Here is a 72,089-nt window from a genome sequence, read left to right as displayed (position 1 = left end):
ACGTCCCTATTTTCATCAGAGAAATGTCAGAGGGTATGTATCTAAAGCAGTATCATGCCACTTTAAATAGTTATGGCTTTCCCTAAATAATCCTGAGAATTGTACAGTGGTACCTCAGGTTAAGTACTTAATTCGTTCCAGAGGTCTGTACTTAACCTGAAACTGTTCTTAACCTGAAGCACCACTTTAGCTAATGGGGCCTCCTGCTGCTGCAGCGCCGCCAGAGCCTGATTTCTGTTCTCATCCTGAAGCAAAGTTCTTAACCTGAAGCACTACTTCTGGGTTAGCGGAGTCTGTAACCTGAAGCGTATGTAACCTGAAGCGTATGTAACCTGAGGTACCACTGTAGTTTGTTAAGGGTGCTTTATGCACTGGTCAAAAGTTGCTGTTTAATACATGTCAGTGACAAAGGATTAGGAACATTGGAAGAACCTTCTAGATCAGGCTGGTGGCCCATCTAGTCCAGCATCCTGTTTCCACATTGGCCACACAGTTGCTTCAGGGAACACTGAAAGCAGGATCCGAGCACAAGATGGAAGTACAGTTTCTAGCAACTGGAAGCTACATGGAGTTTTTACTTCCCTTCACCCTTCCCCTCAAAAGGCAGCAACCCCAACTAAGGCTTTGGCCAAAATTCCAAGAACTTTTCTTCCCCGAGGGGAGTGGGCGGTAGGCAGACACCTGCGTTGATTTTTAATGGACAGCCAATCGTTTGCCAGCATTCCTGTGGAAAAGATGAAGCGCCTTCATTTAAAAAGGGGGGGGGATAATAAAGACCCACCTGGCTTAGCCCCCAAAGCAACATTCATAGCTATTCACATAGCAGGTCATTAAAAATAAGCTTCCCCATTACCACTAGGAACCAGCTACAAACCATCCAATATGGGCTGAGTACATTGTATATGTGGGACGCGGGTGGCGCTGTGGGTAAAAGCCTCAGTGCCTAGGGCTTGCCGATCGAAAGGTCGGTGGTTCGAATCCCCGCGGCGGGGTGCGCTCCCGTCGCTCGGTCCCAGCGCCTGCCAACCTAGCAGTTCAAAAGCACTCCCGGGTGCAAGTAGATAAATAGGGACTGCTTACTAGCGGGAAGGTAAACGGCGTTCCGTGTGCGGCTCTGGCTCGCCAGAGCAGCGATGTCACGCTGGCCACGTGACCCGGAAGTGTCTCCGGACAGCGCTGGCCCCCGGCCTCTTGAGTGAGATGGGCGCACAACCCTAGAGTCTGTCAAGACTGGCCCGTACGGGCAGGGGTACCTTTACCTTTTTTACATTGTATATGTAAAGAACATGAGCTCTCTAGATGAGTCTTGGGAACAGTAGTTTTTGAAGGGTGCTGGGGATTGTAGCTACATGAGGGGTAAACTACTTTTCCCAGGATTCAAAGGGGGGGATTATGTGCTTTAAATTCATACCGCCAAATTGTTAACACACTGAACTCACACTTACCTGTGTGTCATACCATAATGAAAGGTTAAGCATCTTTCTGAGAAGTGAAAAAGATGAGTTTCAGAAGAAGATGGAAAGGAACGACTAGAAAATACTATCAATGTTGATGTTTTCTGGGGTTCCGTGAGATGTAAGGGGTTTTCTGGGGGTTCTATGAAGTGAGCTCCCATTGCTCTGTCCCTGCTCCTGCCAACCGAGCAGTTCGAAAGCATGCCAAGTGCTAGTAGATAAATAGGTACCACTGAGGTGGGAAGGTAAATGACGTTTCCATGCGCCCTGGCTTACGTCACAGTGTTCTGTTGCGCAAGAAGCAGTTTAGTCCACAGGACCCGGACAAATGCCGGCTCCCTCGGCCTGAAAGTGAGATGAGGAACCCCATAGTCGCCTTTGACGGGACTTAACTGTCCAGGGGTCCTTTACCTTGCCTTTTAATAAGTCTCTGCTTCCCATGCCGCCATTTTGAATCTGGATGAAGGTGGTAGAAAAACAAAGGAAATCCTGTGCAAGCCTGAAATCTACCCATGTCTGCTCAAAAGCACTACATAAATGCTCAATACAGGGGAGGCCCACGGAAGCCAAGATGGAAGATCCAAATGCTCCCTCTCCCCTCCAGTCACAACGAATATGGTGCAATTAATTATCACGGAGAATGCCGGCACACAGAATAATGTGTGCCAAGCAACCGGCTACACCATCATGCTTGCTTCAGAGTTCTAAGGAATGCCGACTCCATGTCATTAACAGCATTAGCCAAGAGACACCTAATCACCACAGGAAGAGACCTTGGCAATACTCCCAGGGCAAACCCACAGCATTCCCAAGAGCGATGCTCACATGCCAAATGATCACTTGCGGCTCAGGATAATTACCATCAGATCCTGAAGATTCTACCTGGGAGGTCTGATGGTAACCACAGCTATGGGGCTATGGTTATGATGCCACACAGGGGTGGAGAACCTTAGTCAACCTTAGTCAGAATACAGTGGTACCTCGGGTTAAGTACTTAATTCGTTCCGGAGGTCCGTTCTTAACCTGAAACTGTTCTTAACCTGAAGCACCACTTTAGCTAATGGGGCCTCCCGCTGCTGCCGCGCCGCCGGAGCACAATTTCTGTTCTCATCCTGAAGCAAAGTTCTTAACCTGAGGTAATATTTCTGGGTTACCTGAAGTGTATGTAACCTGAAGCGTATGTAACCTGAGGTACCACTGTAGACAAAAGAGAGGACTTCTTCATGCAGCTCATAGTAGAACTATGGAGTTTGCTCCCCCAGGAGGGAGTGGTGACCACCTACTGGGATGGCTTTAAAATAAGACTGGACAAATTCATAGAGAAGATTATTGGCTAATAGTCATGATAGTTAAGCTCAGGCTCCACTGTTGGAGGGAGTTATACTTCTGAATACCAGTTATAGCACTGGATATGGCAGGAGAAGACCCAGGTTCTAATCGCCACTCAGTGAAGAAGCTCACTAAGTGATCTTAGACCGAGTCGCCCTCCTTTCCTCTAAGCCAGCGGTTCTCAACCTGTGGGTCCCCAGATGTTGTTGGACTACAACTCCCATCATCCCTGAGCTCTGGCCTTGCTAGCTAGGGGTGATGGGAGTTGTAGTTCAACAACATCTGGGGACCCACAGGTTGAGAAAGACTGCCGTTGTGGAATAGTTGTGAGGGTCAAAAGTCAGAGAACCATGAGCTCCTCAGAGGAAATATGAGATATAAACATAATAAGCAATGAAGTTGGGCTCCAAGGGGCAAACCACAGGATATGCATCGTCCAGCCACCAAATGGGACATAATAAGAAACAAACCTGTGATCTAAATAAAGTACGGTTTTATTGTCCAGATTCTTTTTTTAAAACAATCCATCCTGGAAGGGAATTAGGAACAAAAAAAAGCAAGCTATTTACATACTTGCAAAGATGGAAATTAAAAATGAAGGGGCTGTTTGACTGCCAATTATGCCTGAAGCCCCCACCCCCAATGAACATACAAACAAATACATGAAAATGTGCTGCAACAGAAAGGGACGACAGATTTTTTCCCTCCTTCCCCGTGCAAGATGTTTACAATTTAGTAGGTATAAAAATATGGTCCTTTGCAGATCTAGCCAATGTTCGCTAAAGCAATTGAATCAGTATGAAGGGGGTTGGAAGGAAGCCGTTGAGCAGACTCTCAGCAGCGATTACAACCATGGACCCCAGCCCAGCACAACAACCATGGACGGTTTTGCTGCTGCCTCCTGCCTCAGTTGCTCACAATACTCATTCTGATCTCAGCAGGAAAGCATGCCTGTGTTTGCAAGAGGCTGGCTCAAGCTGTATATGAAGTCATCATCTCTTTATTAAATCTTTTAGCTGGCACCTGTCAGCAACAGCTTGTAAGCAGGTTGCAGGCTGGGGGCGGGAGTTTATTTTTCAAACCCAGATTTAGGCAGCGCAACAGAATGCTTATTTTGCAGAGCAATGTCTCTCCCCACTTTGTATTTATTTTCTCTTCATGCGATGAGACGAGCAACTCAAATCTACTCGCCAAATCTTTTCCTTTTTCCTTTTCCTTTTAAATAGCTGATGTGTGAGAGAGGGCATAGGATGACTTTCCCAAGTCCATTCCCAAAGCTGAGCAGGGAATTAAACAGAGGAGTTCTGGGTTCAAGTCCAACACTGATGTTCAACTCATGATCAAAGGGATGGAGCAACGAAAGGTCACAGCCTCTAAGGCTTTTTCAGTTTAGATAAAAGGCAACACGAAAGAAGTATACAAATTGATGCGTGAAAGTGGTGGGCGGATCCAGGAACAAAAGTGGGAGGAGCAACACATGCAAATTTTACTTTTCTGCAGTTGGAACACTCACACGCCCCTCTCTGTCCCCCAGCCAGGCATGACCAGGGACTCATTCCAGTAATGCAGAAACATCTGAGGTGCAGAGCAGGGCGAGTGAGGGATGTGGTTTGGGGAAGCATTGGAGAGTCAGGCAGGAAGGCCCTTGTGGGCTGCATTTGGCCTGAGGGTCTGAGGCGCCCCACCCTGCAGGAACCAATAAATGACACAGCAGTGGGCAGAGGGACATAAAATGTCACCCAGTTACCAGCAGCCCTTTGAGTATCTTCTCTGGCAAAGACCCGCCAGAGCATCACCAGTGCTTGATCAATTGGCGAAACCAGGATGTTTCATTACAGCAACAGAGAATGAACAATTTCCACACTTTCCCCTCCACTAGTATAGGTAAAGGAACCCCTGACCATTAGGTCCAGTCATGGCCGACTCTGGGGTTGCGGCGCTCATCTTGCTTTATTGGCTGAGGGAGCCGGTGTACAGCTTCTGGGTCATGTGGCCAGCATGACTAAGCCGCTTCTGGCAAAGAAGAGCAGCGCACGGAAACGCCATTTACCTTCCCGCCAGAACGGTACCTATTTATCTACTTGCACTTTGAGGTGCTTTTGAACTGTTAGGTTGGCAGAAGCAGGGACTGAGCAACAGGAGCTCACCCCGTTGCGGGGATTCGAACCACCGACCTTCTGATCGGCAAGTCCTAGGCTCTGTGCTTTAACCCACAGCACCACCCGCGTCCCTCCACTACAGATGTGCAATTAAATACTAGTATGCTGAGTGCCATAATACACAGTGGTACCTCGGGTTACATACACTTCAGGTTACATACGCTTCAGGTTACAGACTCTGCTAACCCAGAAATAGTACCTCGGGTTAAGAACTTTGCTTCAGGATGAGAACAGAAATCGTATTCCAGCGGCGTGGCAGCAGCAGGAGGCCCTATTAGCTAAAGTGGTGCTTCAGGTTAAGAACAGTTTCAGGTTAAGAACGGACCTCCGGAACGAAATAAGTACTTAACCCAAGGTACCACTGTATCCAACTCAAACAACATCTCTTTTATTCTCCTGCGGGAAAACTGCTTTCCCCGGTCCCCCCCACCTTTAAACTCAACCTATAAGAGTCTTTCCCTTCCCTGCAAATGCATTTGTTCTTCTTTTATGGAAATAAGGTTCCATGTTGATTAATGTATTCTTTTTGTGCACTTCCTTATCATTTCCCTCCAGTAAATAATCTCATTGAACAAAATGAAAACATAGGTCCAACGAGCAGCATAAAACACAACCCACATATCAAAAACTGATTTTTCTCAACAACAACAAAAAATTCCTTCCAGTAGCACCTTAAAAAGGTAAAGGTACCCCTGCCCGTACGGGCCAGTCTTGCCAGACTCTAGGGTTGTGCGCTCATCTCACTCTATAGGCCGGGAGCCAGCGCTGTCCGCAGACACTTCTGGGTCACGTGACCAGCGTGACGAAGCTGCATCTGGAGAGCCATTTACCTTCCCGCTGGTAAGTGGTCCCTATTTATCTACTTGCACCCGGGGGTGCTTTCGAACTGCTAGGTTGGCAGGCGCTGGGACCGAAAGACGGGAGCGCACCCCGCCGCGGGGATTCGAACCGCCGACCATGCGATCGACAAGTCCTAGGCGCTGAGGTTTTACCCACAGCGCCACCCGCGTCCCAGTAGCACCTTAGAGACCAACTAATTTTGTTATTGTTATGAGCTTTCGTGCGCATGCACACTTCTTCAGATACACTGAAACAGAAGTCTTAATTACGGAAGATCTTCACGGGGTTAACAATCATGCAGAAAGTAAGTCCTTCCGAAGATATCCGTGCTGGTTTGGGAATGGTGTGGCAAAGAACAATCGTCAGGACAAGCAATTGTTGCTGCACCCATTCTTCCATTCCATCAGAGTTCCTTCCTTCCTGTTCATTTCCTCTTTATTCCCCCCTCCCCCCGGCTTTCTAAAATCCTTCGTTACCTCCCACCCTCTCCTCTTCCTATGGCATTTCAGAACAATGGGAATAGCAATGTTTTCTGTGATTAAAAAAACACACACCACACTACAGTGGTACAGACGCTTCAGGTTACAGACTCTGCTAACCCAGAAATAGCACCTCGGGTTAAGAACTTTGCTTCAGGATGAGAACAGAAATTGTATGGTGGCGGCGCGGCAGCAGCAGGAGGCCCCATTAGCTAAAGTGGTGCTTCAGGTTAAGAACAATTTCAGGTTAAGAATGGACCTCCGGAACTAATTAAGTTCTTTTTTTTTTTAAAAAAAAGCTTTTTTAAATTCAAAATTAAAAGAAAACATATTATCTAGAAACATATCATCCTAATTCCCCCCCCCCATTTTTCCTCCCTCCCACACAAAACCCACCCACCCCAAGCCCCCGGCTTCCCTCAGTTCCAGTCTTTGATTTCTTTGAGAATGCTGTTTTCTGCATGTTACAAAGTTGTCTAGATCCTCAAACTATTTAGCTGATTATTATCAATAAAAAGTTTGTGAATGTTTATTCAAAGCCAGCCAAAGAGTCCAGTTTGCTTTGTTGCATCTTCAAATACAAATAAAGGGTTCCCATTCATCTTTAAAGTCACAGTTATCCTTGCCTCAGCTTCACGATCTGTCCTTCGAGTGAGCACTCAGGGCTGATTTCCTTAAGAATGGATAGGTTTGATCTTCTTGCAGTCCATGGGACTCTCAAGAGTCTCCTCCAGCACCATAATTCAAAAGCATCAATTCTTCAGCGATCAGCCTTCTTTATGGTCCAGCTCTCACTTCCATACATCACTACTGGGAAAACCATAGCTTTAACTATACAGACCTTTGTTGGCAAGGTGATGTCTCTACTTTTTAAGATGCTGTCTAGGTTTGTCATTGCTTTTCTCCCAAGAAGCAGGCGTCTTTTAATTTTGTGGCTGCTGTCACCATCTGCAGTGATCATGGAGCCCAAGAAAGTAAAATCTCTCACTGCCTCCATTTCTTTCCCTTCTATTTGCCAGGAGGTGATGGGACCAGTGGCCATGATCTTCATTTTTTTGATGTTGAGCTTCAGACCATATTTTGCGCTCTCCTCTTTCACTCTCCAACATTTCTCCAATGAGAATAGGAATGTCCCATTCCATAATGATAATTTTACTATTTATACCCCACACATCTTACTGGGTTGCCCCAACCAGTCTGCGCAGCTTCCAACACGTATAAAAACATAATAAAACATTTTTTAAAAAACTTCCCTATATAGGATTGCCTTTAGACAGCTCAGGGGTCGGATAACTCCATACCCACCACATCTCTCCAATGAAAATAGAGACATCCTAAGGAAAAGCGAGAGGGACGCGGGTGGCACTGTGGGTTAAACCACAGAGCCTAGGACTTGCCGATCAGAAGGTTGAAGGTTCAAATCCCCAAGATGGGGTGAGCTCCCGTTGCTCGGTCCCTGCTCCTGCCAACCTAGCAGTTCGAAAGCACGTCAAAGTGCAAGTAGATAAATAGGTACCGCTCCAGCGGGAAGGTAAATGGCGTTTCCGTGCGTTGCTCTGGTTCGCCAGAAGCGGCTTAGTCATGCTGGCCACATGACCCGAAAGCTGTACGCCGACTCCCTCGGCCAGTAAAGCGAGATGAGCGCCGCAACCCCAGAGTTGGCCACGACTGGCCCTAATGGTCAGGGGTCCCTTTACCTTTAAGAAAAAGCGGGACATTCCAGGATCAAATCAGAAACCAGGATGGCTTCTCTAAATCAGGGACGTCCCTGGAAAATAGGGACACATGGAGGGTCTGTGTTTGTGTAGCACAATAAAGTCGGAATGGAATTACTTCCACTAGCTTTCCAGATCAGCATCTGTATCAATCTGTTGTACTATATTGTTCTTAAAAGACTCCCAGAATCAGGAGAGGCATGAAACGGGCAGAGCAATGGCAGGCTCTACACAGACGCAGTATCTGATTGCTCGGAAAAAGCTCAAGACATAGACGGCTTGGGGAGGTAAAGACCTTTAGTCTCAGCAATTGATTTCATGGAGTCATACCTACAGGAAATGAGCTGCTGTTCTCATTAGGCCTGAAACTCAGCCAAGTCTGTGAAGATAGTATTTTTTGCTAATAAAGAGGTAACTCCAACTTTGAGCTGTGTAATTTACTGAACAGCTCGCTCTGTGACTCTGATGTAGGACCACATCTGATAGTCCCACAACACTTCTATACATGCCTACTGAGAAATAAGCTCCATGGGTGCTAGCTAAGTAAGTTCTCCTCAGAGTAATCCCATTGGAATTAATGGACACAAGTGAGTCATAATGGGTCTACTCTGAACAGGACCAACATTGGCTATAACCAACTGGATTCAATGGAACTTACTCCCAGGTATGTGTGTTTAAAACTGCAGTCTCTAATAACTGCATCACAGGGTCAGATTCTAACCCATTAAGGGTAAATGGTTGCATGCAAGAGCAATATATTGTTTGAATAAATGTGTTTTGATCAACAGTGTGAACTGATGAGGCTACAGTAAGAGCCCTACTATATGCTCCTATGAGCAACCGGGAGACGCAATGGTTTTTAACTTTTGCTGGTTCTGCCCTAATTTATTTTCTGCTCATCACCTGTCCTAACTCATTTTCTGCTCCAACCCAGACCCTGCCACCCACCAAGGCCCCAACCATCCCACAAATGCCATCTTGTATATCACAGCAATAATAAACACCCTGCTAGTATAAATTATGGATAAGGGAAAATTGGGATTCCCCATCATTACTGTTGCTAACCCTCCACCCAATTTAAATCAAATAGATTGCTGGGAAAGTCATGTTAAGTGCTAGGTAATCCACAATTGACTCCCAACTGGGTTTCTGTTGGGCCTCTGAAAGCCTGAGTAAGTTGATATCCACATGAAAAGAATTCTTGGGCTGACCCTAACTCTTTCCATTTGGAAGACGGAGCGGGTGTGCTTGAGCATGACCTGCACATCCTCAAGGCACCGGGCTGAAGAAAAGCGAACATAGGAGGAACATATGCAGCTGGATCCAATATCCTCAAATGAGCTATTCATTAAACGTGACGATTTCCAGCTAGACAAGGAAAGATTGAGTCATCAGACTGCACAGGTTTTGTGCTCTCTCTTTTTTCTAAATCAGAGAGGGAAAGGGGGCTTGAGGTGTGTGGGGTGTCAATCAACACAACAAGCAGAGACGCAGAATGACCTTGCGGGTGACTGCATTAGACTTACCGCAAGGGGATTAAGAGAGCAGGTTGGTAGCTTAACTCCTAGCTCGATCAGGGCAAAACACAAGAATTAACCTGGATGGGGTCAAAGTGGAATGTGCATGGTCTCAAAGCACTTCGCGTGCCTCCTTAGGGAAGCCCAACCAGCATCTGGAAAACTATGGCTCCTCTTACTCATTTTACAATATAAAGAAAATGAAAAAGGGGGGATGAGATGGGAGAAAGAGGACTAAGTGCCAGGAGAGCAGAACTGCTTATCTTTAGGTAGGAACATCAGAAAAGCTCTGCTGGATCCAGCCAATGGTCCATCTAATTCAGCAACTTGTTCTCACAGTGGCACAGCTGTCAACTTACAGATTTGAAAATAAGGGACCAGCAACCTCGAAAATAAGGGATCAGCAGCCAAAATAAGGGATTTTCAGAGCACAGGTATGTTCGACTTCTGAGCCCCTCCGAGCCAAAGGCAGAAAGCCCAACCAGCAGACAAACAAAGCCTCAAGCGGTGGTTCCCACAGCGCAGCAACCCGGCAAAGGGGATGCAGCAAGGAAAACCACCGTCACCTCTCCGCTGGGAAGTGCTGAGCAAAGGCGAGTCCCCAGGCAGCGTGGCTGATTTGATCGGCACAAGGCATGCAAGCTCCACCCCCCAGTCGTTCTTAGACTCCTTATTGGGCGAGCAACGCAGCCAAGCAACACAGTTGGAGCCTCCCTCTTCCCTGGCCAGCAGGGAGGGAGGGAGAGGAGCTGCTTCCTTTGATACCCGGGAAATTTAAGGGACATTATCAATAAGGGACAGCAGCGGGACACGGCGCTGGGACTTTCCCACCAAATAAGGGACGGTTGACAGCTATGCACAGTGGCCAATCAGATTCTTCCAGGAAGCCCATAGACGGGGCAGAAAGAAAGCAGCTCCTCTCTCACTGTTACTCAAAAGAACATCAGAACACCTTTGCTGGATCTGGCCAGTGGTCCATCTAGTCCAGTATCCTGCTCTCACAGTGGCCAATCAGATGCCCATGGGAAGCCCATAAACAGGACCTGAGCACAACAGCACTCTCGCCTCCTACATTTCCGGAAACATACCGCCTTTGACTGTGGGTGCAGAGTGTAGTCATCATGGCAAGTAGCCATCAATAGTTTGAAAAGTACTTTCCCAGGAATATTCAGGGTACCTGCAAAACCAAATATTGAAAGGGTTCTTCTGAAGGATTGGGTCACGACTCTGTCTGATCTGGTGGACGGACACACCAGAAAGCGGAACTAGATGCTCCAATGCAACTAGGTGGCTTCTCTGCACCATCGTGGGTCATATGAACAGAAGAACATCAGATCAGTCCAGCTGGGTCACATCCATGTGTTTCCATTTAGTCCACTGACCTGATTCCCACAGTGAAGTGAAGACAAGTCCGTTCGGAGTATTTCAACAAAAGGCACTATGAAAAGGATTAAGTGAGATTGAAACATATCGATAGCTTACTGTGTTTAATGGGACATTCATAATAGTTGGCGATTTGAAGAAAGATAATCATGGGTGGATTTAAATTACTGGGGAAAAGATTCCCCCAGAAGCTCCCATATTTGCAGTTGTATTGAATATAACACTCTAGCATACTATTGATGTCAGCAGCAATGCTATTTTAATTTTAGAGTACAGTTTGGGGGGCTAAAGGTACAGGTAAAGGGACCCCTGACCATTAGGTTCAGTCGTGACCGACTCTGGGGTTGCGGCGCTCATCTCGCTTTATTGGCCGAGGGAGCCGGAGTACAGCTTCCAGGTCATGTGGCCAGCATGGCTAAGCCGTTTCTGGCGAACCAGAACAACGCACGGAAACGCCGTTTACCTTCCTGCCAGAGCGGTACCTATTGATCTACTTGCACTTTTGACATGCTTTCGAACTGCTAGGTTAGCAGGAGCAGAGACTGAGCAATGTGAGCTCACTCCGCCGCGGGGATTTGAACCACCAACCTTCTGATTGGCAAGTCCTAGGCTCTGTGGTTTAACCCACAGCGCCACCCACATCCCTGTTTGGGGGCTAGATATGTATATATTGTACTGGGCATGGCAGCCCTGCCCACTTGATGGCAGAAGCCAGAAGGTTCTTCCTTTCCATTCTGACATCCCAGAGTCACTGCCTGCATCAAGGAGACAGGACCAGCAATACATGCAATCATGGTGGGTCCCAATCTCCCCCTTTCTTCATACGTTTAATGTATTCATGGAAGCAGTCTGAAGATGTCTAACACAGGATTTCCCAAACTTGGGTCTCTGGCTGTTTTTGAAGTATATTTCCCATCATGCCTGAGCACTGGTCCTGCTAGTTATGGGTGATGGGAGCTGTAGTCCAAAAACAGTTGGAAGACCCAAGTTTGGGAAACTCTGGTCTAACATGTGAAGCACTTTAAACCCTTAGAAATGGCATAAATGTTGGAACTAGGAAAGTATCTTCTCCCAAGTCCTCCCATTGGTCCGTCTAGCTGAGTGTTGACAGCTAGAGATGGAGTGGGGCAGAATGAAATTTGGTTCACATTTAAAGTCAAGCCACCTAAATTCACACTTTCTGAAAGGGGACGTGAACTGACACTCAACCATCCTTTGAAATTCACACTTCTGCAAATTTTGCAACGTACTTCCCCAGACAAGTAAAGTAAAGGTAAAGGGACCCCTGACCGAGCAATGGGAGCTCACCCCGTCGCAGGGATTCGAACCACCGACCTTCTGATCAGCAAGTCCTAGGCTCTGTGGCTTAACCCACAGCGCCACCCGGACAAGCAGTGTGTGCAAAAGGGCATTTACTAAGTGTGCACAAAATGAATGCATTGGAATTATAGACAAAAATGCATTATGTTGGAGGAAACTGCTTTGTAAGGGAACATGCTTGTTTTCGCCTGCTCTGCAGGGCAGGACTCGAACCAAGGGCTGTTACAAGAAAGGAGATTATGACTAAACCTTCGAAAAAACTTTCTGACAGGTAAGAGTAGTTTGACAGTGGAACGACTCCCACGAAAGGTGGTGGACTCTCCTTCCTTGGAGGTTTCTAAGCAGAGGTTGGATGGCCACCTGTCATGGATGCCTTAGCTGAGATTCCTGCATTGCAAGGGGTTGGACTAGATGACCCTTGGGGTCCCTTCCAACTCTAAGATTCTATGATTCTATAAATGTGAATGGTAGGAGAAATGTACACCAAAATGATGAATTTTCATGGGGACTATTTTTTAAAAAAATAAAAATTAATGGAATATGTTGTGGAAATGCTGAGAGCTGAACGTGAGATTGGGGGGGGGGGGAGAAACTGAAACTGCGAGAAGCCAAGTTACAGGGAACCAGGCAGAGGGCCTTCTCGGTAGTGGCACCCGCCCTGTGGAATGGCCTCCCACCAGATGTCAAAGAGAAAAACAACTACAGTGGTACCCCGCAAGATGAATGCCTCGAACGACGAAAAACTCGCTAGACAAAAGGGTTTTTCGTTTTCTGAGGTGCTTCGCAAGACGGATTTTCCTAAGGGCTTCCTTCACTAGACGAAACGGCCCTGCCTCTCGTGTCATGGCGACGGTCACTGCACGCATGCACGCTCGCTTCCCCGCTCCTCCAGCTCCCTCCCACCTTCCGGCTGACGGCTGACCTTCCGGCTGCCTCGCGCCGCTGCCCACCCCCCTCGCATGCTCTCCTCAGAGAGCCGTTGCCGCCAGCGCCTCTCTCTCCCTGGAGTCGCGCTCCTGAGCCCAGCCGCCCTCCAGCAGCCTCGTCGCGCGGTGGCCACAAGGCGCGGGTGAGTCTGAGGTACCGGCTGTGGCAGCTGTCCTGCTTCTCCCCACCCCTCCCCGCCGTTGTCAGTGTTTAAATGCAGTGGTGCTTCGCAAGACGAAAAAACTCGCGGAACGAATTAATTTCATCTTGCGAGGCACCACTGTACCAGACTTTTAGAAGACATCTGAAGGCAGCCCTGTTGAGGGAAGCTTTGTTTAATAGACTATTGTATTTTAATATTCTGTTGGAAGCTGCCCAGAGTGGCTGGGGAATAGATAATAAATTATTATTGTTGTTGTTGTTGTTATTGTTATTACAGATTCACCCATGCCTACTGACAACACTGACTTGCAGTGGCTCTCCTGGGTCTAACGCAGAAGTCCTTCTCAGGCCTACTTGCAGGTGGCAGGAATTGAACCCAAGTCCTTCTTCATCAAGCAAAGTCGATGCTCTATCACTGAGCTTTAACTCTTCCCCAAGCAATTTGTTGCCGGGTCAAGGTCTCTGAAAGGCCATCATGTTTTCCTGTAGGATGGAATCTGCATCTTCTGTCTGTCTCTTCCTTCTAGTCCCCTTCCCTCATTCCATGCCCTCCCCCAAAAAATTTTCCCTCTTGAGCCAGCAGGATGAACTTGAAATCTGAACCATCTGCATTCATTGTGCCTGATAAGAGTAAATGAAAGATCCCTAAAGCCATATACCCAGCGCTGTGAATTGACAGGAGTAATTATAAGCTTAACCAGGATTGAAGAAATGTTTAAGACAATGGACACTATTACATATGGAAGGGCGGAGGGTTGGATGCACTGTACAGTGGTACTTCGGGTTAAGTACTTAATTCTTTCCGGAGGTCCGTTCTTAACCTGAAACTGTTCTTAACCTGAAGCACCGCTTTAGCTAATGGGGCCGCCTGCTGCCTCCATGCCACTGGAGCACAATTTCTGTTCTCATCCTGAAGTAAAGTTCTTAACCTGAAGCACTATTTCTGGATCAGCGGAGTCTGTAACATGAAGCGTATGTAACCTGAAGCGTATGTAACCTGAGGTACCACTGTAAATGTGATGGGATGAGCTTAAATTAATAACAACCTTCCAAAAGATATTTGCCAAGTGGCCATTTAACAGAACTGCTCTACACTGAAGATTTCGAGCACTTGTGAATGGATTAAATTGGATTTCAAGGTCTCCAGCATCTGAAGTGGTTGAATCACAAATGTGACTTCTCTGGTGTTTGATATTTAAAACAGAGGTTTGAGGAGACATCCACAAGGATGCTTCAATGAAGAAAAAGAAACAAAGCAAGCACTGTAGAGCAGCAAGCTGAGAAAAATCTATCTGTTCTGGCTTCTTTCAGCTCCTCATTTTATCCAGGCTTAAGCTGAGTTTGCCTTATTTCCAGTTTGTGATTATTATTTTTGGAAAAGAAAGTCTGCAATAACTGAGTAGCAACAGATGAGAGGAACTAAAGATGAGGGAGAGATTTGGTGCCATACACTTTTTCTTATGAACCTACCTAATTTTGCACATTCCCAAATAATGCATATCCTACAAAAACTGCACTCCTATGAATTTTGTAACCACGTCACAAAAATTGTAGGGGAAGGTGTGCATAACATGCATGTATTGGTGAAAATGGCATATAGAAATGCATCATATTAGGGGAAACTGCTTGCAAAAAAAATGCTTATATTAAGAGAAATGTGTACTCAAACGCTGGCAATTTTTAAAATAATAATAATAATAATAATAATAGTAATAATAATAATAATAATAATAATAATAATAATAATAATACAAAAAAATTGGAAACTGTTGTGGAAAGAGAACTGAATTTAAAATCTGAAAGATAAGAAACTGAAATTGATAGATTTGTCCACTGTTGGTAATATTTAGCTGGGATTCAGCGGCAAGTAAACAAATTCATGTTGTGCAGTTTGAATGGATTTGGTGTTCTTGTGCAACAAACCACCTTCTAAAAAAAAAGCCCCAAACTCTGGCATTTTACAGTTAGGAAATTGGTGGGAAATGCACCAGAAAGTCTGGGGAAACACTTTTTTAGACATAACCTCTCTGGAAACAAATCAGAATGCAAACTCAGTAAACAGTGGGTGTTGTATAAACTCAATGCAAACAATCAGGATGGATGCTGCATAAACAGACCATCTGGGGGTGACCTGAGACAATCCCTGGCCTGGATAAATTGGAGAATATGACCAAGGCTAAGAGACCAGATGATGTTATGTCTGTACCAGCTCTTTGACTCCAGTGGGCCAATCTATACAATCAGCATTAGTGGACAGGTAAAGGTTTACTTTGAGTGTACCAGTTCGGGTTATGGGTGGAGGCAATAGGAACAAAGCTTTTGTTGGACTGTAGAGATGGGACATGGGTGGCGCTGTGGGTTAAACCACAGAGCCTAGGATTTGCCGATCAGAAGGTCGGCAGTTCGAATCCCCGCGACGGGGTGAGTTCCCGTTGCTCGGTCCCTGCTCCTGCCAACCTAGCAGTTCGAAAGCACGTCAAAGTGCAAGTAGATAAATAGGTACCGCTCCGGCAGGAAGGTAAACGCCATTTCCGTGCGCAGCTCTGGTTCACCAGAAGCGGCTTAGTCATGCTGGCCACATGACCCAGAAGCTGTATGCTGGCTCCATCGGCCAATAAAGCGAGATGAGCGCCGCATCCCCAGAGTCGGCCACGACTGGACCTAATGGTCAGGGGTCCCTTTACCTTTACCTAGAGATGGGTGAATCTGTCAGTTTTTGTTTCTCTCTGTTTCTCATTTTTCCACTTCTCCACATTTCCACATCAGTTTGCTGTCTTAAAAAAAAAAAGTCCTCTTTAAAATTCTTCAGTATTGAAGTATTGATTTTTCCTAATATGCATGCTTGTATGCAATTTTGCCTAACATACACATTTCCCCCATGCAATTTCCCCACATATAATTTCACTGTTTGTATATTATTTTCACTAATATATGCATCTTTATGCAGTTTCAACTTTACGTACTTTTGTACACATTGGAGTACACACTGGAGAAATGCATTGAAAAATTCAGTTAAGTGTACATTTCGAAGACCGGCTATGTTTCAGTTTGTGCATTGTTTTAAAAGGTGAAAGTTGGGTAGGATCACCTTTAAATGCAAACTGGATCAAATTTCTCCTCCATCCCTGCTGGACCGTACCATTTCATACTGTAGAGGGAATGAGCAAATTTCTGGTTTTGTTGCAGCTAAGCCGAACCATTCTTCCCAAAATGCTGTGGGTTTTCTTTTCAAGCAGTGTTTTGCTTTTCACAGCAGCACTATTACCGACACACACCTCAGCAGGGCACTCAAGGAAGAGCTTCTGACACCAGCTTCCACTTTAAGATCCGTGCTCTTGAATCATCCTTTGTCACCGTGAGGAGTTTGATGATAAACAATGAGGATTGATGAGGAAGATAAGTGTCAGAAACTATTCAGGAATGTTCAGTTGCTCATTCTGTGCATGAGTGATAACTGCACAAATGTGCTAAAGGAGGTTTTGAAACACCAGGAAAGGTGTAAAATAGGATTAGGATTTGGAAGCATAAGATTGATAGGGGGAGAATTGCTTAGGAGACTACAATGAACAAGATTTCCAAGTAGAGACTGATTTAAGACACCGTGAATTACAGCCTGAGCAGCATGTTATAATGTTCATAAAAAATCATGTTGTACAGGCCTCCCACTTCAGAATATAGGTGAGTAAAATTGCATGCTTAAATGTACTTTGAGTCACCATTCCTCCTCTGCCCAGTCCCTGACAGTAAGTATAGAGTCCCATATCTGTGACAGCCAGGCTTCAATGGGATTTACTTTAAGAGTCCTCCAAACCCTGGCAATTGTTACTCTGGCAAATGGGTAAAAATAACTTTTATAGGCATTCCTTGAGCATCTAAAAGAAAATAAGATAATAGTGCTATTTTGGAGTAGGTATTTCCTAATCTGGTTTGTGGTCTGGAAAACTTTCCCCCGCAAGGGGCACAAACTTTGGACACCGCCACCATATGTGTGGTACAGTGATTCAGGAAGTTTACAATCTTGCCAGCATAAAGGAGAGGTATTTTGGCTGATTTTATGCAATTTTGCAGGGTGCTTGTGCTATCGGTGTACCTCTTTAAAAGCGTAAGTGGGGACAAAGCCAACTGAACTAGTATCTTATGTATTTGGGAAATTATTCATTTTCGTAGTGGGTTAATGGGGTCAACTATTTGCTCAAAGGTAGTTAAAGAGTATGTAGCTTGAGTGATTCTTTTTGGCCGGTTGAGAAAATGTATGAGTGGATGGATTTCTAATCATCTAAAGCAGGCATGTCCAAAATCCGCTCCGGGGGCCTAATCCGGCCCGCCAGTCAATTTAATCCGGCCCCCATGGCAGTATATGTCCTGGAGTAAAATCCTTTAAAAAGCTCAACAACTTTGGGGTAAAACTAAAAAAAAAAAAAGTTCAACAACTTTGGTTGGCCCTCACACATGTTCACTTCATCAGATCTGGCCCTCTTTGAAAAAAGTTTGGGCACCCCTGATCTAAAAGCTTTGTCTCCTAGTCAAAAGTTTAATTCTGGGACTATAAGTGGGTTGTCGTTTTTTCTCCCCCTTAAGCCATTTACTTAGAGGTGTGTCCTACTGAAATTGTAGCTGGATTTGCTTCCAAAACAAGACAGAGAGTGAGGGAGTAGTCCTATCGCCCAATCCACATTCCCAGATTTGGCTGGTGTTCCCTTTCCTTGGCCCCAAAGGATAGATTCTGCATAATGTGCTGAAACTACAAAATGCCCCACTAGGGGAGCACCAGGCTGTGGATTGTATCCTACGCACTGAAGGATACTACCATGATTTTATTGATTTCAATGGGTCCACTCTGAGTGGGACTAGCATTAACTATAATCACAGAATCGCATAATTGTAGAGTTGGAAGGGACCACGAAGATCATCCAGTCCAACCCGCTGTGGTGCAGGAATCGTTAACCTGACATGGGGCTTGAACCCACAACCCTGAGATTAAGAGTCTCATGCTCTACCAACTGAGCTATCTCCCTTCCCCTTTTTGCTTTTAATTGGAGATGGCAGGGACCTTCGGCACACAAAGTATTGTTCTGTTGCTAAGCTGTGGTCCCTCCCCTAGCTGTGAAAACGGTGCCCAAACATTTCAGGCTTGCAGGGTGCTGAAATGCAACATTTACACGGCGGGCGCAAAACCGAGATCAATAGGAGTTGATCAGATTATGCTGGCGCAATCGATCTAACTAACTGAAATGGATCGTTCCGCTTCCTTAACGGGGCTGTCGTTTCTACCCTGTTCTATTTCCATTCACTGGACCTTTGACATTACAAGCACTCCTGCCTCTTTAATTACAGGCATTTAAAAACCAGTGGCAGGGAACTTGTCACTTAATGCAGAAAATGAGCGTGCTGGCAATGCTAACACATTCATCTCCTGGCTCATTCCTGGAAGCAATAATCATAGCTCGAAAAAGCATAGAGGGTCAGAGAGAGACGGGAGAAGCCAGAAACAGAGGTGATAGGTGGCTGATAATATCTGTTTTGCTGGGAGCTGCGCAGGATTTTAAATTTCAAAATTGGTTGGGGGGAGGGAATAAATAGAGAGGAGCTATTCCAGCTTCGCTGCGAAGAGAGGGGGATGTAGCAAGTTCAAGCAAACCGAGCAACGCAAAGCAAATGAAACATTTTCGCACGTTACACCAGTCCACAGCTAGAAATACATGAGGGCAGCGAAGTCCTGGGTCCCAGTGGAAGCTGGCCCAGTAGGGCCAATGGGGCACTGCCTTCCAGGAGCCCACGGGGCAGTGAAAGGGGTGGTCAGAGGCACAAGTGAGCACAGCAATGTGTGTCAAGATGAGTGTTGAAACTAGTATGCTAGTTTCTATACACTTTCTCTTTGATGCCTGGGTTGCTTCTATGTGATAAAAGGGATGTGGGTGGTGCTGTGGTCTAAACCACTGAGCCTCTTGGGCTTGGCGATCAGAAGGTTGGTGGTTTGAATCCCCGTGCAGGAGTGAGCTCCCGTGTCGTACCATAATGAAAGGTTAAGCATCTTTCTTAGAAGTGAAAAGGATGAGTTTCAGAAGAAGATGAAAAGAAACTACTAGAAAATGTTATCAATGCAGATGTTTTCTGGGGTTCCATGAGGTGAGCTCCCATTGCTCTGTCCCAGCTCCTGCCAACCTAGCAGATTGAAAGCATGCCAGTGCAAGTAGATAAATAGGTACTGCTGCAGCAGGAAGGTAAACGGCATTTTGTGCGCTCTGGTTTCCGTTGCACCAGAAGCAGTTTAGTCATGCTGCCAACATGGCCCAGAAAGCTGTCTGTGGACAACCGCCAGCTCCTTCGGCCTGAAAGCGAGATGAGCACCACAACCCCATAGTTGCCTTTGACTGGACTTAACCATCCTTGGGTCCTTTGCCTTTACCTACATGATAAGATTTCTGGAAAAAGCTACCTCCCCACTTCATGAAATGCATTCTGCCCCTTCTGTGCCCTCCCCAACATTTTTATTGTATAACCACTGCAACGACAACTTTCTATAAATGACAAACTCAAATAACCCACTTCTTGAATATTCTTATTTCAAAGCTGTATTTGAGAGTGCTTAACAGTCAAGGCTATTTTTGTCAACACAGCTATGGTAGAGAAATTTGCGCGCACACACACCCATTTCATTTTCTTATAAGCGCTATTAACTGTTACACGAGATGCTTATTTTCAAAGCTGCAATTGAAAGATTAGAAAGAAACTCAGTAAGCTGTAATAAGCCAGGAAAACATGCTTATTAGGAAAGGACATGAAGTTCAGCTCGGTTCAGGAGGGGTTGCGGAAAGTCGACTTCAGGTTACATTTGCTAAGTTCAAAAGATTTAAGCAACTCAGAAAGGAAACAACAAGGAGACACATATACACACCTGCCACACAACCTTACCATCAAAAATTTAGAAATATTGTCCGAGAGAAATATTGTTTCTATGTAGGTTAGTGATAGAGGGTCTGCCTGGCCTGCATAAGTTACCAGGTTCAATCTTCAGATAGGGCTGTGAGAGACACCTGTCTGAAACTCTGGATAGTTTTTGCCTGTCAGTGTCAACAGTGCTGAGCTAGGTGGATCATGGGCTTACTGTGTTCCCATATTGCAGGACTGGGAAGCTTTTGGCCCTCCAGATGTTGCTGAACTACAATTCCCATCAGCCCTAGTAATCAGGTAACCTTATAATGCTGCAGTCCCACCCAACCAGGAAGCCTTTGACCCTTGGCATATGTGCAGATGTCAGGGAGTAATAGCTTCCTCCCTGCAGACATTCCAAGGGAGTTTTCTCTCTGTATGTTTCGTTGAACGTCTGCCTGCTATGTACAAGGCCCGAACTAAAAAAGACAAAACCTTCCTGTTCCTTTCTCCTCAAATAATACACAGTTTTGTTCAGTTTTCTCAGTAAAATGTTATAAGGATTTCTCTCTCCCCCTCCCATTTGTGTCATTTAAGTGACTTTGCTAACAGGTGGGCACCCTGTGAGAGAGGCCTAGAGGTCCACATTTGGAGCTAGAGAGGCCTAGAGGTCGACATTTGGAGCTAGAGAGGCCTAGAGGTCGACATTTGGAGCTAGAGAGGCCTAGAGGTCCACATTTGGAGTCTCCTTTCTGCTTTAATGAAAGGTCCCCTTGGGGTCTTACTGGGAGAACCGAGTGCTACCCGTTGGCACATTTCTAAGGGAAATCCGAATGGGGGTTTCATAGCCAAGGTCAGCAGGAACCTGTGAAGAGCTGCAGCTTGGCAGAAGTTAGCTCAGAGCTAACATGGATTTCCAGGATGCATCTGTCACCGAGATGCGCTGCTCAAGTCTACAGCTGGATTTTTCAAGGTCAGATGCTTGCAAAACACACCAGGAAGCTCATCTCTTCTATCGTGAATTGCCTGAAAGGACTTCAGAGCAAAAGTTGACTCCTGACCTTCCCATTATACATCGTCCAATTTTTAGCGTGGCCTTTTGATTGTGGCCCTGGCTGAGCCGCTGCCAAGCTGCTCTAATCTTTCAACCTTCTCCTTTTGAACTCTGCTGCCCTCTTTGGTCTTCCTGAGCTGCGCTACAGAGTCTCTTGATCTCCTCTGGGCCATTTCTACCCTAGCACAAACTTTTAAATCTTGCCTTTGTCAAGTCTTGTTTTCAGTCGCTTCTCTGGACGGTTTGTGCATCATCCCACCTCCTCCCACCCGGCTAAAATATTAGGCTTCTATTTTTAAAATCTTTCATTTATTGCTAGCTTTCCGTCCAAGCCCTGTGATCGAGCCAGACACCCTAAAGCAAGAAAAGTTTCTCTGTGCTCCAGAATTCCGTCAAAGAATTAGCCCTTTTAAATGCCAGATATGAAAAGGGCAGCTGCTGCAGGCAGATCATATAGATGGAAGGGACCCCAAGGGTCATCTAGTCCAACCCCCTACAATGCAGGAATCTCAGCTAAAGCATCCATGACAGAGGGCCATCCAGCCTCTGCTTAAAAACCTCCAAGGGAGGAGAGTCCACAACCTTCCTGCCTTCTGCTGAATGGAGGTGGTGCCTGATTTATGTATAAGCTAAACAAGCTATAGCTTAGGGCCCCACTCTCTTGGGCCCCCCCCCAAAAAAACCTGGATGTACATTTCCAAAATATAAGATAAAAAACAAAATAAAACCCACATACAGCAACAGTGTTTTGTGTTGTGTAGGTTCCTATGATGTAAGTAATGGACCCCGCCTGGTAGCCTGCTCCCTAAAATATCACTGGCTTGCTCATTTCTATATACAGTGGTACCTCGGGTTAAGTACAGTGGTGCCTCGCAAGACAAAATTAATCCGTTCCGCGAGTCTCTTCGTCTAGCGGTTTTTTCGTCTTGCGAAGCAACCCTATTAGCGGATTAGCGGATTAGCGCTATTAGCGGCTATTAGCGGCTATTTGCGGCTATTAGCGGCTATTAAAGTCTTAAAGGATTAGCAGATTAGCTGCTAAAAGGCTATTAGCGGTTTAGCGGCTTAGAAAAAGGGGGTGGGGAGCGAAAAAAATGCAAGACATTTTCATCTTGTGAAGCAAGCCCATAGGGAAATTCGTCCTGCGAAGCGCATTGAAAAACGGAAAACCCTTTCGTCTAGCGGGTTTTCTGTCTTGCGAGGCATTCGTCTTGCGGGGCACCACTGTACTTAATTCGTTCTGGAGGTCCGTTCTTAACTTGAAACTGTTCTTAACCTGAAGCACCACATTAGCTAATGGGGCCTCCTGCTGCTGCCGCGCCGCCAGAGCACAATTTCTGTTCTCATCCTGAAGCAAAGTTCTTAACCTGAAGCACTATTTCTGGGTTAGCAGAGTCTGTAACCTGAAGCGTATGTAACCTGAAGCGTATGTAACCTGAGGTACCACTGTATGGGGTGCCTGCATTCTGCATGTGCAAATGGCTTTAGATACCTATTAGGTCCATAAATTACCATATCATATATTCAACGCAAAAAACCGTGACAATTTGTTGTTGACAAAGGACAGCTGGACATATAAAGGGCCCCATTACCTTCAGTAGCTTAGGGTCTCGTCAAACCTAAATCCTGCCCTGAATGGAGGCATGCAAGGTAGCTTATATCCAACATTTTGGAGCTTCTGTTTTGCAAGATTCTACTCCCACACAGCAAGTGGAGGATATAATGTAGATCAGGGATCAGCATACTTTTTCAGCAGGGGGGCCGGTCCACTGTCCCTCAGACCTTGCGGGGGGCTGGACTATATTTTGAAGAAAAAAAGAACGAATTCGTATGCCCCACAAATAACCCAGAGATGCATTTTAAATAAAAGGACACATTCTACTCATGTAAAAACACACCGATTCCCGGACCGTCCGCAGGCTGGATTTAGAAGGCGATTGGACCGGATCCGGGCCCCGGGCCTTAGTTTGCCTACCCATGATGTAAATAGTCCACTGTGGATGACTTGCCACAAAGGCAGCAACAGGAGTGAAGTTACTGCAGCCTCTCATGGGTAATTCCGTGCATGTGTGCACACGCACGAGCGCTTTAACAATAATGTATAGATCCTAGAAACAGCCACAAGGCTGCTAACATTCTGGGGGGTGGGACAAAATTGGCAGTAGCTGCACCTTGCACCATGACGGCCGCTTTCGCTGCTAACAACCCAGCCCTACGTTCAAATCTTGGCAGCAAAATTAAGGCAGACTCTACTTATCTTGCCCTGAGGTATTTCGCCAGGTGCTGAATATTTAATTTTAATTAGGGTTTGAAATGTGGCCTCTAACAATCTCTCTCTCCCCCTCCTCCTCCCCTCTATATTGGATTTAGGCTCAAAGAGGAACTCAGCAAATTACACCAAGTAAAGAGGTAAGCATCTCTAGACGTTTTCACACAGCTGGTCGCCGGAAGACATTTCATTAAACTGGGGCTGACAGTTGCTTCACTGAGCACTTATGGCTAGTGGCTACTAGCTAGTCAATATCTCCCCACCAGCTTGGTTGGCAGCGGGGCTAGAGAGAAGGAGTTTTGCAGTTAGAATGAAGCCAGAGAAGGAGGGTACATCTAGGTGGGAGTTTATTGTGAGACAGAATTGTAGAATTGTAGAGTAGGAAGGGGCCACTGGGGGCCATCTATTCCAATAATAATAATAATAATAATAATAATAATAATAATTTATTATTTGTACCCCGTCCATCCAGCTGGGCTTCCCCAGCCACTCTGGGCGGCTTCCAACAAAGATTAAAAATACATTAAAATGTCACACATTAAAAACTTCCCTAAACAGGGCTGCCTTCAGATGTCTTCGAAATGTCAGGTAGTTGTTTATCTCTTTGACATCTGATAGGAGGGCGTACCACAGGGAGGGCGCCACTACCAAGAAGGCCCTCTGCCTGGTTCCCTGTAGCTTCTCACAGGGAGGGAACCGCCAGAAGGCCCTCAGAGCTGGACCTCAGTGAACAATGGGGATGGAGACCCTCCTTCAGGTATACTGGACCGAGGCCGTTTAGGACTTTAAAGGTCAGCACCAACACTTTGAATTGTGCTTGGAAACGTACTGGAAGCCAATGTAGGTCTTTCAGGACCGGCGTTATGTGGTCTCAGCGGCCGTTCCCAGTCACCAGTCTTGCTGCCGCATTGTGGATTAGTTGTAGTTTCCAGGTCACCTTCAAAGGTAGAGCACATTGCAATAGTCCAACCTCCTGCAATGAAAGAATCTTTTCCCCATTGTGGGACTCGAACTCATGACCTGAGATTAAGATTCTCGTGCTGTACCAACTGGACTATCCCAGCAGTTTCTTTAACAACCTCCACATGACATTGTTGGTATCAAAATGCCAGCCTCTGTTCCCCCTTCTCCAGATTAATTTACCTTCTACAGATTAATTTACCTTTTCCAGGGAAAATCTGATCCCACTGTCAACAATGGGAAACCGAAGTTAGTTGTGTACATTGATTTCAATGGGTCTACTCTGAGTAGGACTAGCATGGGCTGCAACACAACTTGTTTATGACTTCTCAGTGGTGTAGTTGCATATTAAGCCCAAGTCTAGAAGAACCTGCAGGCGGAGGTCCAAGAGGTGTTTTTTTAACAATTATTGCTTTGTGTGCTAGCTGGCAAGAAGGAGCCTTGTCTGCCTGGGTAGCTCAGTTAGTTAAACCGTGGTGCTTATAATACCAAGATTGCAAGTTCGAGCCCTGTATGGGACAGTTGCATATTCCTGCATTGTAGGGGGTTGGACTACAGTGGTACCTCAGGTTACAGATGCTTCAGGTTACAGACTCTGCTAACCCAGAAATAGTACCTCAGGTTAAGAACTTTGCTTCAGGATAAGAACAGAAATTGCGCTGTGGCGGCGCAGCACGAGGCCCCATTAGCTGAAGTGGTACCTCAGGTTAAGAACAGTTTCAGGTTAAGAACGGACCTCCGGAACGGATGAAGTTCTTAACCCGAGGTACCACTGTAGATGATTCTCAGGGTGCCTTCCAGCTCTGCAGTTCTAGGGTTTTATGGCTTTGCTTTGCTTTGGGGGGAATGGATGTCGATCTACAGAGTAGCATTGTCTTGCCTGGGCATAATTTCAGAGGAATCCCCCTGTTGGAAAGAGCTGCAAAAGAAGTGAAAACATGCATGCAGTTTGGCAGCGAAACTCCTTTCCATTCCTGCCCCCCTCCCCCCCTTTTTTTGGATATAGTACAGGAATCCTTTTGTGGGTTCTGCATGGTGAAAACTGATATAAAACAGCTTGGGTTGGTTTTATGTATTCCCCCGCTCTCTCCCACCCCTCCCACGTTAAGCACTGGAACAAACTGGTCAGGAAGATTGAATGTTTATGCAGGAGGACGTCATGCAAGTGGGGCAAGCCAATTCTCTGTGAGTTTATAAGGAAGCCAGCCAGACGAGGTCTCCAGTCTGTTCTTTGACCCCTGGTCGCCTTTTAATTTTTCAAAGTTTATCTAGCCCCATCTCAGCAGTGCTTGAATGTAAAGCGATCTGCCTACTCCAGGCTTTTGGCAGAAGGAGACTTCCCTCACATGGAAAAGTGTTTAATACCAATTTAATGGTCTGTCTAGCCGCTGTTACATCCCTTCCCTCTCCATTCTCTCTCTCTCTCTCTCTCCTACTGACAAACAACACTGGAACAATTCTGTCAGGGGGGAGCGGGCCTTCTTCGTCCCCCTCGCTGCGATGCAAAAAGCCACCCGCTGCCCCCCGCTTAAGCTTCCTTTAAAATTTGTTTTTACAATAAGTTGCGTAGCGAAAGACAAAAATCTGTAAAACGTCTTGAATTAGTCAGCAGTTTTATAAAAATATTGTGGGCTTGCGGTGAATTTGGGGGAAGAGGGGAAAGGAGAGAAAGAAAGAGAGAAAGAGAGAGAGAGAGAGAGAGAGAGAGAGAGAGAGAGAGAAGGGATGGGAGGACAATTTGATTTAGTTCACATTTAAAGGCAATCCTACCCAATTCTCCCTTTCCAAACAAAACGAAATCCACTGGAAACACAGCCCTCCTTCAAAATTCGCACTTATTCTGATTTTGCAGTTCGATTCTCCAGCCAAGAAATGTGTACAAAAATACATACACCAGAGTGAGAAAGAAAGTAGAAAGAAAGTAACATTCAGAAATGCTTTCTATTTAGGGAAATTGCTTTGCAAAAATATGTGTTTTAGGAAAAATTGCATACCAATCTGTTTATATTCTGAGAAATCCACATGAAAATGCTGATGGAGTTCCACAGGCATTTTTTTAATTAAAATAACACAAACTGATGTGGAAATGTGGAGAATAGAATTTAGGACTGGAAGAAATGAGAAACTGAAATCAACAGATCTGCCTGTCCCTAACAGCTAATGATAAAAATTTCTCCCACTTTTTTTTTTATATAAAAAAAATAACATTCACACACATATTCTCTATCAATTAATGAGAAAAGAAATAGCTTTTGAAAAGGATCGAGGGGTGGGACGAGGTGGCAGATTTCAGTGAACTTAAGGAAAGTCTCATTTAAGGAAAGTGTATTTTTGTGTGTTCAAAAAATGGTTTTAAAGAGAAGCTCAGCTCATGCTGCAGGAATTTTTGGGCGACCAAAATAAAGAACGATGCAGCTTTTAGAAGACAACTGAAGGCTCCCCTGTATTGGGAAGTTTTTAATCTTTGTCATTTTACTATGTTTTTATATGTGCTGGAGGCTGCCCAGAGTGGCTGGGGAAATCCAGCCAGATGGGTGGAGCATACATCATCATCATCATCATCATCATCACCTTTTCTCTAAACTAAAAAATCCTCAGTGCTTCACAGTGGTGTAGCGTGGGGGTGCAGGGGGGGCCGGCCGCACCGGGCGCAACATCTGGGGGTTAGGGTAAGGGGGCGCAAATCCACGGGTTAGGGGGCGCAAATTACTTGCCTTGCCCCGGGTGCTGACAACCCACGCTACGCCACTGGTGCGTCAACCTTACTTTAAAGGGAGGTCTCTCTGTCCCATGGATCATTTTGGGTTTGGTTCTTTGGCTGCAATTGTTTCACAGTGGCCTAGGCTTACGGAAGTATTGGGTTGGTTTCACAGATTCCTGCTTCCAATACTGTCACATCTGCAAAACCGTAGAGGGAGGTCTGTTGCTTTGTTTCCAATCGGAGCATGTCCTATGACGTCTCGCTGAAATCCTGAAATTTTCTACACCGCAGATGTTCTTGCATTAATGACACGTTGCAGATACAACTACAGTGGTACCTCGGGTTACATACGCTTCAGGTTACATCTGTACAGGTTACAGATTCCACTAACCCAGAAATAGTACCTCGGGTTAAGAACTTTGCTTCAGGATGAGAACAGAAATAGTGCTCCAGCGGCACGGCGGCAGTGGGAGGGCCCCATTAGCTAAAGTGGTGCTAATGGTTAAGAACAGTTTCAGGTTAAGAACGGACCTCCAGAATGAATTATGTACTTAACCCGAGGTACCACTGTATGTACTTGCGAGGTTGGGGAGTCTGAAGGGGCCCCCCTAACACACATCATAGGACGCTGCCTTTTACTGACCAGCGGTCCATTTATGTTAGTGTCCTCAATAATAATAATTAATTAATTAATTAATTAATTAATAATTGTTTATACCCCGCCCATCTGACTGAGTTTCCCCAGCCACTCCGGGCAGCTTCCAACCAAATATTAAAAACAATACAGTGTTCCACAGGGCAGGCGCCACTACCAAGAAGGCCCTCTGCCTGGTTCCCTGTAACCTCACTTCTTGCAGCAAGGGAACCGCCAGAAGGCCCTCCGAGCATCAGGTATACTGGGCCGAGGCCATTTAGGCCTTTAAAGGTCAGCACCAACACTTTGGATTGTGCTCAGAAACGTACTGGGAGCCAATGAAGAGTTTCAGGTGAGCATCTATCTACCTGGATATGCCAAGGCATTCAACTTGGGACCTCCTGAATGCTCTGCCACTGCGTGATGGCCCTTCCTCAATCGGAGAAGCATTGCAGAACAACTAAGAAATAAAAAAGTGATGTATGGACAGAGCCGTAGCTAGGTGATCTTGCACCCCTGACAGAACCATCCAGATTGCGCCCCCTAGCCACAAATTAGCTCTTCTTTCTGCCTCTCTTCCAACCCCCCCTCCACCCATTCAATTCATCCTCTATTTAAAACCATTTTTAATAATAATAATAATAAATTTTATTTATATTCCGGCCTCCCCAGCCGAAGCCGGGCTCAGGGCGGCTAACAACAATCAAACAATCAAACAATCAAATAATCCAACATTCTAAAAACATTTCATTATAAAAATTAATTAAAATCAAATTAATGGCAACTGTTAAGCAAAATTCTGTGCAGGTTGCCAGAGGAGGGAGTCAGGCTGGGCCCTGACCAAAGGCCTGGTGGAACAACTCTATTATGAGGCAATAATCTATATTTATATTTATGGACATATTTTTAAGCTGATTTTGTGCCCCCCAATCGCCTTCGCCCCTGACGGGGGCCCACCTCATCACCCACTAGCTACGGCCCTGTGTATGGACTGCCTGGTAAAAACCTTTCACTAATGCAAAATACAACCAAAATTGTATTCTGCCAAAGTGTGAGCCATTGTAATGAATGCGCCTGACTAACTTGGGTCCGTTCATTTCAGTGAGTGGAACTTAGCTGGATACTACCGAAAGAGACAGACTAAAGACAGCCATGTTGCAGATAGTCTTGCAAAAGAAAGGAATGGATGCCAAAAAACCCAAAACTGATATATTTGCTGATAATGTCTTTTTCTTTTTAAAACAAAACTTTGAAAACATTGCCTAAGAGAAAGAAGGCAAGACAGCTCTGGGAATGTACAGTAGTGGTTGAACAGTACTCTCCATCAAGACCTTTTCTTTTCCAGCCACCCCACAAAGTGTTTTTCCCCTACCCTTACTGATCAAAGGGATGTTTTCAGCTGTTTGATGTTCAATGTGTCCCCCAATTCCCCTTCCCCCTTTCCCCCTTCCTTTCTTCCTTCCGTTGTCCCCCTTCACTAAAATGCATCAGCCAGCCTCAGGCTTCCCTCACCTTACATGTTCTTCTACAGACAGGAGGAGCAACAAAGTCCTGTTTTGAATCAGATCATGAAGTTCAAATGCTGCGCTTTTTATTTCAGCAGCTCCTGGGCTTACTAACTTTGACTTTCTGGCTAACTTGGCAGTGAATATTGTCGGGTACTTTAATGGGGAGTGAGAGAGGGTTGGAGACTCGCTTGAAACCTTCAGAGTTTTCTAACTTCTCAACTGGTATGTCAGAATATATTATACAGTGTAATTTATCTACTAAATCTAAGGCCCGCCTTTTGGTCTGACAAACTCATGAGATGGTTTACAGTAATCTCTGTGCAAAACCTTCTTTTGCAAGGTTTTTTTTTTTACGAGTTTGTAGAACATTTCGTGCTGAGGCATTTTTAAATTCTTTGATATGGTTTTAATTGTGTTTTATGGCTGTTTCTCTTTTATTTTTGAGTTGCTTTGGAGGGGGAAAATGTTTTTTAAAGTAATGATATACATAACTAAAATAAAGAACAAAACATGAAACCTATATGGGGCAGTTGCCACAAAACTGGGCTCAATATTTTGGGTTCAAATGTGCGCTCATCTTCAGCCAAGGGTGTCCTGTGTTTCTTGTGTATATTTGGTAAAATGCTAGTGATTTTTTTCCCCATGAGAAACTGAGAGAAACCGAAATAAACAGATTGGTCCTAACCTGAAGCCTTTAGTGACTACAATTAGCTGGTGATGGGCCTATTCAGTTTATTTATTTGTTGTATTTGCTAGCCAATTTTCTCACAGGGTGCCACAAAGTGACTAGCATTAGCAAACAGGTAACAGCTTGGCCAATGTGAGAACCGGATGCTGGACTAGATGGGATGCTGGCCTAATCCAGCACACTCTTCTTACGTTCTTAGACTGAGCAAGCACATAGGTCCCCTCACCTGAGACTTCCCCACAAGGTGAGATGTCTTGTATTTCTGTTTACGTTATACTCATGCTTCCTGAATTGGCATCTTAGCATGCAAATTTTATGCAAATCTATACTCCCCCCTCTTTTTTATGATGTTGTAGCTGATGTATCGGGACGCGGGTGGTGCTGTGGTCTAAACCACTGAGCGTAGGGCTTGCCGATCAGAAGGTCGGTGGTTCGAATCCCCGCGACAGGGTGAGCTCCCGTTGCTCGGTCCCTGCTCCTGCCCACATAGCAGTTTGAAAGCACGTCAAAGTGCAGTAGATAAATAGGTACCACTCCGGTGGGAAGGTAAATGGCGTTTCCGTGCGCTGCTCTGGTTCGCCAGAAGCGGCTTAGCCATGCTGGCCCCATGACCCAGAAGCTGTCCCTTGGCCAGTAAAATGAGATGAGCGCCGCAACCCCAGAGTCATCCGCGACTGGACCTAATGGTCAGGGGTCCCTTTACCTATGTATGATGGAAGCCATCTGGAGCGGCTGGGGCAACACAGTCAGATAGCTGGGGTATATGTATTCTTATTCTTATTGAAAATTATTATTATTATTAAATAGGACATCCCTATTTTCGTTGGAGAAATGTTGGAGGGTATACAAACCACATCTGTTGTTGGTACATTTTCTGTCAAACACACACACACTGAGAGAAAGAGAGAGAGATGAAACCACTTCCTGACCTGGGCAGAATCTGCCTTGCACCATCGCTTCAAAAGTAATCTCTGCTGTCCCTAGAAAACCTCCCATTAATCCACATCAACCCTAAGGCTGCAGAGGAGTCATTCCCTCCCGGCACGCAGCACTGGGTTTCTCAACACGCCGGCCATTTGGCAGCAGGCTCCCAAAGCCACAAAAGGAAGAGAATTAGCCGTGTCAGCATCTTCTCTGCCTGCGGAGTGGAAACCGGTCCCCTTTCCCTTGCCAGAAAGCCGTTGTTAAAAGCCTGCGTGAAAGCCTGGAGGAAAGTAATTCTCGCCAGCTGTTCCTCTGCCTGGAGCCAGCCGCATTGAGCAGAGCTAGCTGGAGCATGCAGCAAGCAATGCAGCGCTGTGCTGAAGGCAGAGCAGAATATATGTGGCCCGTGGTATATTGGACAGGCGCCTCTAAGCCAGACACATTACAAGGGAGGGGCTACGGGTGAAGTCAGAGGCTAAGGCCACATTCATCCCATCCATCTAAAGCACTATGATGCCTCTTTAAACAACCATGGCTTCTTCTCCCAGAGAATTCTGGGAGCTGCAATTTGTTAGGGGAGGTGAAGGTTGTTAGGAGGCCCCCTATTCCTTTCACAGACCCTCCAAGTGTCCCTATTTTCCAGGGACAGTCCCGGATTTACAGAAGCCGTCCCAGTTTCTGATTTGATCCCACAATGTCCTGTGTTTCCTTAGGACGTCCCCAAGCCGAGGAGATAAGTAACTAGACAACCTTTAGGAGACACCTGAAGACAGCCTTGTATAGGGAAGGTTTAATGTTTTATTATACTTTTATATGTGTTGGAATCCATCCAGAGTGGCTGGGGAAACCCAGTCAGATGGGCAGGGTATAAATGATAAAATTATTGTTGTTGTTATGGAATAGAATGTCCCTGTTTTCATTGGAGAAATCTTGGAGGGTATGTTACAATTTCCAAATGATTTAAGACTCAATCCCTCTCCACAGGGAATTTAGCAGGACCTGAGCGCAACAGAACTCTCTACTTGGGGTTGCCAACAACAGGAATTCAGAGGTTATAGTGTCTCCCAATTGGACTACCGCAACGTGCTCTACGTGGGGATACATTTGAAGGTGACCCGGAAACTACAACTAATCCAGAATGCGGCAGCTAGACTTGTGACTGGGAGCAGCCGCTGAGACCACACAACACCAGTCTTGAAAGACCTACAATGGCTCCCAGTACATTTCCAAGCACAATTCAAAGTGCTGGTGCTGACCTTTAAAGCCCTAAACGGCCTCGACCCAGTATACCAGAAGGAGCGTCTTCATCCCCATCGTTCACTGAGGTCCAGGGCCAAGGGCCTTCTGGCAGTTCCCTCATTACGAGAAGCAAAGTTACAGGGAACCAGCCAGAGGGCCTTCTCGATAGTGGTGCCCACCCTGTGGAATACCCTCCCATCAGATGTCAAAGAAATTAACAACTATCTGATGTTTAGAAGACATCTGAAGGCAACCCTGTTTAGGGAAGTTTTTTATGACTGATGTTTTAATGTATTTTTAGTCTTTTGTTGGATGCCGCCCAGAGTGGCTGGGGAGACCCAGCCAGATGGGGGGGGGGTATAAATAAATTGTTGTTGTTGTTGTTGTTGTTGTCGTCATCATCATCATCATCTCCAATGGTGGAGGGAGAACATAGCCACTGAAGCCACCGATAGCCTTATCTTCCATTTCCAATGCTCTTTTAAAGCTAGCCAAGTGTAGGGTTGCCATATTTCAAGTTGTTGAGCTTTCTTTAGGAAAACCCCAAAGTTTGTCTAAAAAGCTTTTTTTTAAAAAACGCCTGCCAAAACCCCCACGAATTTTCAATTGCTTGAGATCCAAGACAAAGCACCACCTTTCGTAAATTCCCTCTGGACATCAATTCTACCTTTGAAGTCCTGGGGACTTCAAGTGGCTGGGCATCCCCACATCTGGTAGGAACGGATTCTATAATTTAACTCTTTTTGGGTCTGTCTTGTCTTGAATCTTAGAGCAGCCCTACATTTTGATTCAGTGCAGAGAAAAACAGAAGACGACAAGGCCTCTCCCGCTTAAGTCTTCCTTCCTTATGCTTTGACCAGTGGATCTGGGATCCGTTTTTACTTGTTCTGCTTATCCACTTAATACACACACTAGAAAGAACAAGAGCATTTTGTAGTGTTATTAGGCACAGAGAGGATGAAGGCATATAGCTGTCATCTAAATATTTTCCATTGAACCCGTAATTAACTATTTCTAAGAGCTTGGCTGCACTACAAAGATAGAGAGCCAAAGAACGAAAGCATATTAAATTTCCTCTGCTATCAATCAGTAGTTCTCCCTCAAACACAAAGTGTCCCTTTGAGGCGATTCTTGTCTTATTGCTGTTTTGCTCAAAGGAGGTGGAGGCAAAAACAACAAAACAGACTCCGTGGCGTTAGGAGTCCTTTGCATTACATACCTTGAGAAAGCGCAACGTTTTTAGGAGTGCTAACGGAGCCATTTTGTTAATCCGTTCAGATAATTGAATTTAATTAATTTGTAGGTATTGTGGCTTACAACCCTTGCCAAAATTCACCTCTTATTCGGGTGCAGAAACAGCTTAATTAGCACCAGGAAACACACCATTCTGTTCTTAAATTAGAGATGTTATCGCAAAGATCACTTTGGGATAATGTGTTTCTTTCCATCCCCATCTAAGCAAATTGCACTCCTAGATTATATTTATTGTGCCTCTGATAACTCAGCAGTTGCCCTTCAGGGTCCAAACCTATAAGAACATGAACACTCCAGATCATTATTGTCTCACTTCAGCATTTTCCATATGCCACGGATTCTTACAGAGCAAGCTGTTTGGAGTTGTATAAACTTCCTTTGGAACAAGGATGGCAAACCATACCTTGCTGAGGTTATCAATGTTTTCCTGTTTCCACCAGTTGAGTAGATGTTTGGAAGATGTAACTTCACCGGACTGATTTTCATTTGTTATACAGTTGTAGGAGACATGCTGGACATGGTGGTGGGATAGAATTGTGTTGTTGTTGTTTAGTTGTTTAGTCGTGTCCGACTCTTCGTGACCCCATGGACCAGAGCACGCCAGGCACTCCTGTCTTCCACTGCCTCCCACAGTTTGGTCAAACTCATGCTGGTAGCTTCGAGAACACTATCCAACCATCTTGTCCTCTGTCGTCCCCTTCTCCTTGGGCCCTCCATCTTTCCCAACATCAGGGTCTTTTCTCTTCTCATGAGGTGGCCAAAGTATTGGAGCCTCAGCTTCACGATCTATCCTTCCAGTGAGCACTTGGGGCTGATTTCCTTAAGAATGGAGAGGTTTGATCTTCTTGCAGTCCATGGGACTCTCAAGAGTCTCCTCCAGCACCAGAATTCAAAAGCATCAATTCTTTGGCGATCAACCTTCTTTATGGTCCAGCTCTCACTTCCATACATCACTACTGAGAAAACCATAGCTTTAACTATACGGACCTTTGTTGGCAAGGTGATGTCTCTGCTTTTTAAGATGCTGTCTAGGTTTGTCGTTGCTTTTCTCCCAAGAAAACTTCTCTGAGTTATTCAAGCTCCGTCGCCATGGCAAGGCAGTGATCCATGAAGGGGGTATAGAATTGTAACCACCCCAAATTTAGGACTCTCCTTCTTCCTAATCCTGCTCAATAGGGCTTCCTAACGCTGTTGATCTGGCTGCATCTCATGTCATTTGACTTAGGGAAACAGAAAGAGGACTTAGTTATAACACCCCTAGTCTTATGCCAAGAATTACTGCCCAGCATTCCCTGCCCCCTCCCTACCCCAATAAGGCAGTGCTCCATCTGCCATTTCCTGTATTCATTAACTGTGAAATAGCCAACTTCTGTACAGTTTTAAGAGCCAAGTGGGTCTTTGTTCATTTCATTGGAAAAAGCACTATTGTCCTGCAAGCTGTTATCAGCCGTTTACAACAGCCCAGTTTGGATGATTGCACTACAGTTTATTAATCTGAAATACAGTATGTATGAAACTTTTGCTCATGCACCGAACCCATTGGAGTATGCTGTGATTAATTTTCTTAAAATTATATGTGTGTGGTTCACAAGATGAAACTGTGAATCCCTTAAATAACATTAGTTTTCCATTTTGTCCCAACAAGGAAACCACGGTTACTAACTTTTCAGAAGGCAATAATCTTAAACTAACTTCAAACCATGGCTTACTCTCCTGACTTGTTCTGGAAACCATGAGTTAATCATGGCTTGATCATGTCTTGCAGTAAAGTGAGGAGTGAAGGGTGAGTAAAAATTTTCAAACTTTCCAAAGCAATATGAGAACTGAAACACAGTCTGCTTTTTGAATTTTGCAGTGGAGCTGTCCACCCAAGTAGTGTGTTTTAAAAAAATGCATCAGAATGCTAATGTCAGTGAAAATAACTTACAAAACTGTATTATATTAGGAGAAATTGCTTTGCAAAAGTGTGCATATTAGAAGAAACTGCATAGGAAACTTGTGTATACTAGGAGAAGATGCTAGTGAATTTTTATAATGACTTTTGCAAAATTCGCAAACTGATGTGAAAATTTGGAGAGCTGGAATTTAAGATTGTAAAAATGAGGAGCAGAGAGAAATTGAAATGCACAGCTTCGGCCATCCCTACCCTTGGTCTCCAAGGTCCTAGTCTAAAATTGTAACACTGGCTGATTATAAAATCAATTACTATTTACCATCAATCATTCTTCGTATAGCTGCCTCTTAAAAATTCAAATCAGAAGCATCATCAGAAATCATTCTTTGCTCATGATCATGACAGCAGTCTTTCTTTGCTCATGATCATGACTGCCACAGAAATATTCCATAGAGGCAAAACATAGCATTCCACTCCCAATGTTTTCTTTTATTATTCAAAATTGCTACCACCACACATAATAAGATTCCAAGTTAATGAACTGAATACAGAGGCTGGAGTGTATGTACCAAACATTCTATATCTGAAATATGTATATCCTGGTGGTGGTGGTGGGGAGACCTAATTTTTCCCCTAGTGGCACAGTGACCTAGACAAGTCTGGACCTGCCTGGTAGCCTCTACAACAGGAAGAGTGATGAATGGGTCAAGTCTCCCTCTTGCTCTGGCTGAGCAGCCTCTGCCATGGCACCATCCATCAGCGTGACACTTCAAGAAATTCTGCTCAGATTTATCGACAGGGCATTCTGCAGGCAGAAGGCAAAGGCATATATCCCCAAAGCTGAAAGAGGAGATAACCAGTAAGGAACATTATGCCATTTACTTGTCCAAGAAGTAAATTGACAAATTGTACTTGGCTCAGACAGCTAAGTTCAATGTGTAAGATTGGAAATGTATGCTTCTGCTTTAGATAAACCACAGTTGATTGTGTCCTCTTGACCCTAATCTCTGGTTAATCTAAAGCAGGCTTCCTCAAACTCGGCCCTTCAGATGTTTTGAGACTACAATTCCCATCATCCGTGACCACTGGTCCTGCTAGCTAGGGATCATGGGAGTTGTAGACCAAAAACATCTGGAGGGTCGAGTTTGTGGAAACTAACCAGCCAGCTTTATACACTATGGTTTGTAGTTGGCTTGTTTCAACTAACCACGGTCAAGACTAGTCGCAGTTTGCCTGGGTTTGGTCAACAGGGAAGACTATGGCTGACAAAAAATGGAAGCACATGCTTTTGATCTTCCCACTACCTTTCTAGAAAAGGTAAGAAGTGTGGAGTGCACAAATCTAAGGCTCATTCTCATAACCATAGTTTATCATTATGAGCCAACAGGTCATTCCTGCTTGGACATCTCTTACCGATTTATTTGGACCTTAACATTTAAATACCTTTGGTCTTGAAGAGTATTCTAGAATGCATTCTGGAAGCTGGTGCTGGTCCTGGTGTACAAAGCCCTATACAACTTGTGATCAGGACAGCAGAAAGATTGTTTCATCCCTTGTGAACTATACAATGCCAAAGTAAGGCCTTTACAGTGGTGGCACCAACTCCCTCCCTTTCCATATCAGAAAAGTGCCATTTCTATTGTATTCTTAGCATCACTTATTTTAAAAACACTTAACTAAAAAGGTGCCCAAGATTAAGCAGGAATGTTTTTTTTAAATTGTTTTAACACAAGGTAAACATCATCTTAAGAGAGGAGTTCTGCTTCTCTCAGGGGACTACATTTTCTAGAATAAAACCTACTACTACATGTTTTCACCATCTAAAAACAAAGTGTGTTCAGAAATAGTTTTACCCAGAGGCAAGTTTAATTGATAGTCCAATTTGATTGACTAAAACTCACATTATTATACTTTTATATTTTAAAAAATACTCTAATCAGATTGCAATCTTACCAATAGGTATAATTCCAATGAACACAAAAACTAACTATCACAGATACTGCAGTACCTTCCAAAACAACTAAAAAGCCTAACATTGAAAATAAAGAGTATCTGGAAACCTGAGATACTGTATACAGCCCTCCTCACCTTCAGAATAATAGAATTGTAGATTTGGAAGGGACCCCGAGGATCATCTAGTCCACCCCCCTGCAATGCAGGAATATGCAGCTGCCCTAGAAGGGAATCGAACCTGCGATCTTGGCGTTTTCAGCACCACACTCTAGCCAACTGAGCTATCCACAAGTGTCATGACCCATGACTCAGAGACCATATGATGTGCAATGGATTCAAAAGGAAGAGGAGCCTTTGACTCTGTCCTTTTGTGGGGGGGACGACGACTTTCAGGACTGTCTTCAGTCCCCTCCCAACCAGAGGACACAACCTTGCCAGCTTCTGATAGTTAGTTAAACAGGGAAAAACAATGCTGTCCAGGGTTGTAAAGACTGTGGAGAGAATAATTGGGTGCACTCTTCCCACCTTGGATCAAATCTATGCTTCCAGATGGTATAAGAAAGCTGCAGAGATAGCGCAGGATAGTGTGCACCCCAGAAATGATCTCTTTCAGCTTCTGCCTTCTGGAAGAAGGTACAGGGTTGTAAAGACTAGACCTAGCTGCCTGAGAAACAGTTTCTATCCAAACACGATTTTGGTTTTAAATGCAGTGTAAGGAGTCTCTTGGGATGCCGGTGGCGCTGTGAGTTAAACCACAGAGCCTAGGACTTGCCGATCAGAAGGTTGGCGGTTCGAATCCCTGCGACAGGGTGACCTCCCGTTGCTCGGTCCCTGCTCCTGCCAACCTAGCAGTTCGAAAGCACGTCAAAGTGCAAGTAGATAAATAGGTACCGCTCTGGCGGGAAGGTAAACAGTGTTTCTGTGCGCTGCTGTGGTTCGCCAGAAGCGGCTTAGTCATGCTGGCCACATGACCCGGAAGCTGTACACTGGCTCCCTCGGCCAATAAAGCGAGATGAGCGCCGCAACCCCAGAGTCGGCCACGACTGGACCTAATGGTCAGGGGTCCCTTTACCCTTTACCTAAGGAGTCTCTATGGGAGTGGATTGTATTTTTAAAATGGGGTATCAGAGTTTTTAGGGGGCTAACCAGGTTGGAATAGCTGGGATAGCAGGCTTGTTGGTTTTGAATGTCTTATGTAGATTTTTTTTTTCCAATTTCATTGTTCTGTATGGGACAATGACAATGAAGATTATAGTATCGTATCGTTAGTTAGTTATTGCACTGCTGCTGCTGATGATGAAAGAAACAAAAAGAGAATAGGTTCGGGGCTGGATTACCCAACTGGCAAACTAAGCATGTTCTTAGGGCACCATAATGCAGGGGCACCACAGATTTAAATTTAACATTTGATATTTCACCAAAAAAGAAAGGATCAAAGCTCAGTTGGTAGAGCCTGATACACTTAACCACAGGGTCATAGGTTTGAGCCCCATGTTGGGCAAAAGATTCCTGCATTACAGTGAGTTGGACTAGATGATCCTTGTGGTCCCAACTCTACTATTCTATTCTATGACATGTATGACAACAGACTACCTTAACCACCTGTACACAAACTTCCCCCATCTTTCTGTTGCTATTTTATTGCTTAAGGTAAAGGTAAAGGTACCCCTGCCCGTACGGGCCAGTCTTGGCAGACTCTAGGGTTGTGCGCCCATCTCACTCAAGAGGCCGGGGGCCAGCGCTGTCCGGAGACACTTCCGGGTCACGTGGCCAGCGTGACAAAGCCGCATCTGGCGAGCCAGCGCAGCACACGGAACGCCGTTTACCTTCCCACTGGTAAGCGGTCCCTATTTATCTACTTGCACCCGGGAGTGCTTTCGAACTGCTAGGTTGGCAGGCGCTGGGACCGAACGACGGGAGCGCACCCCGCCGCGGGGATTCGAACCGCCAACCTTTCGATCGGCAAGCCCTAGGCGCTGAGGCTTTTACCCACAGCGCCACCCGCGTCCCTCATTGCTTATCCTCACCTAAACCAGGAACCATCCGACTGATGTAGATGGAAATGATGTGAGGAAATCAGATCTTGTTATAATAATAATAAATAATAATAATTTATTATTTGTACCCCACCCATCTGGCTGGGTTTCCCCAGCCACTCTGGGCAGCTTCCAACAAAACACTAAAATACAATAATCTTTTAAACATTAAAAGCTTCCCTAAACAGGGCTGCCTTTAGATGTCTTCTAAAAGTTTGGTAGTTATTTTTCTCTTTGACATCTGGTGGAAGGGCGTTCCACAGGGCGGGTGCCACTACCGAGAAGGCCCTCTGCCTGGTTCCCTGTAACTTGGCTTCTCACAGCGAGGGAACCTCCAGAAGGCCCTCGGCGCTGGACCTCAGTGTCTGGGCGGAACGGGTTATGGGTTAGAATTGTAAGATTTGTGGAACTGCAGTTGGAAGGGACCACAAGGATCATCTATTCTAGTCCAGCCCCCTGCAATGGAGGAATATGCAACAGTCTCATATGGGGATTGAACCTGCAGCCTTGGTCTTATCAGCACCATGCTTTATCCAACTGAACTATCCGGGCCATGACATAATAAATCTGTTTTGTTTTATTTCTCTTTTTATGGTTTAGTGTTGTTTTTATTTTGAATCACATAGGGAGGGCACCATCATTTTTCATTGCTTAGGGTATTCATCCAGCCCTAGGTAAATGGGTCCTAGGCTGCATAGGGCTTTAAAGGTGCTGGTTTTGACCTTTAAACCCCTATGCAGTCTAGGACCCACGTACCTACGGGACCGCCTCTCCTGGCATGCCCCGCGGAGGACCTTAAGGTCCACAAATGACAACACTTTGGAGGTCCCAAGCCACAAGGTGGTCAGATTGGTCTCAACTAGGGGCAGAGCCTTTTCAGTACTGGCCCCGACTTGGTGGAGCGCTCTGTCACAAGAAACTAGGGCCCTGTGGGACTTAACATCTTTCCGCAGGGCCTGAAAGACAGAGCTGTTCCACCTGGCCTTTGGTTTGGACTCAGTCTGACCCTCCCCTTATGGTCTTGATATTTCGGCTACTTTTAAAATGAGGCTGCATTTTAAATTGCATTTTAACCTGTATTTTAAATTGCCCCCCCCCCATTATGTTTTTATTGTAATTTTACTGGTGTTAGCCACCCTGAGCCCAGCTCTGGCCAGGGAGGGAGGGGTATAAATAAATTATTATTATTATTATTATTATTATTATTATTATTATTATTATTTAAAACAGGTAGGTTAAAATATTCAGTCATCAGGAAAAGCAAATGAAAAATAGCCCAGGTTAGGTAGTCAATTTAGAGCATGATGTGCAGAGGGGAGGAAGGATCCTCATATAGGCCTTAAATCTAGTCTGTTCTACAGTGCTATGTTGTCTTTTATGGGCTGACCATATGGAAATCGAGCTGTTGCTGTGTCCCACACAGCCGTTTTCCTAATCCTGCCTCCTGAACCATTTAATTATACTCCATCACAAAACCCAGAGCTGAGTCTTGACAGGAACAATGATCACCTTACTTCCATTGTGGCCATTGGGGGGCATTTCTATAGGCAACCAAGAGAGAGGGGGGAACCACACAAGCCTTTTAGACTTCTGGGGTTGAGGAAGACAGAGGGGCAAAAGCATTTTATCAGTCATGTCACATCCCCTGCCCAATTCTAAGACCAAAGAATTGCATGCATGCATATATATATATATATATATATATATATATATATATATATATATACCAACCCTCCTCTCACAAGGACATGTTCACAAAGAGGCCATTCATGGGAACTGTGCTGAGGCAAATGCAGGGCACAAAGGTCAGAGGGCCCTGAACTTTGATCTATGGTTTCGAATTTGGCAGGCTTTGAGAAGGCTCCTGCTTCACTGGGTTTCCTTGATTAACCCAGTAAGAATGGCCGGAGAAGGGTCTGTGATCTGCCTCGGATTAGCGGCCTAGACGGTGTTCTGCGAAGCTTAAAAATCTCATCAAGCAGCATAATGAGAAATCAGGGAGAGAAAGGGTGAATGGGGAAAAGGGAGGAGGGTCTCAGCTTTGGGTTTTAATTATGCAGGCACAGATCTGAAATGGAAGAAGTTACCTCGAAGTTGCATCTGCGGAACAATCAGGGCATTGTCTGCCTGGCAGAAGTGATTTCTATTATTATTTATTTTAAAAAAAACTTGGAAGAATCTAGAATTGGACAAAAGGTATTGATTTGATGGGTATGTCTCGCCCATTTCAAAAAGGCCACCTCTTCTCCCCGCAGGAACACTCTCCATTGTTGATTTACCATTTAAAAGAAAGAGAACAGCATCCCTAAACTTAGGAGGAGAGCTTAAAAGAAAAGAAGATTTAAATAGGACAAAATTCTGCTATTACTTATATTCATAACTGACCTGGAAGAAGCTTGAGCCGACATGCAGGCTTGTTCCCACCCCCCTCCTGTTTTATTCTCACAGCAACCCTGTGAGGTAGGTGAGGCTGAGAGACTGTGAATGGCTCAAGGTCCCCCAGCCAGCTTCATGGATTCCTTCAGATTTGAACCCATGTCATAGTCTGACACGGAAGCGGGTGATGCTGTGGGTTAAACCACAGAGCCTAGGGCTTGCCAATCAGAAAGTCGGCGGTTTGAATCCCCGCGATGGGGTGAGCTCCCATTGCTTGGTCCCAGCTCCTGCCAACATAGCAGTTTGAAAGCACAAAGTGCAAGTAGATAAATAGGTACCACTCCGGCGGGAAGGTAAATGGTGTTTCTGTGCGCTGCTCTGGTTCGCCAGAAGCGGCTTAGTCATGCTGGCCACATGACCTGGAAGCTATACTCGGCCAATAAAGCGAGATGAGCGTCGCAATCCCAGAGTCGGCCACGACTGGACCTAATGGTCAGGGGTCCCTTTACCTTTACCTTTACCTAGTCCAACACTCTAACCAGCACTTTGGTTCAATTATTCAGAGTGAAAAATTCATCACAATTCACACAGCCAGACCATGCCCTGAGTCCTGGCATGGCTGTCCTAGAGTGGGAAAATCTGTTAATTTTGGTTCCTCTCATTTCCCCCCTTTTTCTTAAGTTCAGTCGTCCACATTTGCATATCACTTTTAGGTGTCCCCCCCCCCTCCTCCAAAGTCCTCACAAAAATTCATTAGCATTTCAGTGCAACGTTCTCCTCATGTACACATTGTTACAAAGCAATTTTATGCACACTTTACCCAAGTATATGCAGTTTGCACTCATTGCTTGCAAAAGCTCGGATTGCAAAATTTGGAGATGTGCGAATGTCTAAGGATTCGGTTGCATACTGTTTCAGAAAGTATGGATTAGGTATTGTATTGTAATTTTATCTTATGAACCGCCCTGAGACCTACGGGTATAGGGTAGTATACAAATTTAATAAATAATAATGAATAAATGAATGAGTGAGAACTGAATCAAATTTCTCCCTCATTCCTATCTGTCCCACTCTTGGAACTCGGTCTAGTTCATCCTCTGATATTGTGTGTGTGTGTGTGTGTGTGTGTGTGTGTGAGAGAGAGAGAGAGAGAGAGAGAGAGAGAGAGATTTTTATTAAGCTTTCCATATTACAATTTAAAATATTCATTAAACAGCCTTAAAATGTCAATGACTTCCCTTCTTCTCTTTCAATGGTTCAATTTGCATATCATAAATCCCTGCATATTTTACATAAACTAAACCATTCAGAATTACATTAATACCTCCATCAAAACTTGTTTACACTGATGAATTTATCTTAATACTGCCAGCGTTTTCATGGGCCTAGTTCATTCTTGAGCCATTCTTACCAGGGGAAGTCAGCCTTTCAGTCCTCAAGTAAGCTGGCGTCAGCCATAAAGAGCAGCCACTTAGGTACTGCAAACCTAAAGCCATACCCACCTCATCCCTATGTTGACAACAGCCTCTGTAGCTTGGTACTACCTGTGACCAACACGTTCACCTTTCAGGGTCTCAGGGTCCTCCATATGGCTCTTCCTCAATCGTTGGACACTTGCTAAGGTGGGACAATGGGGAAAGCTCTCCTCTGCATCTCCCACCAGATGTACCTCTGAGAATGCTATAGCATCAGCAGGCCCTCATCTGTGGACTGCAGTGACCTTGACAGTGTATGCAATCTCTCAGATAGCTGTTTAGGGCTTTGAAGACCAGATCTTGGCTCAGAAGATAATCCCCAGCCGGTGCAACTCCCTCTGTGCTGTTATCACATGGCATGGTAGAAATGCAAGTGGTCCATTGGCTCTGTATTGGGGAGTAGAAAGTCCAAATGGAGCAAATGTTGGTTGTTGACCCATTTTCTTATTTTAAGCATAATACCTTTCAATTTTACACATTTCAAAACTTTACATGCTTCCCCGTCTTTCTACAGTTCCTTAAGTTTATTTTTAATATTTTCTGCATATACAAATTAACTTAGTTTGCTCATTTATTCATCTCCTTTAAGGTTATTACAATAATCCTACCAATGTTCTTATCTGTTTACAGTTTATTTGTAAATATTCAATAAAGCATTCCCATTCTTTTATAAAAAGTTTGTTATCTTGGTTTCTTATTTTTCAGTAAGTTTCACCATTTCTTCACATTCCATAAGTCTTTGTACCCATTCTTCTTTTGCTGGGACTTCTTCTTCTTTCCATTTTTGGGCAAGTAACTTTCTTGCTGCTCAGTCACATACATGAATAAATTTCTATACAGCCTGTCCCTATAATTCTCAAAAGGAAAGCTTCTGGGTTGTTGTTGTTTTTTTTACAAACATTATTTTAAACATCTTTTTCAATTCATTATATATCATTTCCCAGTAAGCTTTAACATTGCTACAAGACTCCCACATATTATAAAAAGAACCTTCTTTCTGTTTACATTTCCAACACTTATTTGATTTTGAATTAAACATTTTTGCCAATTTACTTGGTGTTACATACCATTGATACAACATTTTCATATAATTTTCTCTTAATCCATAACATGCTGTAAATTTTATATCCATATTCCACATTGTTAGCGTTATAAATTTAATTACCGTATTTTTCGCTCTGTAGGAAGCACTTTTTCCCTTCCAAAAATAAAGGGGAAATGAGTGTCCGTCCTATAGAGTGAATGCAGGCTGTGTGGCTTAAGCCCAAAGCCAGAACAGGGAGCGCTCCGTCTCGCTGTTCTAGCTTGGGGATGGCTGTGCGCAAAGCCTCTGCAGGGCAGCGGGGTGAAGGCACCCCGCTGCCCTGCAGAGGCTAGAAAGGCTGTTCCCAAGCCAGAACAGCGAGACGGAGGGCTCCGTCTCGCTCTTCTAGCTTGGGGATGGCTACGCAAAGCTATCCCTGAAGCCTTTGGAGCACAGCGGGACCTTGCGCTGCGCTCCAAAGGCTTCAGGGATCTTTGAGGCTGGCAGTGAGGGAAAGCAGCGCTCCCCCCCCCCAGCCCCAAAGAGCAGGTTGAAAGGAACCTGAAGCCTCTGGAGCCCAGCGGGAACTCCCCCCGCGCTCCAGAGGCTTCGGGTTGCCTTCACTGAAGCCTGGAGAGCGAGAGGGGTCAGTGCGCACCGACCCCTCTCACTCTCCAGGCTTCCAAGGTAGCCGCCTGAAGCCTCCAGAGCTCCTGCTAGAACTCCCGCTGCGCTCCGGAGGCTTTGGGTGAATGCACCTTGAACGCACCTTGTTTTAGAGGGGGAGAACAAGAAAAAAAAATTTCCCTGTTCTCCCCCTCCTATGGTCCGGTGCGTCCTATAGAACGAAAAATACGGTGATTACTTGCCCTTCACCCAAGGTGCCAGGGCAGTGGTGTAGTGTGGATTGCCAAGAAATGGACGGCGTACGCATGTGCATTCAACTGCCTAACGGCATCCGTGTCACCCAGGAAATTGCAGCTGCAGAGATAAGAAATTAAGAGTTGCTCTGTTGTCTGGAGAGGCCACTTCCTGGTTCGCACGCAGAAACTTTTTTCAACCGAGCCCAGCAATGGAAGTGCGCGGCTGTATTGAGGAAGCACCGGGTGTTGAAATTTTGTGCCCCCCCAACAGTTTTGCATCCAGGGCAACAACCCTGTGCCCCACACTGTGTCAGTGTGAGTCACAGCAATAGAAAAGGCAGTATTAAGAACAGCTTAATACAAAATCAGTCATGGGAGTAGGGTGGGTCCTAAGGCCACTATTCAGATAGCCAACTGCAAGTACCATGTGCTTGTTATTGCGTCGTACTCTTCATTATACAAAAGGGTAAAGGTAAAGGGACCCCTGACCATTAGGTCCAGTTGTGACCGATTCTGGGGTTGCGGCACTCATCTCGCTTTATTGGCCAAGGGAGCCGGCGTACAGCTTCTGGGTCATGTGGCCAGCATGAGTAAACCGCTTCTGGCGAACCAGAGCAGCGCACGGAAACGCCATTTACCTTCCTGCTGGAGCGGTATCTATTTATCTACTTGCACTTTGACGTGCTTTCGAACTGCTAGGTTGGCAGGGGCAGGGACCGAGCAACGGGAGCTCACCCCGTCACGGGGATTCAAACCGTTGACCTTCTGATCGGCAAGTCCTAGGCTCTGTGGTTTAACCCACAGCGCCACCTGCGTCCCTTATACAAAAGGATACTCAAGACCTTATAAAGGGGGATAGAGGGGGAGGGGAGGGAGGAACTGGAAGGTGATGGATGGGAAAGAAAAGGACACATGGGAGGGGGGGAGGGAAATCTCTATGAAATCCCAGTTGCGAAAACACAGCCACACAGTCAGCTTCTGTAGTAGTCCCATCCATCATCAGGCTAATCCCTTGGCTTCAGCCATCGATGATGGAAAATATCTGACCTGTAATGCATTGCCCTGACTTCTCATGTATCAGCAAGGGGAAGGTTCCCAGGAAAGAGGCTGAAACTATTAAGGGGAAGAGCAGGGAAAGGTCTCTTGTAGGTGATCAGGGCAGCAACAGACAGCATTGTTCTCATCAAGATGGCCAGGGCTGAACAAAACAGGAAAAGGCGGTGGAGACGCCAAATACCTCTCAGTCTCCATGAGAGAAAAGGGTTTATATTTAAAAGTAACTATTATGATTCGTTGGAATTCACCCTGGAGGGCAGGAAATTCCCTGTGAGAAAAGGGGAATTTTCCAATTCCACAACCCTAGGCCTGACTGTGATGACATCCCTGAAGTCAACTTGTTTTAGAGATCACTAGACAAGTCTAATTGATTCTTGGCTTGGAGAGATGTCAAGAGCTTATAGCTCCAAGCATTTTATTTTATTTTCTAGTCTGCTTGCTGAACACATGATATTTTAAAGCACTATGATGCCGTTTTACCTGGCTTCCCCTAAATATTCACGGGAACTGTAGTTTGTTATGGGTGCTGGGAATTTTTAGGGCTCCTCCATTCCTCTCACCGTACTACAGTTCCCAGGGTAACAACTGCCCATGCAGACCTTGTCTGAGGTCCGGAGCAGGAATCTTGCTAGAATAAAGTTATAAACTAAAAAAAGCAGCCGGTATCTGGTGGGGGGGGCCCTTATCAGCTTAACCCTCCGAGGTCTGGGGCAACTATACCCGGCTGCCCACCTCCTCTGGGAATTGCAACTGTGTGAGGAGAATATGGGACATCTCACAGCTATCAGTTCACGTAATTCTTTGGGAGGAAGCCTTGACTGAAATAATCCTCAGAGAGCTGCAATTTTCAGGGTTCCTTGGGAGGAGGGATTGGTTATTAATCCACTTTGGGAACTGCAGTTTTGTGAGAGCAGTAGGAATCTCCCAGTGATTCTCATCGCCCTTAAGAAACTACAATTTCCAGGATTCAGGTGTGGGTGTGAGCTGTGTGGTATGATGCTGCTTGAACTACACAGGGTCTTTATACAGTTCTCTGCTTTCCCTGATGAGCAAGAAAAGTAAAAGCATACAAGGATCCAATCGGCCTCGAGGCATTTGCCCAATGATGCTTGAATGAATTTTCTGCTGGCTGTGTGCAACAAGAAGGTGGCTCAATGCCAAAGTGGCGAGGAGGCCAGCGCAGTGCACATGCAATGGTGGAGTCAGTCAACTGCATCTGCCAGTGTGTTTGCACCACACCAACCTCTCCTCCATTAGCCCCCCCCCTTCTTATCAGTAAGCAGCAGGAACTCAGCTATAAGGAGGTCAGGTGAGTGATGCTGTCTCACCATGCAGTCTGCTACTGACAACAAGGATACCATGGAGAGAGGAAAGGGTCTAGCAGATGAGGTTTACAGGCCTTCTGTTGCATACATGCAGGGGTGATGTGTGTATAAAAATGTATATATTGTTGAAAATAACACATATAAACACATTATTATTATTATTATTATTATTATTATTATTTATTTATTTGAGTGGGTGGAGCCATGGTCTAAACCACTGAGCCTCTTGGGCTTGCCAGTCAGAAGGTTGGCAGTTCGAATTCCCGCAAAGGAGTGAGCTCCTGTTGCTCTGTCCCAGCTCCTTCCAACCTAGCAATTTGAAAGCATACAAGCACGAGTAGATAAATAGGTACCGCTGTGGCAGGAAGGTAAACAGAGTTTCCATGTGCTCCAGCACTCACCATGGTTTTGTCGTGCTGGACACATGACCTGGAAAAGCTGTCTGAGGACAAACGCTGGCTCCCTCGGCCTGAAAGCAGAGGTGAGTGCTGCACCCCATAGTCAAATTCGGCTGAACTTAACCATCCAGGGGTCCTTTACTACATCATCATCATTGGAAAATGCTTTTCAAAAATGTCTGTGTTAGGCAAAACAGCATACAAAAAAGGGTATAATAGGATTAATTCACACTAAAATGTGAATGAATTTTCAGGATGACATTTTTTAAAAAAAAATGCAAACTGATGTGGAAATGTGGAAAGCTGCATTTAAGATTGGAAGAGATGATAAAATGGTACAGAAAGTGAAGCTGACAGATTCACCTATCCCTAGTGGAGACCCCCTAGAATTCTTTGAAACATCACCAAAAGAGTCAAGATAATTTATGTCCAAATGCACGTGCAATTAAAAGAACCTTCTTTCCCCCCAAGTACTTCCATTCAGCAGCTTCTCCCGACATTTCACGTTTCTCTTTGTTCTTGCAAAAGCTTTCTGCAGGCCAGTAGGTGTACTTTTATGAGCCGTCTTAGGAAGAAAAAAAGTGTTTAATGCCTGCCCTTTCACAATCCAGGCAGGAAGAGTAAGTTCATATTTCAGGTTAAGGCACAAAGGCCCACTGGAAGTCATTATTCCCTGGATGTGAAAGAAGAGTGATCTAATCAGAGTAAGACTGTGGAGGAATGGAAATTAGCTGATGCATAAAACTACTTGTGGTTCTTGATGAGGCAATGACATCTAAAATACAGAGCATGGCTATGCCCACAATGTTCCGCCCAATTCAAATTCCATCTTGATTTCTAGTTTGGAACAAGGACAGAAAAAATGTAGTATAACCCTCCCCCCCCCCCAAAAAAAAAATAGAGGGAGGAATATATAAGTGCATCAGTGTATTCCCATTCAATGCCCATGTTTCGTGTCTCCAGTTATGAACCTGTTCTGTCCCGTTTTCTGTAGTTTTGCTTTTATATCACTAGTGATGTTAAATTCTCGAGAATAAGCTTTTCTTGAGAATATTCTCGATTAATGAGGTGTGTTCATTTAAAGCAGCTTGTGCTGGTCCCAAGAGGCGAGGTCCGAGTCCAGTCTGAGGTTGATGGTGCAAAATGAAGGCAGTCCATAGAAGTTGAAGCTGGGTGCAAGGCAGGGCATTGGGTGAGGTCAGGAGCTCCGGCAGGGAAGCAGGTCAGGGATCAGGCTGGAACAGACAACCAACTATGTTGCTCCCACAACTTGGGACTGGGGCTGGCTGGCTTTTATCTTCCCCAAGGCATAGGGTGGCCCTGATCCTCTGGTGACTCACATCTCCTGGCCTGGAGGCGAGCACTCCTCCTGTGGGAACTTAGTTCCCTCCGCCTCTCTGCCTTGAGCCTCTGTAGCTCAGGAGAAGCTGGAGGGTTACCGGACCCAGAGGCAACCTCCGCTTCCTCTGACAGGGCTGAGGGTGGAGCACCTGCAGACAATGGGTCCTCCATCCCCTCAGGAGCCAGAGCAGACTCAGCTGGTGCCTGCACCTGAGGATCCAGCACAGGTGAGGGCCCTTCAGGTTCAAGCCCCTGCCCTGGTTCAGCTGGTTCTGGAGGCGGGGAATCCTGTGCAGGCTGGGATTCCTCAGGTTCAGCATCTGAATCCGATTCCCAGGCCATCACACAGCTGTGTAGACGACACAGAATTTATAGTTTGTAGAGAATATTCTCCGGAGAATTTTCCAGTCGAGAAAATTCTCGCGAATATTCTCACCTCACTATACATCGCACAGACAAAAATCATATTTAAGTTGTACATCTTTTTGTACTCACTTCCCTTTAAAATATGTAAAATATGTTGGTATTTTCGTCCTAAAACATGCATTTTAGTCTTTTCTATGCATTTCCCCCCAAAAGCGTGCATATTTTTTTGATCCCAAACAACACAACTGAATTTGTAGACGTGAACAATCTGCTTGTGTTCCAGACAATATATACGCCAGGGAAGTGCAAATATAGTTAATTTGCTTTAAAATTATATCCTCCCACCCACATTCCTACACATGGTACTGTGCAACCTCAAGCAAGTCACATGTAATATTGAGATTTAAGGTGGGGTTTGGGGGTTAAAAGGTCACATAGATCCAAGTTTTGCCACTGCAATAACAGGTAGCAGTCACTGAAAGATATCTTGTAATTTAACTCACCAAAACTGCTGCTCCTTGTAAGAAGGGAATGCCGCGGATAATTATTCCTCATTCCCTGTTACAGTGACATACGAAGAAGAAGAGGGGGGAGGTTTCTTCTTCTTTTAAAAATAATAATTTCCAGCCCTGCTGATTACCTTACTCTCCACGGGTCACTTAAAGCTTGGGTTGATTAATCTACTGATGAATCTGATTAAACGGACTGAAGCTTGCAGCATTGATTTTAAACAGAGTTGGGGAACGTATTTCAGGTTGAGGAATGCTGGAAATCTTCCAGGGGCCACATGCATGCGTTGGGTGGGGCCAGAAGCAAAAGTGGTCAGAGCAATGAATGTAAACTGCCCCTTTGTACAGCAGGATCGTTTCTACACGCACACAAACACATCCCATACCTTCCAACATTTCTCTGATGAAAACAGGGGTGTCCTATTCCATAATAATCATATTTTTATTTATACCCCAGCCTTCTGTTTGGGTTGCCCCAGCCACTCTGGGGGCGGCTTCCAACATATATAAAAACATAATAAAACATTAAACATTTAAAAAACTTCCCTATACAGGGCTGCCTTCAGATGTCTTCTAAAGGTTGTATAGTTACTTATCTCCTTAGCTCACAGGTTGCATAACTCCATTCCCTCCAACATTTCTCCAGTGAAAATAGGGACGTCCTAAGGAAAAGTGGGACATTCTGGGATCAAATCAGACAGTGGGACAGCTTCTGTAAGTTCAAGAGTTTCCCTGGAAAATAGGGACACTTCTAGGGTCTGACATACCCCTCCATTGTCCATATGGCCGCTGGTGGTGCGGTGGTCTAAATCACTGAGCCTCTTGGGCTTGCCGATCAGAAGGTCAGTGGGTTAAATCCCCACAATGGAGTGAGCTCCCATTGCTCTGTCCCAGCTCCTGCCAACCTAGCAGTTCGGAAGCACACCAGTGCAAGTAGACAAATAGGTACTGCTGCAGCGGGGAGGTAAACGCAGTTTCTTTGCACTCTGGCTTCAAACGCCGGCTCCCTTGGCCTGAAAGCAAGATGAGCCCCACAACCCATAGTCACCTTTGACTGGACTTAACCATCCAGGGGTCCTTTACCTTTACCCATTGTCCATTCAGGCAAGCAAGAAGCATTATCGGAATCCAGTGACATATTCCAGGCAGGCGAAGGATGGGATGTAAAACATTCACCTTCCTGGTGACTCAGGAAGGTGTGTGGCTTCCAGAGGGACCTGAGAACCAGATGGAAAGAGCTGAGAGCCGCATTGGGACCCAAGCCCTGTCTTAATCAAACATTTCAGTAAGCCTTTTGTATACATGTGACTAATACAAAAAAAAAGAGAGAAATGGAGCAGATCCGAATAGGGAGCATATTGTACTTCTCAAACAAGTTAAGCTGGCAGCTTGGTAAATAGGAACTGTGAAGCAGCCTTACAGCCTCTCCTTGGATTTTCTGGTTTATTGCTAACAAGCTGAGATTTCTGAAAACGAGCCTTTGTAGGCATAGCGGTCCCCTCCCTAAGTCCGTGCGAATTAAAGGACCCATTCCAGACACATCTGTACTTAAATAAATAGGATGCAAATACCTTATATAGTTAAGCAACCTAACAAAGTGGCCCATTTGCATCATGTTGGCTCCTTTAAATGCTTTTGCAGAAGACTCTGGTGTTGGAAAGACAAAGAGGAGAGACTAGTCAGGATTATTTTTTTCAACAGGCAGCACAGTTGTAAGTAATCCTCTCTTGCACCCACAGTCTTCCTTGGATTTTTCTTTTTTTCTGTTTTTGATATTTTTTTATTAAATTTTTTTATAGAAAAGAAAAGAAAAAAACAAAAATACAAAAACAACAAGGAAAAACAAATAAAAACAATTCCATTTTCATAATATTCTTTGCATTTACTTATTTCCCAGACTTCCTCACACCTCCCCTCACTGTATTCCAGTTCATCTATTAGGTCAGCAAATCCCTTCCCTCTATCTTAACTTAATCTTTATCTTAAATTCTTAATGTATCTTAATCTTTTCTTAATATCTTAATATGTTAAACCTTTATTTTTACACCTTTTAACCTTCAAATTTTCCATACTCCTTCACCACGTTGTTGCTAATAACCTTTTAACCTCAATCCGATGTCATTTTAACATTCATTAATCTTATCACAGTCTTCCTTGGATTTTTCAGTCTAAAGGAAGTGCCTATGACCAGCCAAGATGACCCGCAATGTGTGATTGTGATGTGCTTTTGCATGTTCTGTGTGTCTGCCTGGTCCTCATCACAGCTTGCCAGCTGTCCCAGTGGGGCCCAGGCACCCCCAAAAGCTTGGTGGCTCCGGGTCTAACCACTGCACCACACTGTCTCAATCCATAACTAAAGGAATAGGTACTGCATATAGTAACCACTAGGTGGCTTCCTCTGCAAACATTGCCGTACTGGCAGAATGTTTGCTTCAAAATTAAAATGCACCTGCACTGCTTGCTTGGTCGGCAGTTGATGCCATGGGTTTTAATGGTGCGGGAAAGCCTTAAAAACTCTTGAAGTGCTGCTCATAACTAAAGCAATGTGGGGTTGCCTTCCTCAATAAGCCTGAATAGACTATAACGATACACCTGTTCAAAGGGCATATGTTGATTTCCAGCACAGTTTAACTTGCTATATGTGTGGCAAAATTGTTATCTGAAATTTGACATATTCATAGACCTTACCAGATGCACCATGTGGGCCGTGTTTCAAGTTATTAGTTTAGCAGATGCATTTTTATAAGCTACAGAATTTTGAGGCTTATTACACCAAAGCCTTTTATTTGACTATTCTCCGTAACTGAAGGGTCTCTCTCTCTCTCTCTCTCTCTCTCTCTCTCTCTCTCTCTCTCACACACACACACACACACACACATGCACACACACCCCTGAACAACATGTCAGCTACAATTCCTCATCTAGCTTGCAGCAGAAGAGCAATGACTGAGTCTCAATGGACCCAGAGTTAAGAACATAGCAGAGCTGTGTTTATTAATTTACTCAGTTTGAATCTTGGTGTCTTAGCCTCTACAATACACCAACTCTTTGGCCAGGAATTTGCATGCCCTTAAAGAAAATCGGTACCAGCAGGAGTGCCAGAACCACTCTGCTGATGTCCCTGCATAGGGCCAGCCGCTTTGCCACCTCATCTCTCCCGATAGGTGGCAGTCATTCTGCTGCCAGGAGGCCAGGTGTGGTGGTGGTGACTCCTTCCTGTGACCCACTCTTGATCACATGTGGTCTGAAACACAGGCCATATTCACACCATATTTTTAAAGTGCTATGGTACCACTTTGAACAGACATGGTTTCCTGCAAAGAATTATGGGAGCTTTAGTTTCTGAAGGGTGCTGAGGGCTACCAGGAGATCTCCCTATTCCCCTCCCAAAGCTACAACCGGAGTGGTTGAGAAATCAACCCCTCTTCCCGGAGAACTCTGGGAATTGTAGCTCAGGAAGGGGAATAAGGGGTCTCTTAACTGCTCTCCACACTCTTTAACAAGCCACAGGAACCAGAAGCCATGAACATAAAAAAAAAAAACCCCGAAGATCATGGCTACTGGTCCCATCACCTCCTGGCAAATAGAAGGGGAAGAAATGGAGGCAGTGAGAGATTTTACTTTCTTGGGCTCCATGATCACTGCAGATGGTGACAGCAGTCACGAAATTAAAAGACACCTGCTTCTTGGGAGGAAAAGACGCCTGCTTCTTGGGAGGAAAGCAATGACAAACCTAGACAGCATCTTAAAAAGCAGAGACATCACCTTGCCAACAAAGGTCCGTATAGTTAAAGCTATGGTTTTCCCAGTAGTGATGTATGGAAGTGAGAGCTAGACCATAAAGAAGGCTGATTGCCGAAGAATTGATGCTTTTGAATTATGGTGTTGGAGGAGACTCTTGAGAGTACTGTGGACTGCAAGAAGATCAAACCTCTCCATCTGTCATAGAACCCATGCAGCCATCAGGGCAAACCTTTGTTGTTATCTTTCTGAACAACGGTCCACCAGCTACGCTGCCATTTTTAAGGTAAGCAACTCCTGACCTTGCTTCTAAAGACCCAGCCTTCATTGCGCATCCCAATTGCCTGGGCACCAGGGACACACTGTAAACCGGAGGCAAAGGCATTGTGCCTGTTTGAAGGAAGCTTAAAAAGTGAGCCAGAGACAGGTCTTTCTGCTGTGATGAAAGTTGGCCTACAAACCTTGGCTCGATGCCGATGGTTGACTGGGAAACTGGAATTGGCAGACACAGAGTCTTTGAAATGAAAGGCAAGATGGAGGACTGAGAGCGTCTCTAAATAATTAATTTCAGGTTACTGTGCAATCCAGGAACCCTGTTGATTTTAAAGCCATTAATTGCTTGTTAGGCTCCATTAAGTCACTGGGAAAAGCACGTTGGATTTTTATTTTTTTTTAATGCAGAGATTAAACGGCAGCTTTTGCACTTTGGCTAAGCCCCCCCCCCCCCCGAGGAAAACATCTAAAGGAAAAGGAAAAGACAGTATGCAAATATATTTGTCCATATGTATGAATTTTGGAAATGACCTATTTTATTTTGAAAATCGTATCTTTCTGGGTCCTCGAACATTGTAAAGTCAGAGCCCTGTACAAGTGTCCCATTACTTACAATGGATTGCTAGGTGCAGAGCTACAGCCCAAAGCTGCCATCCTACCCCCAGTTACCTGGGAGTAAGCCCCATTGAATTTGCTGGAGCTTATTTCTGAGTTGATGTGTGCTGCAGCTGCACAGGCCAATTTAAACAAGAGTGGCTGCTTAGAAGCAAGTCCCTCTGTTCAGTGTGGATTACTCCCCAGATTAAGGGGAGAGAGAAGGATTGCAGCCTATATGAGACACTGGAATGTATGAGTGTATTTATTAGGTGTCCGACTCCCTTTTCAGACAAAAAAAAAAATCCCAAAGCTACTTACCACAGTTATTAAAATTCAAATATGCAATGCCGGTGGCAAATGTGTATAAATGTTCACAAATGGAAAATAAAGGCATGGCAGCTTACACGTCCAAAGACAAAGGGAAAGGCAGAAGGTTTGAGAGGAAATGCTAGAGGAGGAATTTGAGATTGACAAATCTAGAATTGGTGAGTTACTCACAGGTGCAGCAGCAACAGGAGAGGAGGCAGTCACTGTAGTTCTTATTTCTATCCCAAATTGGGATTCAAGGCGGCTTGTTGTTGTTGTTTAGTCGTGTCCGACTCTTCGTGACCCCATGGACCAGAGCACACCAAGCCCTCCTGTCTTCCACTGCCTCCCGCAGCTTGGTCAAACTCATGCTGGTAGCTTTGAGAACACTGTCCAACCATCTCGTCCTCTGTCGTCCCCTTCTCCTTGTGCCCTCCATCTTTCCCAACATCAGGATCTTTTCCAGGGAGTCTTCTCTTCTCATGAGGTGGCCAAAGTATTGGAGCCTCAGCTTCAGGATCTGTCCTTCCAGTGAGCACTCAGGGCTGATATCCTGAAGAATGGATAGGTTTGATCTTTTTGCAGTCCATGGGACTCTCAAGAGCCTCCTCCAGCACCGGAATTCAAAAGCATCAATTCTTCGGTGATCAGCCTTCTTTATAGTCCAGCTGTCACTTCCATACTTCCATGCATCACTACTGGGAAAACTATAGCTTTAACTATACGGACCTTTGTCGGCAAGATGATGTCTCTGCTTTTACAACCTTTGAAAACAATAAGTAATAAAAAGGAACCAGTTGAAAATTAGAATACACCAGAACATTTAGAATTGGCAATTAAGATACAGCTCAGTGACCAGCATCCTCTGCACCTGGGTTTTCAATGGCCCATCTGCATAGGAAGGATTTAGCCTGCTGATGGAAGGATAATCACAGAACTGGAGAGTTGGAAGGGACCCCGAGGCTCATCTAGTCCAACCCCCTGCAATGCAGAAATCTCAACTAAAGCATCCATGACAGGTGGCCATCCAACCTCTGTTTAAAAGCCTTCAAGGAAGCAGAGTCCACCACCTCCCAAGGGAAGAAGAGTTTGGATTTGATATCCCGCTTTATCACTACCCGAAGGAGTCTCAAAGCAGCTAACATTTTCCTTTCCCTTCCTCCCCCACAACAAGCACTCTGTGAGGTGAATGAGGCTGAGAGACTTCAGAGAAGTGTGACTGGCCCAAGGTCACCCAGCAGCTGCATGTGGAGAAGCAGGGAATCAAACCCGGTTCCCCAGATTACGAGTCTACCGCTCTTAACCACTACACCACACATGGAGACTGTTCCCCTGTCAAACAGCTCTTACTGTCAGAAAGCTCTTCCTGATGTTTAGTCAGAATCTCCTTTCTTGTCATTTGAAGCCATTGGTACGAATCCCAGCCTCCGGAACAGGAGAAAACAATCTTGCTTCCATCTTCCCTTCAGATATTTGAAGTTGGCAATCATATCTTTCCTTAGTCTCCTCTTTTCCAGACTAAACATACCCAGCTCCTTCAACCTTTCCTCATAACATAACATGAGCTTTGATGGATCCAGTGAACAGGTCTATCTTAGCCCAGCATCCCATCGCCTGATTGGTGGCTAATCAGGTTTCAATGGAGAGCCCATGAGCAGGACACAAGAGGAACAGCTCCCTCCGAAGTTGTTCCCATCAGTGGCTTACTGCCTCCTAACCTCAAGGATGACTATAGCAGCCATGGCTAGTTGCCACTGAGAGACTTATCCTCCTCAATGGATCTGCGGATCGGCACACAGAAAGATTGTCCAGAGAAGCACAAGCCCCCTTTTCATGGAAGCCAATTTAACTGCTGAATCTGGGCATCTTAAATGAATATACTTAATTCAAGAGCCATTCATTTTATTTTCTTTAAAATATGGTGCTGCTTATACTGTCACGAGTGCATCTGCATTTGCAGCTAACCCTAACTTAGAATTCCTGTAGGCAGTCTTTTCCTTGACAGTTTTATTAACATATGCCCTGCAGTGACATAAATCTAATGGGTTTTTTTTGTAATTAAATATTTATAGGGATCAATAAAGCAATGAGTTGCAAAAAAATTACAAGGGGGAACGCACACATAAAATGGTTATTAAGGGATCTCAGTTTTACTTTTGCTCATTCTATTGTTACTACTAATGAAGAAAATGTTCACCATGGTAGGTTGAAGGAGGTCAAAAACATTGCAGGAGTCTTAATTTGTCCATTCTCCACCCTACAAAAGATGCATTTTGCAAGTTCCCTGTCAATTTTCTTTTATTTATCTATTTATTTGTTTACTTACTTACTTACTTACTTACTTACTTACTTACTGGACACTGAGAAGTTCTCAAAGAGCTATGCAAAAGCTATTACAGCCATACTTCTTGTTACATTTGGTTCAGGTTACCTTCACAACCAGAGGTACCACTGTACTAACCCCCAACTGTGGAAGCAGACCATAGCCATCATGTCTTGTAGATATGAATAGTTCTCTCCTCTGGGGGAGCCACACAGCAGACCATAGCTCAGGTCACCTCCCTGCCCTTTGGAGCAAGGATGCTATCTGGTCCACAGTATTCCAGATACCTTTGTGCATGCATGTCTGTTCACCTGTAATAAATACATAAGAAGGGTCTGTCTGCTGGATCGAGTCAAAGGCCCATCTAGTCCAGAGTTCTGTTCTCCCTGTGGCCAACCAGATACCTCTGGGAAATCTGGAAGCAGGACCTGAGAACAAGAGCACTCTCCCCGGTTTCACATTCTCATAGTGGAGGAAATACATAGCCATCATGAATGTGCCCAAGCTTCTTTTGAGCCATTCAAGTTGGTGGCCACCACATCATCTTATGGGAGGCATACTGGACCATCAAAGCTGCTCATTTCCCACAGGTTCAGGTTGCTCAATCTGGGCAGTTAGAAAGATGCTTTTTAATTACAAAATGGAGGGTTTGGGGTGTGATGGCCCGGGACTCAGGCTTGGACTCGGAACCATAGGAGGCATCATCTGAACCAAGTCTGGGTCCTGATCCTGAAGAGTCCCAGTCTGCACAGGTTCCCCTGCAACAAACACCAGCTGGGCCGAGTCAGGGGCCTGAGCCTGCCCTGGATCCAGATGTGGGGATTGCCTCGTTGCCTTCAGCCGGGCCATCTTACAGCTGCTCCACTACCGGCTTGGTCAGGGGAGGCTGAGGCAGCCCCTGGGTCTAGTAACCCACCAACGTCTCCCGAGCTGCAGAAACTAAGGTCTGAGAGAAGGAGAGACCTGAGTGCTCGCAGGAGGAGTGCTCGCCTTCGGGCGAAGCAGGGAGGTGGGTCACTGGGGGATTAGGACCAGCCGCTACCCTGACAAAGATAAAAGGCTGTCGGACCCCGCCCCAGGTTGCGGAAGCAACATTGCTGTAGGCTAGTTCCTGCCTGAGATCTTGTCCCTGTCCTTGCCAGGTTTCCTGCCTCGTGTCCTTCCTTGGCCCTGTCAGACTGACTCCTAGTGGAACCTTTGGATTCTGGGCTGTTCCTGGACCGCATTTCACGGGTTACCCCCCAGGCCCAGCACAGGGGGATTAAGGTGGGTGGCTTGCTGTTGGGTGTCTCCTGGCAGGGCTGGGAAAGTTGCCATGCCCGAAATCCCAGAGCATGTCAGTCAGTGTTCATAATTCCTGCAGTTGATCTTGGCTATTGAGCTGGGATATAAGGGTTTAAACTGTCCCTAAAATAACCTGGACCCAAGTTGTTGGGGCTTTGTAAATATAAGGAACTTAAACCATGACTCAATAGTGCAGTGGTGTCTCATGTTGTCGGCCGTGTGCCCCCATCAACAGCCCAGCTGCCACATTCTGCATCAGCTGGAGCATCTAAACCATACCCAAGGGTGGCCTCAGGTAGAGTGCACTGCAGTAATCCAGACTTAAGGCTACCAACTGAGGGATAACGGGGGTCAGTCTACCCCTGTCCCAGAAGAGCCATAGTTAGTGAACCAGATAAAGCTGGTAAAATGCACTCCAAGCCACAGAAGACATTTCAAACTATGACAAAGATGCCAGCAGGGCCCCTCTCACCTAGCGCCAACCTTGCTTGAACGACAACTGTCTTGTCCCAGATCCAGTTCCAAAGATCCTTTAATAAGAGATGTTGGGGTGTGGCTCTCAGGCTCCACTGCCACTGAGCTGTGATCATAGGAAGCGGGTGGTGTTGTGGTCTAGACCACTGAGCCTCTTGGGCTTGCCAATCTGAAGGTCAGTGGTTCAAATCCCTGTGGTGGAGTGAGCTTCCATTGCTCTGTCCCAGCTCCTGCCAGCATAGCAGCTTAAAAGCACACCAGTAAAGGTAAAGGGACCCCTGACCGTTAAGTCCAGTCGCAGACAATTCTGGGGTTGCAGCACTCATCTCGTTTTACTGGCCGAGGGAGCCGTCATTTGTCCGCAGACAGATTCCGGATCATATGGCCAGCATGACTAAGCTGCTTCTGGTGAACCAGAGCAGCGCACGGAAACACCGTTTACCTTCCCACCAGAGCAAGCAGATAAATAGATACCACTGTGGCGGGAAAGTAAATGACATTTTCGTGTGCTCTGGCTTCTGTCATGGTGTCCCGTTGTGCCAGAAGCAGTTTAGTCATGCTGGCCACATGACCCAGAAAGCTGTCTGTGGACAAACGCCGGCTCCCTCGGCCTGAAAGCGAGATGAGCGCCGCAACCCCATAGTCTCCTTTGACTATACTTAACCATCCAGGGTTTAACCTTTTAACCTTTACCATAGAACATCCTAGCCAAAATCTCCTAATTGATGCCGTTACCCTGTAGGTAGAGCTAGTCAATGAGAATCTGGTTTCAGGGAATCACTGCTTTGCCCTTTTAATTATTATTTTGAAGCCCATGAGTCATTCCTTCTCCATGTGTGTTTTGCAAGACATTCATCTAAACTTTTTAACGGCTTTCTAAAATTAAAAAAAGGGAGGGGGAAGCAGGCCTCCCCATCATGCCTTAATGAAAGTTCTCTATTTGCATTAAGATGCAAATTAACCACAGCCTCTGGCATATTGCCAGTTTTATTTCTTGTTGCCAGGAAGGCTGTGCTGTATATAAATCTTGCCCTTAGGAATTCCTTCTCGAGATCCAGACTAAAAAATTCTTCTTTGCTTAATTTAATCTCTTTATTACATGTTATACACTTGATTGGCAATTACCAGCTACTCGGATGACTGTATATTTTAATGACATATTTAGTCTTGTAATTAAAGCAAGAAATTAACATTTCAGTTGTTCACACCTTTTTCTTATTATTATTATTGTGTAGGCTTGCGAGTGTAAAAGTATGCCAGCTTTTTCATATAAAAACAGCAATGATGAAAAGAAATGTGAGTCCTGGTTGCTGTGGTTTGTTGCCTGCCACTTGGCTTTCAGCACCCAATGGATGAGTTCTGTTTTCTTCTCCTAGGAATGGGTCATAGGGTCATTGCTGTGGGAATTCTGATTCCCAATATCACATAGGAGAGTGTTCTGAACTGCATTCTGTCTGGGATCTGTTCCATTCTGACTGTCCCTTGCTCTTACCTTATGGCTTAGTGACATGGTGGCCATTTGAGCATGGCAAAAAAAACCAGGAGGGTGTCAGAGAATCATAGAATTGTAGAGCTAGAAGAGACCCCGGGGTCATCTAGTCCAACCCCCTGCAATGCAGGAATCTCGGCTAAGCATCCATGACAGATGACCATCCAAATTCTGCTTAAACACCTCCAAGGAAGGAGAGTCCACAACTTCCTGAGGCAGACTGTTCCACTGTCAAACAGCTCTTAACATCAGAAAGGTCTTCCTGCTGTTCAGTCAGAATGTAATGGCGGCACTGTGGGTTAAAGCCTCAGCACCTAGGACTTGCTGATCGGAAGGTCGGCGGTTCAAATCCCCGCAGCGGGGTGCGCTCCCGTCGTTCGGTCCCAGCGCCTGCCAACCTAGCAGTTCGAAAGCACCCCCGGGGGCAAGTAGATAAATAGGTACCGCTTTATAGCGGGAAGGTAAACGGCGTTCCGTGTGCTGTGCTGGCTCGCCAGATGCAGCTTGTCACGCTGGCCACGTGACCCGGAAGTGTCTCCGGACAGCGCTGGCTCCCGGCCTTTAGAGTGAGATGAGCGCACAACCCTAGAGTCTGGCAAGACTGGCCCGTACGGGCAGGGGTACCTTTACCTTTACCTTTTAATGGCAGAACAACGGCAGTGCCTGGGGGTAGAATCCTCTATTTGAAGGAGTCTTCCTTCTGAAGGACTGTCCAATCAAAGCCTGGTTTAAGAATAAAGAACCATGGACAAGACCTGCCAAGGAAAACAAAGAACTTATTTATGTATGCTACAACAGTGACATGAGTCTTGATAGCACAAGGATGGAAGAATGAGGAAACCCCGACAAAAAAACAGTGGCAAGAGAAATTGATGAACTATGCAGAACTGGCTAAACTGACATATAAACTGCGAGACAAGGACAACTGTGACTTCAAGGAAGAATGGGAACTTTTCACAAATTATTTTAAAAGACAACAAAATGAACTGGACTCCTTGGCAGGTTTTGAATAAACATACACAAATTTATTGTTGATAACAGGATGGGCAGATATGTAAGGATATATACAATTTCATAATATGCAGAGAAAATATGTGCAGCGAAAGCAGGGAGAGGAGCTGAGGAAGTCCTTGGTGGGGGGGAAGGGGGGAAACTTTGTAGGTGATTATATGGTTTGATAATTTGTTATGTGGAAATTGAGCAATAAAAAATATTTTTTTAAAAAAAGAAAAAGAATAAAGAACCATAAGGAAGAGGGGGGACCTGGCAGATGGACGGCCACATTGAGAGACCGCTGGACCACAGGCACACTAGTCTTTAGGCCTTCCCCAATATGCTGAGCTGCACTGCATTTCTATGTAAATTATAGCAATTATATCTAAATGTGCATCTATACATATAAATCAGCATGGAGAAATGTTATGCAAATTCATACTCTCTTTTTTTTGTGTGGGGGTAGATGGGTGGGTGATAGACTTGTTTTCTCCTGCTCTGGAGGGTAGGACTCGAACCAATGGCTTCAAGTTACAAGAAAGGAGATTCTCAGTGCTCACCTGGCTTCTGCTTAGCTAGGGGCAGGGGAGGAATTTGATTCAGTTCACAGTTAAAGGTGAATGTCCCCAATCTGCATTTTCCGAAACAATACGCAAAACACAGCCTTCCATGGATGGGTCAGTTGGTTAGAGCATGGTGCTGATAACACCAAGGTTGCAGGTTTGATTCCAGTGTGGGACAGTTGCATATTTCTGCATTGCAGGGGGTGGACTAGATGATCCTCAGGGTACCTTCCAACTCGACAGTTCTGTGGTTCTATGATCCTTCAGAATTCACATTTCTCTGAATTTTGCAATGCAGTTCTCCAGGCATGTGACATGTAGTGTACTAGTGAAAATAACCTCAAAATGCATTATATTAGAGAAGGTTAATGTGGGGGGTTGGTTTTTTAATCAGGCCAAATTGTGTGCAAAAATGTATATATCAGAAGAAATTCACTGAAGAATTTTCAAGAGGACTTTCAAAAGAATGACAAATAGGTGTGAAAATGGGGAGAACGGAAGGTTGGAAAAATGGAAAAACAAAATTGACATATCCCCCCATCTCTGCCAGGGACAACCCCTATAAATTCCCTTTTTTGTCCCTAAAATTTGCCTTTTGCAGTGGATTTCGGACACAACTTTTAATGGGTTTTTTAAAAATTAGTTTCTGTGTTGCTACTATTGGCATTATTCCTGTTTTGGACACACACACACACACACACACACACACCTGCCCTTTAACTCCTGTTAAATCTCTGAGTTGAGACTTGCTGTTTTGCCTCCAGTACAGACTCGTGCAAAGGCACATCATGTACTGAACACTAAGGTACCATCTGCACTATCCTTTTAAAGCAGTGTCTTGCCACTTTAATCAGTCACGGCTTCCCTCAAATAATTATGGGGTCTGGGAATTTGTTAAGGTTACTCAGAGACCCCATTTCCCTCACAGTGCTACTAAGGAGTTGTCAGGGATTGGCTGGATGAAGAGTTGTGGTGGGAGGCAGCAGCCTCAAGGAAGCCTCAAAGGAGGAATGCTCAGAGCCCAGGCTGCGGTGGTGGGACACTGGGGACAGGTCAGGGGGAATGGTTGGTTGCGGAAGAGGCAACAGGCTTTAGTGAGCAAGAGGAGCCAGGTGCAGAATGCAGTTCAGACTCAGCTGATGAAGCACCCCAGGAGCTTGTTGCTCCTATTGTACTAAGCTCCATCCCACCTTGTCTCCAAGAACGTGGAAGGCTATTTGTGTAGCAAAACAATGGGGACAGATTCCACCCCAGGGAAGCTAGAGCCTGCTTGGAAAACACAATCTAGGGAAATCAAGGCATCACACCCTATAGAATAACGCGGGCATTTTCTGCTGTTGCCCCTGGGCGGCTCCCAATATAACATTAAAAACATGATAAGACATCAAACATTAAAAACTTCCCTGAACAGGGCTGCCTTCAGATGTTTTCTAAAAGTTAGGTAGTTGTTTATTTCCTTGACATCTGGTGAGAAGGTGTTCCACAAGGCGGGCACCACTACCAAGAAGGCCCTCTGCCTGGTTGTAAAGACTTACCATTTTTTTACTGGATTTTCCCTGACCCATAACATTGGACTCTAGTTTAAGTGTATGGATCCACTGAATCGTTCATTTGTGTGTGAAAATCTTTTATTTTAAAAATTGTTTTTTGATATTTATTTATTTTACTTTGTTTTCATGGATATTGTTTTTCTACTGTACATAGTGTAACTGCATGGAGATTTTAAAAACACTATATGATTTAGAAAGGGTTTTAAATAAAATAAACAATTTCTCTGCCCCGGCCCCAGACAGATAGAACATCTTGGACCATGTACGGAAAAACAAAATGGCGCCTGTCAGCCAAATTGAGGTCACAGGAGCTCAGTCATTCCAGAGTACGAGTCATTTTGACATACATAATGCATAAGTACGAACAAGTCTTTCCATTTAAGAAAAATTGCACCGAATCTTAACAATAATAGCAGCTCTGTGAATCTACAAACATCATATGCTCTACATTAAGGGTACCATATTTTACAGATGACCCAACGGGCTTTTTTAAAAAAGGCATTTGCTGCTCATTCTATTGGCAGTTGCAATGACCTTTCTGCTGAAAAATCTTAATGATGGCAGGGAAAATATTACCATGGGATTCCAAAACCTTTGGGTAGTTGCATAGTTTTCAGAAGGAAGCGTCTGCAGCTATAAAGCTTCCAACCACTTTGCAAATGTGAAATCTTAGATTTGTTCTCAGCAAACTGTACTCTGCCCCCAAAGCCTACACTTGCATGGCAAGCCCAAAGATCTATCACACACACACACACACACACCCTTGTTTATGGGACAGTAGGCTGATCCTGCTGTTTTTTGCAGGTAAGATATGAATTTTGGAGACTGCATCCAGTCACTTGCCAGTACAAACAAGGTATAATCTAATGCCATTTTTGTGGGATTATACCCTAACATTTTATTACTGTAAAGCAGATTTATGTGAACTTTTGGAGTTCATTGTTGATGACTCATTAAAAAAAAAGAAAAAAAGAATCAAGAAACGAGGTTAGGTCAACATGAGATCTAACTGATGTTTTGCCAAATTCTGCTTCTGAAAATTACGATGGGTTTGTGCATACAGATGAAGGGGGGAAAGAAAGAGGGTTGGTGGAAGAGAGAGGTTTCTGGCTTTCTGGTTTCTACACTCAATCAACACAAAGCCAGCCAAACAGACAGATAATAAAAAGCATTAGAAATAAAAGCCACATTGAAAAAGAAGAAAAACCTTTACAGGCTATGTTCCAACATGAAATGTTATTTTTAGTGGTGGTTATAAACCCTAGAAAATTGGAAACTAAAGTCGAAATGCTGGCACTACCTTCAGTATAATAACATAGAAGCCATCGCAATAAAACCAGGTACAATATTAAATAATGCACTTAATCAAGTGAATTTCTCAAGGCCTTTTGACTCCAGAGAAGTGGGGGCCGTTTTCGTTGTTTGGCTCCTTGATCTCCTGTTGCAAATAGCTGGATCTTCCTCTCAGCATACAACTGTCTGCTAATCTTTTGCTTTTAAAGGGTGGACTTTGGCATTCTGTATTATCAGTTCCTTGATTTATAGCTATTTTATGACTGTAGTGAATTGCTACAAATTGGTGGGAGTGGGGAGTCTCATGAAATGGCAAGAGACTCCTGTCCTGAAAAGCGCAAAGTTAGGGTTGCCAGACCCCCCAGGGCTGGCCTGAAGTCTCCAGGTTTGCCTTCCCCATTCCAGGTGGCAGGTAGAGGTCTTAAATCTAAAGGTAGACAAGAGCCCTTTAAAAGAAAAAAAGAATTATGAAGATGAATGTGCATGCAGCTTACTTCAGCCTGATGAGAGCCAGCCGTAAATTACTGCGTAGTCAATAATTTAACCTCCTCCTGTCCTTTCCCCCTCCCAATTAACCTCCATCTCCAAAAATTGCTGCATAGACTCCCTGGGAGGGGTCTGTCCTCCTCCTTTCTCCCAATTAACCCCCATCTCCAGGTCTCAATAGTAGGAGGGCATGCAGAGGAAGAAAAATAACTGAATTGGGCTCAAGAGGAGGAAGGGGTTGTGAATCTGCATGCACACCTAAGGCAAGGGGTAGGGTTCCAGAAGTGAGAGGAACATGTGAAAAGCAGGCACCAAGCCTAGCACACTGCTGCAATTATGGAGCAAGCAGCACACCTACTGTACTTTCCCCTGCTGTGCAGCCGTTGAAAGTTTGAAATACAAACTGCCGAAGCATCAGACATCTTGGTGCATAAAAGAAAAGCCTACACAGGAGCTCCATTAGGGTGCCAATCAAATGCTTAACTCTGGGAATACAGGAAATCTGCCCAAGGATTGTAGAATGATTGTAAATTGTCTTTAATCTGTTTAAAAGAACTCACTCTCTCTTTCCTAAATAGCCCCCTTTGAAGAATATATTACATAATCAACCCAGGGGAATATTTCTGGTTCTGTTGTTCTTTGGGAAGAGCATTCAAGATCTTCTGTGCGATTATTCTCAAGTGTTTTTAGACATAACCCTCTTCTCCATATGCAAAGGCTCCTGGCATCTAATGGAGTGGGGAGAGGAATCTTTTTCAGGTATTCCCCTATGGGCAGGTTTTGGGGAGGTCACATGTCACTGGTGGGCAGGGCAGAACTGGGTGGAGAAATCAATGCAAATTTTTGCCCTCTTGAAATATACTCGGAGTCGAGTGTGGATTTCATGCTCTTTATTCAGCTCATAATAGTGAGGAATGAAAGTTCCCCCAAAATATCTGCTTTATATACATTATTTACACAATAGGCCGCATGTGATTGGCTAATTCTGGGATTCTCCTGTAGGCCAATCAGGTTGCGGATTCACTTCCACCTGGAACTGGATTGGGTGGCTCCTGCGGATCAATCGTACTGCTGCATTGTTCTAGGACCAATCAGACTGCTGCATTCTGGACCCTATTGTTCTAGGAACAATCAGACTGCTGCATTCTGAATCATATTGTTCTAGGACCAATCAGACTGCTGCCTTTTGGATCCTATTCAACTTAGTACATAACACCTCTCTACAGTAAGTGAGTTTCTACACATTCATGCACCTCTCTATCCTCCTTGTGGACAAGCAAGAAGCATTAACCAGAGTTCAAAGACACATTTCAAATGATCAAGGGGGCTACAAATAAATGTCAGGGAGGGTGTGGCCTAGGGAAAATGTGTGTGGGAGGTGAATTTTGAATGATTGGATGGGTGCTGTGTTTATGTTCATGTATTGTTTCAAAAAGTGTGATTTTGGTAGGTTTACCCTTTAAATGCAAATTGAATCACCTTTCTCTTCCCATTCCCTGGCTGGGGCTGATGGGAGTTGGAGTCCAACGACATCTGAAGGGCCATAGGTTTCCCGTCCCCCCTGGCTTAGGTCAAGGGGAATGGGCAAGAAAAGAGGACTCGGTTAAAATGGGAAGCTCACAGTTAATTAACCGAGTGCAACATCTGGGGGTTAGGGTTAGGGGGCGCAAATCCACGGGTTAGGGGGCACAAATTACTTGCCTTGCCCCGGGTGCTGACAACCCATGCTACGCCACTGCTTTCCCCACCAATTTTATTAAAACATCCCTGTTCTGATACATCACACTATCTTCCCACTACAACTTCAATTAAAGCATCCCTGTTGTGACTTCATCATTCTTCATTTTTGGCCACCAGATGTTTAATCCCAACCACAGTATCTTGGGTCTCTGGAGTAATTTTTTTCATTAAGGGGCAGAGGAGCGGGACGAAAGAAGAGTCTGGGTCAGGGTCAAGGCAAGGGACCATCTTTATGGAAGTAGGGGACCTGAGAGTGTTGTTAAATTCGATCCATTTTAGTTTTAACACAGACAGAGCACCCTTTTCTTTTAGTATATTTGCTTACCAATTTCTGAAACCAATGAGTTAAAATCTCTGGCGTCTGTTCAAATTATCTCCTCTAAACTGAAGCATATTCGATCTACTGCTGCTTTATAGCCCGAATCTGGGTTATTTTTCTTTCATTACCACAAGCTCAGTTAGCTTTTGAGCATATTCAAAGCAAATAGATTATTTATGGCTCAAAACGGCTGAGTTTGTAGTTATGCTTAGAAGAGAGTTTTTACGGTAAGTTTTTTTTAATGCAAATGTACTATATAGGCTCAAATTCTGAAGATGGTCTAGTGAGTTGCATAGTTCCTTCTATATCTCTAAATGCCAGTTCTGGGGTCACATCATACATTAGCATGACCAAGAAACATAAGCAAAAGTTTCCATCCCAGCTTGTATTTGTTACAATCAACACTGTTTCTATTCCACTGCAGTTCAGTTTCCACCAAATACTACCATATTAATCCCACTGTCTGCTATTTACTGTAACACGTTGCATGACTTAAGTAACTTTTTACATAATCTACTTTCATTTCAATGTAAAAGAAACAATGAAACAATGCAAAATGCCACAAATTACCGGTACACGTCATCTGTGGATTTAAAACCACAACAACAATGATGTGAATGAATATTTGCTTAACTGATTTCTGTTCCTGACCACACAAGAACACAAGAAATGCAACCGATTTCTGCTTCCTTTTCCTTTTACACTGGAATTCTCCAATCTCCTTAGCCACAGTAGTGCCCCAAATTCTTAAATGACTACAAAATGACTTGGAAAAAGAAGCAGACCTGTCAATATAAGGGTTGTTCTTTGAGAAACTAAACTACTATTCAGAATCCGCAATACAGTGGTACCTCAGGTTACATATGCTTCAGGTTACAGACTCCGCTAACCCAGAAATAGTACCTCAGGTTAACAACTTTGCTTCAGGAACAGAAATCGCGTGGCAGCAGCAGGAAGCCCCATTAGCTAAAGTGGTGCTTCAGGTTAAGAACCATTTCAGGTTAAGAACAGACCTCCGGAATGAATTAAGTACTTAACCCGAGGTACCACTGTATGTTGATAGCATGAGATCAGAAGCTGGCTCAAATGTCTTAGCACACAGAATAAAAAAGCTCTGATAATTGAAGGCTTATTCAGGCATCCAGAGAACATATGGCTAAAGTGTAAGAACATAAAAACTGAAGAAGAGCCTCAGCCTCGATAGCTCAGTTGGCTAGAACATGGTGCTGATAACGCCAAGGTTGCAGGTTCGATTCCCATAGGGGACAGCTGCATATTTGGGTTGGACTAGATGATCATCAGGGTCCCTTCCAATTCTATGAATCTAAGGACCCTCTAGCCCAACATTCTTTTCTCACAGTGGCTACCCACTGTGGGAATCCCTTCAGCAGGACCCAAGCACAAGAGCACCCTCCCTGTGGTTCATTCATTCATTCATTCATTCATTCATTGAATTTATATACCGCCCTATACCTGGAGGTCTCAGCTTCCAGCAACTGGTATTCAGAAGCATTCCTGCCTCTAATCATGAAGACAGAGCATAGCCATCACAGCTAGGTCTTGAAAGACTATCAAAGTCAAAATCATAGGTTTCTCCAAGAACCTTCTGGGCATTTAAACCAAAGCTTGAAAACGGAAATGCAAAACTTATACTCCCTCTGCCATTTATTATGATGTACAGTGGAACCTTGGTTCTCGAACTTAATCCATTCTGGAAATCCGTTCAAAAACCAAGGCACAGCTTCTGACTGGCTGCAGGATCTTCCTGTACTCAAGCAGAAACTGCGCCAGATGTTTGGCTTCCGAAAAACGTTCAAAAACTGGAACACTTATGGGTTTTTGACGTTTGGGAGTTGATTTGTTCATCAACTAAGCCGTTCGAGAACCAAGGTTCCACTGTACAGAAGAAGTTCTTGGGCTTAGTTTCTATATCCTTATACTGGGAGGAATAGTGGAAAAGTCCTAGGCAGCATGTTGGTAGATTTTATTTTTTTTTCAAAGGATTTGTGACTGCCATAAACACTAAGAGGCACTTGACGCAGATCATCTCATCATAGAGAAGGTAAAAAATGTACAACATTATGTCTGAGCACCGTGAGAGCATTCGTTTTGCTAGAAATACACATGTTGGGATGCCGATGCGTGGAAAACCAACTCTTATTATTCAACTCTCAGCATGTTCCTAATTTAGTTGCACCCAGCCTGTATCTACAGCATCATTAACATTAACGAAAACAATGCTGGAGGTAATATACTATCTAATTAACAGAGATCTCAGCAGGAGCGGATCTAGTGTAGAAGAGGACAACTTGGGGGTAGGGGGGAATCTACTCTCTCTTCTCTCGTTGTTGCTGTTTCTCTGTAGCATTCAACTATTAAAAGCAGCAGTAATGGTAATTAAAAGGAGGAGGATGACAGTGCACACTAGGAAGGTGGCTGCCAGAATTTTAAATCGATACCTTTATTTTACCCATTCACTGAGTAGTGCCTCCCCTCATCCTAATAGGAGCATAAGATGAGCCTGCTGGATGAGGCCAATGGCCCACCAGAGAAGCCTGCACAGACCCTCCAAGTGTCCCTATTTTCCAGGGACAGTCCCCGATTTACAGAAGCCGGCCCGGTTTCTGATTTGATCCCAGAATGTCCCACTTTTCCTTAGGATGTTCCTATCCATCTGTGAATAGATTAAAGACTTTCTGATAGAGCGGACACAAACAGTGAGGATTAGACATGTAACCTCTAATTCCTTAAAAATCAGCACTGGCACACCAAAGGGATGTGTGCTAAGTCCCTACCTGTATTTATTGTATACATACGATTGTGTATCATCTGACCCGTCTACTGCAGTTATTAAGTTTGCAGATGACACCACCATAATGGGTTTAATAACAGGTGGAGACGAATCAGCGTATAGAGGGGAGGTCCAAAAAATTTCTACATGGTGCCTAGGGAACAACTTGCACCTTAATATCAACAAGACAAAGGAGATGGTGTTGGGCTTTCGGAGGAAGAGAGGAGAACTAGCCCTGCTGTACATCAGGGAGGGCTTTGTAGAGAGAGTCTCTTCCTTTAGATTCCTAGGAGTTTATCTCAGTGAAGACCTTACTTGGAAAATAAATACAACCCAGGTGGTTAAGAAAGCCCAACAGAGACTCCATCTCCTCGGAGTATTGCAGAAGAACAATGTCAATCAACATCTGATGATCTCCTTCTGATGATCTTCTTGGGACTTGAAGAGAAGCTGTCCCATAGAACACAGTGACCTAATGCATGTAGGTCTCTCAGCTAACCTGATCCTGAGCTGCATAAGCTCCTTGTATTACTAAAAGGGCTCACTGGAAGGACAGATACTGAAGCTGAGACTCCAGTACTTTGGCCACCTCATGAGAAGAGAAGACTCCCTGGAAAAGATCCTGATGTTGGGAAAGATGGAGGGCACAAGGAGAAGGGGACGACAGAGGACAAGATGGTTGGATAGCGTTCTCGAAGCTACCAGCATGAGTTTGAAGCAGTGGAAGACAGGAGTGCTTGGCGTGCTCTGGTCCATGGGGTCACGAAGAGTCAGACACGACTAAATGACTAAACGACTAAACAACAACAAAGGTACAGGTAAAGGACCCCAGGACGGTTAATCCAGTCAAAGGCGACTATGGTGTGCGGCACTCATCTCGCTTCTGGCCGAGGGAGCCAGCGTTTGTCCACAGACAGCTTTCCGGGTGATGTGGCCAGCATGACTAAACTGCTTCTGGCGCAATGGGACATCGTGACAGAAGCCAGAGCACATGGAAATGCCGTTTACCTTCCCGCTGCAGCAGTACCTATTTATCTACTTGCACTGGCATGCTTTCGAACTGCTAGGTTGGCAGGAGCTGGGACAGAGCAACGGGAGCTCACACCGTCACGCAGATTCAAACCGCCAACTTTCCGATCAGCAAGCCCAAGAGGCTCAGTTGTTTAGACCACAGCACCACCTGCTCCCTCAACCCTTGCATGAGTACCAACACCTGTAACCTGGCAGCCAATTCAAATTCTACAAACAGGGTGTAATATGCTGGCAGTAGTTTGTCTCCACAAGCAAACTAGCTGCAATGTTTTGCACCATCATCAGTCACCAGAACAACTTTGAGGGTAGCCCCACATAGAGCACAGTAATCCAACTTGAGGTGATCAGTGTATGGAAAACTATGTTCAAGCTATGATACCAACTGAAGCAGGTAAAATGTAGCCACATGCACTTCCAATGTTGGAGCTGAATCCAGGAGCAGCCCCAAACTACACATCTTCAAGTGCAAAACCACCCAGGACAGGCAATGTACTGGCTTCCTAGGCCTGGGAATATTTACCCACAGAGCCTCCATTTTGCTAGGATTCATACTCTGTTTATTTGCAGATGTTTAAACCCTTTCACAACCAAAAGCGGAAACTAAACCATAACAGATTACCAACTAAAAATATATAAAAAAGAAATAAGGCCACTTCTGCAATTGGAGAATTTCATTTTTCGACATGCGAGACATAACCTAAAATGTTAAAAAGAAAAACAACCTGAGAAGTCTGTGTCATTGCTTATTCCTAGAAGATCTGCAACTGAGCCTTGGAGCCATGAAGGCTCATTCCGTCTTATGCTTTCTCCAGCTGCCTATATTGCTTTTAATT

General features: G+C 44.9%; 1 long non-coding RNA gene across 2 annotated transcripts; it reads right to left on the bottom strand.

Moving 5' to 3' along the window:
• Positions 1-15,993: 15,993 nt before the first annotated feature.
• LOC310663931 lies at positions 15,994-51,741 on the bottom strand. Of its 2 annotated transcripts, none has more exons than XR_014504686.1 (3): positions 51,574-51,741; positions 43,148-43,507; positions 15,994-16,059 (listed from the first exon to the last, which is right to left on the bottom strand). It is a non-coding gene; the product is annotated as an uncharacterized lncRNA (long non-coding RNA). The 2 variants fall into 2 exon arrangements; XR_014504687.1 differs by lacking the exon at positions 51,574-51,741 and adding an exon at positions 46,055-46,173.
• Positions 51,742-72,089: the final 20,348 nt, after the last annotated feature.

Source organism: Podarcis tiliguerta (assembly GCF_965153285.1).
Source record: "Podarcis tiliguerta genome assembly, chromosome: 14".
NCBI classification, from domain to species: domain Eukaryota; kingdom Metazoa; phylum Chordata; class Lepidosauria; order Squamata; family Lacertidae; genus Podarcis; species Podarcis tiliguerta.
This window is presented reverse-complemented; position numbering and strand designations above follow the sequence as displayed.